Here is a 72089-nt window from a genome sequence, read left to right as displayed (position 1 = left end):
GTGATGTAATGAGCTCTACCTATTCTCTCCAGTAAGTCGTCAATGCGGGGCATGGGATAGGCATCAAACTGGGAGATGGCATTCACCTTACGGAAGTCCATGCAGACGCGCAAAGAGCCATCCTTCTTTGGGACAATGACAATAGGGCTGCTCCATTCACTTGAAGATGGCTCGACAACATTCATCTCTATCATGGTGTGGACCTCTTCCTTGAGGGCTACCACCAGCCTCTCAGGCACACGGTAAGGATGCTGGCGGACAGGGTTCTGGCCAGGTTTCAAACGAATGACGTGTTCTAGGACTTTGGTTCTTCCTGGTCTCTGACTGAAGAGGGCCGGATACTTGCCAAACAGCTGCTTCAGGTCATCTTGCTTGTCTTCTTCCAGGTGAGCCAGTATGACTTCTGCTCGTTCTTTCCATGCCTCTGTGACCCCATCCGACTCATCCTCTTCTACTCTGCGGACCAGAAAGGACTTTCCTTTGGAGAGTTCCTCTCTCTCCTCCCAGGCCTTGAGAAGGTTCACATGGTAGATTTGCTTTTTCTTACCCTTGTCCGGGTGCAGCACCTCGTAGGTCACTGGGCCCATCTTCCTCCCGATTAGGTACGGTCCTTGCCATTGCGCAAGGAGCTTGCTGGTAGACGAGGGAAGGAGGAGCAGGACTTTCTGTCCTGGCTCAAACTTTCTGTGGCGAGCGTGCTGGTCATAGCCTCTCTTCTGGGCCTTCTGGGCTTGCTGAAGGTTTGCTCTAGCTTCCTCTCGGTACCGTTCCAACCTGTCTCGCATCTGGAGGACATACTGGACAATCCCCTGTCCTGAGGTAGCTACTGGGGAACCTTCCCAGCACTTCTTCAGCAGGTCCAGTGGTCCTTGCACTGGCCATCCATAGAGGAGTTTGAATGGCGAGAAACCTGTCGATGCCTGAGGCACCTCCCTGTAAGCAAAAAGCAGAAAGGGTAACCACTTATCCCAGTCTCTACCATTGTCAGCCACAAACTTCCTCAGCATGTTCTTGAGCGTTTGATTGAATCTCTCTACAAGCCCATCCGTTTGGGGATGGTAGGGAGTAGTCCTCAAGCCTTTAATGCCCAGCTGTCGGTGGAGTTGAACCATCAGTCTCGAGGTGAAGTTTGTCCCTTGGTCCGTCAGGATTTCATCTGGGATTCCTACACGAGAGAAGAGCTGAACAAGAGCACTGATTATTTTTGGAGTGGTTATGGAACGGAGTGGGAAGGCTTCTGGGAACCGGGTGGCATAGTCACAGATCACCAATATATACTTGTAACCTGCACTACTCTTCTCCAAGGGTCCAACAATGTCCATTGCAATTCTCTTGAATGGGGTAGAGATAACAGGCAGTGAACATAGAGGATCCCTTTCAGACCTACGGACAGCACTGGTTTTCTGGCACGTGGGGCATGATTTGCAGTATTTTTGTACATCAGTATACATGGAGGGCCAAAAGAAACGGGAGCCTAGCCTAAGATAGGTCTTATGTTGCCCTAGATGGCCTGCCCATGGAACTGTATGTGCAAGGTTGAGAACAAGTGGTCTACAGGTAGATGGCACCACCAACTTCCTGCTATCTGCCTCTGACCCAAGGTAGAGTATGTGGTTGTCTACTGTGTAAATCCCCCCACATGAAGATTGACTGTCCCCAGCTAAGGCCTTGTCAAACAAACATTTCAAGGTTCCGCCATCTTTTTGTTTTGATAGAGGTTGGGTTGTCCAGTTTAGCCTTCTGGCCTACTCTACGTGACATATGGTGGCAGTGGTGGGATGGCGTACCGCAAATCAGTGAATTCCAACAAGAGAGGTAAAGGAATGCGTACAGGATTGCGTTCTCAGCAACAGCATCAACTGTCAGAAAAGGTACCTGAAGTTGAACCGGGGTGGAATACCATGGAATCGTCTGGTGAAGAAGAGGTCAAGTATGAGAAACTAGGAGCCCGACCGCGGGGCCAAAGACAACCAGAACTGGGTGAGCTGCTGACTGAAGGAGCAGTTGGGGGACCAGAACCACACCCAACCATGGTAACCCTTTTTCAGCAACTTTTCACCTGCCTTGAGAGGAGGGACGAAGACCTCAAGCAGGAGTTACGTGGCCTACGCCAATCTATCCTCACAGCTCCCCACCAGGCGGAACTCGTCAGTGAGAGCCCAAGATTGGGTCTTCCAACACCAGGACGACAAAGGCTCGATGCAGCAGGGACTTCAACTCCACAGCAGGCACCCCAAGCAGTAATGAGGCCAGCACCAGGAGACCAGTCCAGCAGTGTTAACGTCCATCTTCCAGCATTCCTGAGGAAGGAGCCAGAGATGCCCTCATACCAGCAGGGGAGGACATTGAAAACTACCTGCTGAGGTTTGAGCGCATGGCTAAGACGTGGCAGTGGCCTGAGGTAGAGTGGGCCTGCAGGCTTGTCCCATTGCTCACGGGCAAGGCCTTAGAGGCTTACACAGCAATGGATGAGGGGCTGTCCAATGTCTACAAGGGCTTGAAGGAAGCGCTGCTGGTGAAGTTTGACATCTCACCGGAAACCTACCGTCAACGCTTCAGAGCTGCATCAACGCCATCGGGTGAGTCGCCGACAGAGACGTACCACCGCCTCAAGGGTCTCTACCGACGATGGGTTCGACCGGGGGAGAAGACACAGGACGAAATCGGGGTAGGTCATCATCCTCGAGCAACTTCTACAAGTTCTACCACACGACATTCGAACCTGGGTCCGAGAGCACGAGCCCAAGGACGGGCTTATGGCGGCCAAGCTTGCACTGCAGTATCTTAATGCACGTAAAGGGGGCCCACCACAACCTGCAGCACCCGCTCCAAGGAGTCTCAGAGACACAAGGGACATCAGAAACGCCAGAGATGGTGGAGGTAACTCTGGGGGTTATGTGTCTGGGAGGGAGGTAAGGGATCATGCAGTTCGCTCTGATGGGAGGGGTCTGACCTGTTTTTACTGCCGGCAGCAGAGGCACAAAGCTTCAATGTGTCCGCTACGTAAATCCAAGCTCTCGGGTTACTGTTATGTACCCAGAGAGGGGGATGGTGTTCAGAATAGACAGACTCGGGAAGGGTCATGCTTGGTACCTGTAAAAGTGAATGGTAAAAGTCTTACTGCAATGATTGACACCGGCAGTTCCCTGTCATTGATCAGAAAAGGTAATGTACCTGTTAATGACATTGATTATGGTCATCAGACACTGATCCAATGTGTCCATGGTGACCAGTCACAGCAGCCCACAGCTGAGCTCACAGTTGAGATTCAGGGTCAGAAATACCTCCTCAAAGTTGGGGTAATGGAGAAGCTACCTTTTGAGATGATTTTGGGGAGGGATGTGCCAGTACTCTCTGATCTGTTGGGAAGTGTGGGGGTCAGCTATATGAGCAGTCAGTTTGCCAGTCTGATGTTCAGATGACATGTTCAGTTGTCACTCGTGCCCAGGCCAAAGCTGGTTTACAACCTCTGCCTGACTTGTGTGATAGTCTGTGCGAGGGGGGAACCAAAGGGCCCAGAAAGTCACGCCGCCAGCGGCGTCTTGAGAAGTATGTGGGAACCCCTGTACCTGTTGCTGATGTGTCTGGGTTAGAGGTGCAATGGGATGTTCCACAAAATTTTGCTACACTGCAGAAGTCTGACGCAACCTTGAAATGTTTGTTTGACAAGGCCTTAGCTGGGGACAGTCAATCTTCATGTGGGGGATTTACACAGTAGACAACCACATACTCTACCTTGGGTCAGAGGCAGATAGCAGGAAGTTGGTGGTGCCATCTACCTGTAGACCACTTGTTTTCAACCTTGCACATACAGTTCCATGGGCAGGCCATCTAGGGCAACATAAGACCTATCTTAGGCTAGGCTCCCGTTTCTTTTGGCCCTCCATGTATACTGATGTACAAAAATACTGCAAATCATGCCCCACGTGCCAGAAAACCAGTGCTGTCCGTAGGTCTGAAAGGGCTCCTCTATGTTCACTGCCTGTTATCTCTACCCCATTCAAGAGAATTGCAATGGACATTGTTGGACCCTTGGAGAAGAGTAGTGCAGGTTACAAGTATATATTGGTGATCTGTGACTATGCCACCCGGTTCCCAGAAGCCTTCCCACTCCGTTCCATAACCACTCCAAAAATAATCAGTGCTCTTGTTCAGCTCTTCTCTCGTGTAGGAATCCCAGATGAAATCCTGACGGACCAAGGGACAAACTTCACCTCGAGACTGATGGTTCAACTCCACCGACAGCTGGGCATTAAAGGCTTGAGGACTACTCCCTACCATCTCCAGTCCCATGGAGGCGTGGGTTCAAATCCCACCACTGCCACCATATGTCACGTAGAGTAGGCCAGAAGGCTAAACTGGATAACCTAACCTCTATCAAAATAAAAAGATGGCGGAACCGCAAAAGTTCTTCTGTGCAAAGGTGTTTATTTACAAGTGATTCCGGAACAAAAAAACAACAGTACTGCCATCAACGTCTATTTTATGGGACAGCTTAAAAACAATGCTGCCCCATCCACAGCTCAATCCAAAACAAAAACCTCCCCATGACTGAAAGAGAGGCTCCTTTTGTAGGGCTAGCCCCTCCCCTCAGAACAATTAACTCTAATTAATTAATCAATTAACAAAACAAACCTACATTTTCCATGAACTACACATACTAAAGGATATACATTGCAACACGGTTTTAAACAATATCACAACATAACATTTACAACATTACATCACTACTGACAATATCTTTCAATAAGCCCATATGCATTAATGAGCCATTTGGGACAGGCACTATAAAGCCAACCCAATTCCCTTAGCTCGGGTCCTTTTCCAGCATACCCGGAAGCTACAGAGATGGAGAGAGAGGAACAGAACAAACAAACAATGCGCTCATCCATAACATTGATAAGTACAATAATTATTGTATCTCTCAAATATGAACACTGACAGGTGTGAAATGCATGCACCAAGACAGAAGTTAATTTGTGTGTCGACCCACATTGTTAACTTATCTTATAATGGCGCAGGGAGGAGTGAAGAATATGTGTGTGCGTTAAAGAACCAAATGCTGCCCGCGGCCAGTGACGGACTTCTACGTCACAGTCTGCATATAGAATAGTACATGTATGTACTGGGTCAGAATATAGAATAATACATGTATGTCCTGGGTCAGCATATAGAATAGTACATGTATGTACTGGGTCAGCATATAGAATGATACATGTATGTACTGGGTCAGCATATAGAATAATACATGTATGTACTGGGTCAGAATATAGAATAATACATGTATGTCCTGGGTCTGCATATAGAATAGTACATGTATGTACTGGGTCAGCATATAGAATAATACATGTATGTCCTGGGTCAGCATATAGAATAATACATGTATGTCCTGGGTCTGCATATAGAATAATACATGTATGTACTGGGTCAGCATATAGAATAATACATGTATGTCCTGGGTCTGCATATAGAATAATACATGTATGTACTGGGTCAGCATATAGAATAATACATGTATGTACTGGGTCAGCATATAGAATAATACATGTATGTACTGGGTCTGCATATAGAATAGTACATGTATGTCCTGGGTCTGCATATAGAATAATACATGTATGTACTGGGTCAGCATATAGAATAGTACATGTATGTACTGGGTCAGAATATAGAATAATACATGTATGTCTTGGGTCAGCATATAGAATAATACATGTATGTCCTAGGTCTGCATATAGAATAATACATGTATGTCTTGGGTCAGCATATAGAATAATACATGTATGTCCTAGGTCAGCATATAGAATAGTACATGTATGTACTGGGTCTGCATATAGAATAATACATGTATGTACTGGGTCTGCATATAGAATAGTACATGTATTTACTGGGTCAGCATATAGAATAATACATGTATGTACTGGGTCTGCATATAGAATAGTACATGTATTTACTGGGTCTGCATATAGAATAATACATGTATGTACTGGGTCTGCATATAGAATAGTACATGTATTTACTGGGTCTGCATATAGAATAATACATGTATGTACTGGGTCTGCATATAGAATAGTACATGTATTTACTGGGTCTGCATATAGAATAATACATGTATGTACTGGGTCTGCATATAGAATAGTACATGTATTTACTGGGTCTGCATATAGAATAATACATGTATGTACTGGGTCTGCATATAGAATAATACATGTATGTACTGGGTCTGCATATAGAATAATACATGTATGTACTGGGTCTGCATATAGAATAGTACATGTATTTACTGGGTGTCACGTTCTTACCTTAGTTCTTTTATTATGTCTTTGTTTTGGTATGGTCAGGGCGTGAGTTGGGTGGGTTGTCTATGTTTGTTTTTCTATGTTGTGTTTTGCGTTTTGGCTTGGTATGGTTCTCAATCAGAGGCAGGTGTCGTTAGTTGTCTCTGATTAAGAATCATATTTAGGTAGCATTTTTTCACCTGTGTCTGTTGTGTGTCTGCACCAGCCAGAACTGTTTTCGGTTGTTTCTCTTTGTTATTTTTGTTATTTCCGTGTTCATTGTAATAAATATGGACACATACCACGCTGTACCTTGGTCCTCCGATCATTCTTACTACTCCTCCTCAGAAGAGGAGGACGAGAATCGTTACACTGGGTCTGTATATAGAGGAAGAAATGTATGTACTGGGTCTGCATATACAATAAGAAATGTATGTACTGGATCTGCATATACAATAAGAAATGTATGTACTGGATCTGCATATACAATAAGAAATGTATGTACTGGGTCTGCATATAGAATAAGAAAGGTATGTCCTGGGTGTGTATAAAGAATAAGACATTTATGTACTGGGTCTGCATATAGAATATGAAATGTATGTACTGGGTCTGCATATAGAATAAGAAATGTATGTACTGGGTCTGCATATACAATAAAAAATGTATGTACTGGATCTGCATATACAATAAGAAATGTATGTACTGGGTCTGCATATAGAATAAGAAATGTATGTCCTGTATGTGTATTTAGAATAAGACATTTATGTACTGGGTCTGCATATAGAATATGAAATGTATGTACTGGGTCTGCATATAGAATAAGAAATGTATGTACTGGGTCTGCATATAGAATAAGAAATGTATGTACTGGGTCTGCATATAGAATAAGAAATGTATGTACTGGGTCTGCATATAGAATAAGAAATGTATGTACTGGGTCTGCATATAGAATAAGAAATGTATGTACTGGGTCTGCATATAGAATAAGAAATGTATGTACTGGGTCTGCATATAGAATAAGAGCAGAAGCTCTGTCGCTGCCGGCCCGCTGTACTCAGTTAGGTCTGGTCATGAAAACTCAACCTGACCTTCAGGTCAGATCCATGGACTTCTCCTGACTTACAGCCACTTACCTGTCAAACAAACACCCAGTGACCGACTCAATTCTCAACATCACAGTTTAGGTTCACAGCATATTTTTAGTCAATGGAAGTGCATGGTATCTTACTGTCACTACAGACATGACTCTGGCCTGATAGTATTCATCAGCTCGTCTGGCTAATGTGGAAACAAAGAGCTATGTTCAAGGACACTCCTGCCCTTGTACTTATCACAGTTCATTTGTAGTTGCTAAGTGCTATGTGTGAGCAGCTAGGGAAGAGGCCCCTGGACAATGGGAGCATGTGTGAATGTGTTGGGTCATAATAATCAGCACAAATCCAGGAGCATTAGTCAGACACCTAAGTAAAGGTTAAACAACAATACAGCAGCTACCTAAAATGACCAACACATGAACAGTGGAGGTGGTGATGGGAGTGCTGGGTGTGGCCTAAAATGACCAACACATGAACAGTGGAGGTGGTGATGGGAGTGCTGGGTGTGGCCTAAAATGACCAACACATGAACAGTGGAGGTGGTGATGGGAGTGCTGGGTGTGGCCTAAAATGACCAACACATGAACAGTGGAGGTGGTGATGGGAGTGCTGGGTGTGGCCTGAAATGACCAACACATGGACAGTGGACGTGGTGCTGGAAGTGGCTTAAAATGACCAACACATGGACAGTGGAGGTGGTGCTGGGAGTGGCCTAAAATGACCAACACATGGACAGTGGTGTAGTGCTGGGAGTGGCCTAAAATTCCCAACACATGGACAGTAGAGGTGGTGCTCGTAGTGCTGGGAGTGACCTAAAATTACCAATACATGAACTGGTTTAGATATTATCTGTCGGAAAGATATCAGTTTGTCTCTGTGAATGGTTTGTCCTCTGACAAATCAACTGTAAATTTCGGTGTTCCTCAAGGTTCTGTTTTAGGATCACTATTGTTTTCACTATATTTTTTACCTCTTGGGGATGTCATTCAAAAACATAATGTTCACTTTCACTGCTATACGGATGACACACGGCTGTACATTTCAATGAAACATGGTGAAGCCCCAAAATTGCCCTCGCTAGAAGTCTGTGTTTTAGACATAAGGAAGTTGATGGCTGCAAACTTTCTACGTTTAAACTCGGACAAAACAGAGATGCTTGTTCTCGGTCCCAAGAAACAAAGAGATCTTCTGTTGAATCTGACAATTAATCTTGACAATCTGACAATTAATAAAACTGTGAAGGACCTCTGCGTTACTCTGGACCCTGATCTCTCTTTTGACGAACATATCAAGACTGTTTCAAGGACAGCTTTTTCCATCTATGTAACATTGCAAAAATCAGACACTTTCTGTCCAAAAATTATGCAGAAAATTAATCCATGCTTTTGTTACTTCTAGGTTAGACTACTGCAATGCTCTACTTTCAGGCAACCCGGATAAAGCACTAAATAAACGTCAGTTAGTGCCAAAAGCAGTCTGCTAGAATCCTGACTAGAACCAAAAAGTTGGTTCATATTACTCCAGTGCTAGCCGCCCTACACTGGCTTCCTGTTAAGGCAAGGGCTGAATTCAAAGTTTTACTGCTAAACTACAAAGCATTACATGGGCTTGCTCCTACCTATCTTTCCGATTTGCTCCTACTGTACATATCTACACGTACGCTATGGTCACAAGACGCAGGTCTCCTAATTGTCCCTAGAATTTCTAAGCAAACAGCTGGAGGCAGGGCTTTCTCCTATAGAGCTCCATTTTTATGGAACGGTCTGCATACCCATGTGAGATACGCAGACTCGGTCTCAACCTTTAAGTCTTTACTGAAGACTCATCTCTTCAGTGGGTCATATGATTGATTGTAGTCTGGCCCAGGGGTATGAAGGTGAACGGAAAGGCTCTGGAGCAACGAACCACCCTTGCTGTCTCTGCCTGGTCGGTTCCCCTCTCTCCACTGGGATTCTCCCCTATTACAGGGGCTGAGTCACTGGCTTACTGGTGCTCTTCCATGCCGTCCCTAGGAGGGGTGCGACACTTGAGTGGGTTGAGTCACTGACATGATCTTCCTGTCTGGGTTGGCGCCCCCCCTTGGGTTGTGCCATGGCGGAGATCTTTGTGGGCTATACTCGGCCTTGTCTCAGGATGGTAAGTTGGTGGTTGAAGATATCCCTCTGGTGGTGTGGGGGCTGTGCTTTGGCAAAGTGGGTGGGGTTATATCCTGCCTGTTTGGCCCTGTCCAGGGGTATCATCGGATGGGGCCACAGTATCCCCTGACCCCTCCTGTATTTATGCTGCAGTAGTTTATGTGTCGGGGGGCTAGGGTCAGTCTGTTATATCTGGAGTACTTCTCCTGTCTTATCCGGTGTCCTGTGTGAATTTCTGCTCTCTCTAATTCTCTCTTTCTCTCTTTCTTTCTCTCTCTCTGAGGACCTGAGCCCTAGGACCATGCCTCAGGACTACCTGGCATGATGACTCCTTGCTGTCCCCAGTCCACCTGGCCGTGCAGCTCCTCCAGTTTCAACTGTTCTGCCTGCGGCTATGGAACCCTGACCTGTTCACCGGATGTGCTACCTGTCCCAGACCTGCTGTTTTCAACTCTCTAGAGACAGCAGGAGTAGTGGAGATACTCTTAATGATCGGCTATGAACAGCAAACTGACATTTACTCCTGCATTGCTTGTTGTTTGGGGTTTTAGGCTGGGTTTCTGTATAGCACTTTGAGATATCAGCTGATGTAAGAAGGGCTATATAAATACATGTGATTTGAGTGGAGGTGATGCTGGGAGTGGTCTAAAATGACCAACACATAGACAGCGGAGGCGCAGTATGTGTCTCTCTTGGGAGCGAGGGGATTAGGGGGATTGAGAAGCCTAATTAAATGATTGTCTGCTTAATTATATGACATGACACATCCCGGTTGTTTTTGGCCTCCCATATCTTTTTATTCTAAAACACAGAGCATACATGCTTCACTGTACATACAAAAATATGTTTCTACCCACAGCTACTGGCTAAGCTTGAAGTGTTTGTCCTTCCTTTGGTTACATCACAGCCAGACCGAGGCTGCGGTGTCCTCATTACATGTGACCCTGTCTTTCTTTACCTCACGGACGGGCTGTAGATTTTACAGTGACAACTCTATAACAAATTGCTTTACAGGAAGCAGGTGATGGGCCAGTGGGCCCCCTGTCTAGAACGCTCCAGCTGTGGACTCTGAGCGCTCAGCACCATGCCACAATGCGACCATTCCTCCTATTCTGGGCCAGGCTCATGGTCCAGGCTAATTTTGGACAGGAGGACAGTGGCAGGGGAGCGACTCTGCCTGTCCCATCAGATGTCTGTCCTGGCCTGGATGACGACATGGCAACATAGCCAGTCACTACCCGCGTGTCACTTCCTTCGGCCTGTTAATAGATCTCCTCTTACAGGGTCGGGACAGTGCGAACAGTCACTCAGGATATTTTGTGGTTGGAGGTCTGTGAAGGGGTTGTAAATTCTCTCTGTAAATCACAATGGCTAATGTGTTCACCTTGACCTCTCTGGCATGAATTATGTTCACACCTTGTCTGACACATCTACCGGTAGTTGAGGATGATGTCATATCACATCCTACTAACTACACCATGACTTATTACTGTACCTTGCTACAGTACGTCCCTTGGCTCTCTCATGCTGTACCACAACGATTTACAGCATAATCTGTTGTAGAACCTCCTGGTTGTGGTGGTAAAAGACATAGTGCTATTCTAGTACCATTTCTACTTAAAGATCCACTTTCTAGTCTTAGAGGACAGTAAAATCTCTCTAGGTCAAGTGATGGGCTGGCATCAGACATGGGAGCTTAGTCTGCCTCCGCTCTGGACTTCAGCTGCCCTCAGCCCGGGCCGGCAGATAGGACCTGCCTGAGCCCTAGCCTGTCACAGCAGCTCAGATGTGGCCACTCACAGCTCATCATCCAGGGACTGTGTTTACTGAGAGAGCTTTGCTGGAGGCCAGACATGTCTGTGTTGGCCTCGCAATGCGTCCCTGCTGTCCCACACAGGAATGTTAATGAGGTGAGTGGAGCAGGGGAGGTGACCCACTCTGTTCCCATGCAGGCAGGAGAGGAGGACCCGCCTGTCTGCTGAGAAACGGGTCTGCTACCCCGGTCGGTTGGTCAGCGCATGCTGATCTGCTCCACACTCCATAAGGTCACTCACTCTGAAATGACTTAACTTTGGCTTCAGATACCGGGCCATAGTAAGGAACATGTTGGACCATATAGGAGACATGTTGAATATGAATAACGGAGTGTTGGGTTACTAATGGACTGACTTTGGATGAGACAGAAATTGTATACATTTACTTCACTGTAACATTTCGAACCACAGATTGTATGAAACAAGTTGAAAAAAATGACACTATTTCAATTGAAAAGTTTGTGGTCATACTCAAATCCTTAAAAAATGTAGGTGCTGGGCTAATAAAGAATACATGTGAAGAACAGAAAAGATTCACTGCTTGAATTGGGAGCATAAACAGTGTAGAGGCCTTCCTGTTCTTTATTTTATTTGCAATTTCACAACAGCTGGTGGCTGCCTTTGTGCTACTCTTGATCGAATCAACACACAAAAGACGAACACATACCAGAAGAATACAACAAGCATGTTTTGGGTTGAAGCATCAGTGCCTTATTCATGGGAAAGTTGTAAGTGGTGTGGTAATTACAACTTTACATATTTTATTTTCATTGAACCTTTATTTAACTTTAACCAGAGCTGTTAAGTCCAGTCCTTTTCTGTTGGCTGTGATTAGAGCAAGCGCCATTCATTGTGTGTGTAGTAGAGGTGTGTGTACACAGTGATTTTCCAGTGTTATCTGCTGGCTGGGGGGCTTTATACCAGAGACAGCGAGAGTGAGTACCTTTGCCTGCTACGTAATGAAACAGTGACACCTGGTGGATAGGGCCACAATTAGTGGGATTCAAAAGAGGAACAATTTCAATTGCATGCATTTCCATGATTCCTCACATTCCTCACCTCCTTCTCAAAATCCATTGGGTCAGAAGGTTAGAGTTCCCGCCCCTATGACTTTCTCATCCAATGGGTTTTGTGAATGACACGAGGAGAGAGGACGCAAGGAATAAAGGAAATGCAATTGAGATTCTCTCATAGACCAGAAGAAAGAGATGGACAACCAGTAAAAACAGGAAAGCATGGTCAGATCTTTTAATGTGCGTTGGAAACTACCAGACCAGGGTTATTGATCAATATATATATAAATAGATACAGTGAGGGCGGGAAGTGAGCGGACTTATTTTATATCCATCATGGATAATACTGTAACAAATCATATGATTAGCATGGTATAAAAAAAACATTAACATTCAATCATATGTATGGAAGTTTAAAAGGTTATGCAATGCAGTACAATACATAATAGTCTGAGTACTGTAAAATAGAATTCTGCTGTGAATTGCACTGTGTATACATACACTACATGGCCAAAAAGTACCTGCTTGTCGAAAATCTCATTCCAAAATCATGGGCATTAATATGGAGTTGGTTCCCCCTTTCCTGCCATAAAAAGCCTCCTCCACTCTTCTGGGAAGTCTTTCCACTAAATGAGGGGACTTGCTTCGATTCAGTCACAAGAGCATTAGTGAGGTCGGCACTGATGTTGGGCGATTAGGCCTGGCTCATAGTCGGCTTTCCAATTCATCCCAAAGGTGTTCGATGGGGTTGAGGTCAGGGCTCTGTGCAGACCAGTCAAGTTCTTCCACACCGATCTCGACAAACAATTTCTGTATGGACCTCGCTTTGTGCACAGGGACACTGTCATGCTGAAACAGGAAAGGGCCTTCTCCAAACTGTTGCCACAATGTTGGAAGCACAGAATTATCTAGAATGTTATTGTATGCTGTAGCGTTAAGATTTACCCTCACTGGAACTAAGGGGCCAAGCTCGAACCATGAAAAACAGCCCCAGACCATTATTCTTCTTCCACCAACCTTTACAGTTGGCACTATGCATTGGGGCAGGTATTGTCCTCCTGGCATTCGCCAGGTGGCAGGGTAGCCTAGTGGTTAGAGCATTGGACTAGTAACCGAAAGGTTGCAAGTTCAAATCCCCGAGCTGACAAGGTACAAAAATCTGTCCTTCTGCCCCTGAACAGGCAGTTAACCCACTGTTCCTAGGCCGTCATTGAAAATAAGAATTTGTTCTTAACTGACTTGCTTAGTAAAATAAAGGTAAAATAAAAAATTAAAAACCCAGATTCATCTGTCTGACTGCCAGATGGTGAAGCATGATCCATCACTCCAGAGAATATATTTCCACTGCTCCAGAGTCCAATGGCGGTGAGCTTTACACTACTTCAGCCGACGCTTTGCATTGTGCATGGTGATCTTAGGCTTGTTTGCGGCTGCTCAGCCATGGAAACCCATTTCAAGCTCCCGACAAACAGTTATTGTGCTGACTTTGCTTCCAGAGGCAGTTTGGAACTCGGTAGTGAGTGTTGCAACCGAGGACAGACCATCTTTACTCCTGTCAGCAACGGGTGTGGCTGAAATAGCCAAATCCACTCATTTGAAGGGGTGTCCACATACTTTTGCCTGACAACATCAACAGGCAGTATAATTAATAGACCAACAACAAAGAGAGTTTGCCCTCTCTGCCAATAGCTAGTTTTCAGGTTACATGTCCCTCCCACTAGGCTAGTCCAATTAGGCCGCTCACTCTGACCACTCCCAGACAGTCCTAGTAAAATTATTGCTTGACAAATTGCTTTTTGCGAAGAAGCAATTTTTGTTCCTCTTTAAACATTTTAATTGAAAACAATCACAGTAAGGTACTTAAATATCACCCAGTAATTCATTCATGTTGAGATAAAAATGTCTGCATTGGACCTTTAAGATCATATTCAATTAAATTAACAGCAAATGCAAGCAGAAATCATTAAGTGACGATACTACAATATATGACATTTTTATGATGTATAATACTTTGATATTTCCCCCCACAACTACCCCCTCATCATTGCCAGAATAGCTACGGGGTAAATAACACAAGTTATAGTACAGTAAATTCTATGTAATACCATAACTCTAATATAATACTTGATTGTCTTACTAAACCATGCAGCAGTGCTGATTACCAGTCCTGGTAGCCAAGTGATACACTAATGTAACATTTAATGCTGATGTACCATATAAAAAAACAAATTAACCATTGGTATGAGAGAAAATATTCATTTGTTATAGTAGTTACGATACATATAATACATTATATTAATAATAATACTGTATACATTATACATATTGTCAACTGATCAAGACTTGAAGATACAGAATGTTAAAATAATGTGCCACGTTAGGAAATATAATGTGTTAAGCCGCCCAGTTTCATGATTAAACTCGTAAGTTCAGGATAAACTGTCTTATTTTATTCAGTGTTTCCAGAACATCAAAGCAGGCCAAATCCAAACCCTGATTTAGAGATATGCATATTTCCTAACTCAATTTCAGAAGCTGTATTATAAGCAGTGTTGGACTCAATTCAGAATGTAATTGAGAATGTCTCATAAATTCCAATACAATTACTGAATTTGAATTGAATTAGAACTGAAGTAGTAAATAGGATACAGAATTTCAATTTGAATTTTAATGAAATGAAATAGAATTGAATTCAGGGAAATTCAATGCAATTCAAATGCCTATTCTATATTGGGTGTAGTCTATACAAATATAATGTACATCTTGTACATCAAAAATGTCATTATATACATGAATGTAAAATATTATTGAAACAATTGATTTTCAGGACAAACTGTACTTCATTAATCACTTAAATGTAGTTAAATATTGAGAAAATACTATGTTTCCCAGAATGCATTAGTTTATCCATCAAGTTGACCCTGAGGCCTTCAAAAAGAAGCCAAACAAATGAAATGCTTGGTGGAAATAGAATTGGCTATTCTAAGCATAGAGGTGAAGAAAGTATATGAACACTGTTTCCAGAGAAAAGTTAAATATTATTTGGTATCTGGAAATGTGACCTGCCAGATTCAATGAAACTCTCATGTTCTATGACTGAGTGGCATTTCTTTGAATTATACTGAATTAAATTCCACTTCCTGTCACTCCCTCAAATTCTACATCTTGTGGGGTGTGGCCAATTAAATTTCAATTTCAACTCATGAGTTGAATGGGAGTCAGTTCCATCATTCTGAATTGAGCCCAACCCTGATGATAAGTAGTGCAGAGAGAGATTTGATTGGCCCATGACTGTACGCCGTAACTGACATGCATTTTTGCCTGTTTTTCACCATTTTACTGAATAAACTTATGCTATTATTATTATTATTTCTTATTATTGTTATTTTATTTATTACGATTCAGAAAGCAAAACATTGATATGTACAAATATATCTACAGTGAGTGTACAAAACTTTAGGAACACCTGCTCATTCCATGACAGACTGACCAGGTGAATCCATGTTAAAGCTATGATCCCTTATTGATGTCACTTGTTAAATTCACTTAAATTAGTGTACATGAAGGGGAGGAGACAGGTTAAAGCAGGATGTTTTAGCCTTGAGACAATTGAGACATGAACAGGGTGAATGGGCAAGAAAAAAGGTTTAAGTGCCTTTGAACGGGGTACAAGAACTGCAACGCTGCTGGGTTTTTCACGCTCAAATGTTTCCCGTGTGTATCAACAATGGTCCAAAGGACATCCAGTCAACTTGACACAACTGTGGGAAGCATTGGAGCCAACATGGCCAGCATCCCTGTGGAACGCTTTCTGCACCTTGTAGAGTCCATGTCCCAACAAATTGAGACTGTTCTAAGGGCTAAAAGAGGGTGCAACTCAATATTAGGAAGGTGTACCTAATGTTTTTCCAACTAGGGGTATAGTGCTATAGAAGAATGAAACAGACCAAAACATTCCAATAAATACAGTTAACTTGACAGTGCTTTGGAGCATCTCTCTGCATACAAACATGTGAGCAGTATAAGAGAACACAGCGCTAGTAGCACCCAGTAGCAGGCTAGACTAGCTGGTGGAGGACACCACCATATCCAGCTCTTTAACATTCTCCTGGCACCTGGTGAGACCACAGCTTCCAGACAGCTCAGGGAAGTGGTTGGCTCTGGTACCAGGGATGGGCGACGCTGGAGACTGGGCCAGGGCAGGCTTCTTAGGGGGGATGGGGGGCGGGTTGCCCCTCTCTGCTCGGGGAATGGTAGGTGAGCGGACCCCCAGAGGTAGAGCAGCACCAGAGGCCCTGGGGATTACTGGGGAGGAGGGGGCCAGGTTACGGTAGTCAGTGCCAAAGGGAGAACTGTTGGGTGGCGGAGGTTTGGCCCCCTGCTGGACTGTGAAGCGGGACAGGACCTGGGTGACGGTGCTGCGGGCCAGCTGCTTGGCCGGGCTGTGAACAGGGACAGAGACGGGCTCAGGGGATGGGCTAGGGGTTGGGGACAGGTCTCTGGGGGAGTGAGGCAGGCTACCACCCCCTCCTCCACCCTGCTGCTGCTGTTGCTGCTCTGGGTCAGTGTGGCCCTGAAACTTGTGGCGAGCAGCATGGAAGCGATGGTTGATGCCTACCTGGTAGGAGGACTGGTAGCTGGGGCTGGTGGCCAGCTGAGGAGAGGAGCATGGGGAGGAGGTGACAGAGGAGGTCCCCGTGCTGCAGAGGGATATCATTTTGGTCAGGAGGGCAGGGGACCCAAGAACAGAGCTGCTGTTCTCACTCCAGTTGTCCTGGCCCAATCTGTCTGGAAGGGCTGGCACCTGCTCCTCCGTGGCGCAGTCATGGTGCCCGTTGACTTTAGGTTCCTCAGTCTCGCCCCCTTCTGCCTGGCTGGGGTGTGGGGGGGGTGGTGGTGACCCTCCACAGGTGTCCACAGGATATTCTCTCCTCTCCTCCTCAGCTCCCCTCTCTCCCTGCAGCTCTCTCTTCAGGGCCTCCACCTGCTCCTGCAGCTGGCAGTACTGGGCATCCTCTTTCTTGAGCCGGGAGCGGAGCTGCTCCCTCTCCGTATCGAACTCAGCCAGCTGCTCCTCCACCCTGGCCTCCATCTGCAGGGCCCTCCTCCTCTCCTCCTGCAGCTCAGCCCTCAGGGCAAGGACTTCCCCCTGCTCCTTCTCCAGCCTACGGCTTGCCTCAGCCAGGCGGTGGCCCTCCTCCAGGGCCCGCTGGCTGGCCCACTTGCACTCCTTGGCCAGGGCAGAGGAGAGCTGCTTGTGCTGCACCCGCTCCTCCTCCAGCTGCTCCAGGACCTTCTTCTGTTCCTTCTCCAGACGACACAACTGGCCTCGCTCAAACTCCAGCTAAAGGCACAGAATAGAGTAGAATAGGTTACAACGGATAAAAACTAAATAGCCCATAGCAGTTATCATCACTCAGATATTATGTTAACTCTACCTGTTGCAAGAGGCGTTCTCTCTCCTTTTCCAGGATGCAAGTGACATCATCGCCCTCGGCTGTGTCCTCTGCATGCCTTCTCCTCTCTTCCTCCAGATCGGCAATGGCCTGACACAACCCCAGGGGGGAGACAGAGACACAGAAATGATCCGTTCTCAGGTTAGGGTATTCTGCTCACTAAATACTTCTCTGAGACAAGGTGGAAAATACCCCCCTGATTAGTTATGCTTTGGTAGCCAGCTAGTTTATCTTTAATCTAATCAAGAGTGGAGGGGTTGGCATCTAAACCTCAGTCTCATCCCCAGTCCCAACCCCAGTCTCAGCTGTATCCCCAGCTCCAGCTCCAGTCCCAACCCCAGTCCCAGCTACAGCCCCAGCTCCAGTCCCAACCCCAGTCCCAGCTGCAGTTCCAGCTCCAGTCCCAGCTCCAGTCCTAACCCCAGTCCCAGCTGGAGCCCCAGCTCCAGATCCCAACCCCATCTCCAGCCACTGCCCAAGCGCCAGCCCCAGATCTACCTTCCTCTGCCTGCTCTCAGATGCAGCTAGTTGGGCCAGCATCTTCTCCTGCATCTTCCTGCAGTGGGTGACCACCAGCTTGAGTACAGCGAGGGGGCTGAAGCATGCTGCAGACTGGTGGAACCCAGAGCTCTGCCCTCCCAAGGCATTGCTGTCCCTCTGCAGAGCCAGGAACGGGTCGCTCAGGTTGTACTTCCCATAGCGCTCTTCCACGTAGGTGTCTCTGTGCTGGGCCTGAGGAAGCAGAGGAGGGTTGAGAGACACTGGTGTAGTGTATGTTTGTCAACATGGGCTATATGGTGTAGACTGTATGTTTGTCAACATGGGGTATATGGTGTAGACTGTATGTTTGTCAACATGGGGTATATGGTGTAGACTGTATGTTTGTCAACATGGGCTATATGGTGTAGACTGTATGTTTGTCAACATGGGCTATATGGTGTAGACTGTATGTTTGTCAACATGGGCTATATGGTGTAGACTGTATGTTTGTCAACATGGGGTACAGTTGGGCAAAAAAGTATTTAGTCAGCCACCAATTGTGAAAGTTCTCCCACTTAAAAAATGAGAGAGGCCTGTAATTGTCATCATAGGTACACTTCAACTATGACAGACAAAATCAGAAAGAAAAATCCAGAAAATCACATTGTAGGATTTTTAATGGATTTATTTGCAAATTATGGTGGATAATAAGTATTTGGTCAATAACAAAAGTTTATCTCAATACTTTGTTATGTACCCTTTGTTGGCAATGACAGAGGTCAAACGTTTTCTGTAAGTCTTCACAGGGTTTTCACGCTATATGGTGTAGACTGTGTGTTTGTCAACATGGGCTATATGGTGTAGGATGATGGTTGTTATTGTTCAGTCAGCTCTTACTGTAACGCTCATTTAAGATTCTACCTAAATAAACACACTTTTTACCGGAGATATTTTACAGTTTTGTAACTATGTAAGAAAATCAACCAATCTCATCATCAGACACTCGCTAACTAGCACTATAAACATGTACTATACACAAGTTTAACCTGGCTTCCCAGTAACTTTAAAATTCCTTAATCTGTTTCTTTTTCAGTTTCTACATTCTGCTATTTTTCTCCCTTCAGGCCTGCTGCAGGAATCTTCCTTCCACTTCACTGCCCGCTAAACAGGAAGTCAGCCAGAGCTGCAAACATTACATGCCAAGAGAAACATCAACCATATTTTCTATGGGGGTGGGGATTCCTATCCCTACCAGGAAGATGGGGAGAGGGGAGGGAGAGAGAGCAGGAGAGAGAGAGGGGGAGCAGAGAGAGAGGGGGAGGGGTACGAGGAGAGAGAGGAGGGAGAGGGAGAGAGAGAGAGAGAGAGAGAGAGAGAGAGAGAGAGAGAGAGAGAGAGAGAGAGAGAGAGAGAGAGAGAGAGAGAGAGAGAGAGAGAGAAAGAGAGAGCAGGCATTAGAGGATAGGGCAGTAGAACGAGGGGGAGGAAGTAGGAGGAGAGTGAGAGAGGGGGAGGGAGGGGGAGGGAGGGAGCAGGCAAAGGAGGAAAGGGCAGTAGAGAGAGAGGAAGAAGCAACAGATGGTGTCTGTCTTCAGTCAGAGCGTTTACAAGGTTTGGGACAGCTGTGACTGCTGCTGGGGCCAGGATTGACTAGACCTCTGTTTTACTCTACCAGTGCATGGGGAACAATGGGAGTCTAGCCGACTTCAGCGACTGCTTCTGAGCTGCAGTGAACCTAGGAACAGTCAATATAGTGGTTGTAGGGAAACAAGGCACTGGTCTAGTAACAAAGGATCAATGGCTGACACCAGGGATGGCCATTCTTATCTGCTGACGGTCAGATTTGTTTCTGCTGGGCAGGCTTTTTTTTTTTTAAATGTTTTACACAACTTAACTAGTCAAACTCTTCAATATTATTAGCTAGTAGAGTCAGGCGTGTATCTACTAGGCTGGAACCAAACAAAAGCCAATGTCATTTCTAATATCTCTGGGATCAGAGGAGGATGGCAGGTACGGTATCAAACATATTGAAACCACATGTTTGATTCTGTTCCATTTATTCCATTCCAGCCATTACAATGAGCCAGTCCTCCTTTGCCCCTTTCCCTCAGCCTCCACTGATTGGTATACAGAGGCTGTGAAGTTTTATCCATGCTGTTATTCCATCTGGTACATTGGGATATGAGAGGGCAGATCGAAAAGGATAGAACATCTGGAGAGGCAGGAAAGCACAGGAGTCCTGTGAGACAGAAGACATGACTCTGAAACACACAGTGGGCACAGTCTAGTGCCTGACAGCAAGTTATGATGACCAATGACCCAATACCCTGGTCCTGTATCTGACCAATGACTCAATACCCTGGTCCTGTATCTGACCAATGACCCAATACCCTGGTCCTGTATCTGATCAATGATCCAATACCCTGATCCTGTATCTGACATGCGTGACCCAGGAGAGAAGGTGAACAATCCTCACTCTCCCACATTACAATACAACAATCCAGTGAAGCTCCCCATGCCAAGTGCCAAGCCTGGTCAAAACAACAAGCACCAAGCCAAGCCTGGTCGACACACCAAGCACCAAGCCTGGTCCCCGCACCAAGCGCCAAGTATGGTCCCCACACCAAGCCAAGCCTGGTCCACACACCAAGAACCAAGCCAAGCCTGGTCCCCAAATCAAGCGCCAAGCCTGGTCCCCGCACCAAGCGCCAAGCCTGGTCCACACACCAAGCACCAAGCCAAGCCTGGTCCACACACCAAGCACCAAGCCAAGCCTGGTCCACACACCAAGCACCAAGCCAAGCCTGGTCCCCACACCAAGCACCAAGCCACGCCTGGTCCCCACACCAAGCACCAAGCCTGGTCCCCACACCAAGCCAAGCCTGGTCAACACACCAAGCACCAAGCCAAGCCTGGTCCACACACCAAGCACCAAGCACCAAGCCTGGTCCCCACACCAAGCACCAAGCCTGGTCCCCGCACCAAGCCAAGCCTGGTCCCTGCACCAAGCCAAGCCTTGTCACCGCCCCAAGCGCCAAGCCTGGTCCACACACCAAGCGCCAAGCCTGGTTCCCGCACCAAGCCTGGTCCCCGCACCAAGCCAAGCCTGGTCCCCGCACCAAGCACCAAGCCTGGTCCCCACACCAAGCACCAAGCCAAGCCTGGTCCACACACCAAGCACCAAGCACCAAGCCTGGTCCCCACACCAAGCACCAAGCCTGGTCCCCACACCAAGCCAAGCCTGGTCCCCGCACCAGGCCAAGCCTTGTCACCGCCCCAAGCGCCAAGCCTGGTCCACACACCAAGCGCCAAGCCTGGTTCCCGCACCAAGCCTGGTCCCCGCACCAAGCCAAGCCTGGTCCCCGCACCAAGCACCAAGCCAAGCCTGGTCCATACAGCAAGCACCAAGCCAAGCCTGGTCCAAACACCAAGCACCAAGCCTGGTCCCCGCACCAAGCCTGGTCACCGCACCAAGCCTGGTCCCCGCACCAAGCACCAAGCCAAGCCTGGTCCCCGCACCAAGCCAAGCCTGGTCCACACACTAAGCGCCAAGCCTGGTCCCCGCACCAAGCGCCAAGCCTGGGGTCCTCACCAAGCCTGGTTTCCCGCACCAAGCGCCAAGCCTGGTTCCCCACACCAATCGCCAAGCCTGGTTCCCCACACCAAGTGCCAAGCCTGGTTCCCACACTAAGCCTGGTTCCCACATCAAGCACCAAGACTGGTCCCCGCACCAAGAACCAAGCCTGGTTCCCGCACCAAGCGCCAAGCCTGGTTCCCACACCAAGCGGCAAGCCTGGCTCCCCGCACCAAGTGCCAAGCCTGGTCCCCGCACCAAGCGGCAAGCCTGGTCCCCGCACCAAGCCTGGTCGACACACCATGCACCAAGCCTGGTCCCCACACCAAGCACCAAGCCAAGCCTGGTCCACACACCAAGCGCCAAGCCTGGTCCCAACACCAAGCCAAGCCTGGTCCACACACCAAGCACCAAGCCAAGCCTGGTCCAGACACCAAGCACCAAGCCAAGCTTGGTCCCCACATCAAGCGCCAAGCCTGGTCCCCGCACCAAGCGCCAAGCCTGGTCCCCGCACCAAGCCAAGCCTGGTCCACACACCAAGCACCAAGCAAAGCCTGGTCCCCCCACCAAGCACCAAGCCAAGCCTGGTCCACCCACCAAGCACCAAGCCAAGCCTGGTCCCCACACCAAGCCAAGCCTGGTCCCCCCACCAAGCACCAAGCTTGGTCCACACACCAAGCACCAAGCCAAGCCTGGTCCCCACACCAAGCACCAAGCCTGGTCGCCGCACCAAGCCAAACCTGTTCCCCGCACCAAGCCAATCCTGGTCCCCGCACCAAGCGCCAAGCCTGGTCCCAGCACCAAGCTAAACCTGGTCCCAGCACCAAGCCAAGCCTGGTCCCCGCACCAAGCCAAGTCTGGTCCCCGAAACCAAGTGCCGAGCCTGGTCGACCCACCAAGCACCAAGCCTGGTCCCCACACCAAGCACCAAGCCAAGCCTGGTCCCCACACCAAGCACCAAGCCTGGTCCCCACACCAAGCCAAGCCTGGTCCACACACCAAGCACCAAGCCAAGCCTGGTCCACACACCAAGCACCAAGCCAAGCCTGGTCCCCACATCAAGCGCCAAGCCTGGTCCCCGCACCAAGCTCCAAGCCTGGTCCCCACACCAAGCACCAAGCACCAAGCCAAGCCTGGTCCACCCACCAAGCACCAATCCAAGCCTGGTCCCCACACCAAGCCAAGCCTGGTCCCCCCACCAAGCACCAAGCCTGGTCCACACACCAAGCACCAAGCCAAGCCTGGTCCACACACCAAGCACCAAGCCAAGTCTGGTCCCCCCACCAAGCACCAAGCCAAGCCTGGTCCACACACCAAGCACCAAGCCAAGCCTGGTCCCCCCACCAAGCACCAAGCCAAGCCAAGCCTGGTCCCCCCACCAAGCACCAAGCCAAGCCAAGCCTGGTCCACACACCAAGCACCAAGCCAAGCCTGGTCCACACACCAAGCACCAAGCCAAGCCTGGTCCCCCCACCAAGCACCAAGCCAAGCCAAGCCTGGTCCCCCCACCAAGCACCAAGCCTGGTCCACACACCAAGCACCAAGCCAAGCCTGGTCCCCAAACCAAGCCAAGCCTGGTTCCCCCACCAAGCACCAAGCCTGGTCCCCACACCAAGCCAAGCCTGGTCCACACACCAAGCACCAAGCCAAGCCTGGTCCCCACACCAAGCACCAAGCCTGGTTCCAGAGCTGTATGAGCTGTAGCGAACTAAGGGCTGGATTCAATCCGTAACGCCAAAGTATCACTTTTAAGATCCATGCTAAAATGTAAAGGTAATTTCTGATTGATCCGACATATGCAGCGTTTACCGTGAATGCAGCCTCTGTGACCGCGGGAACATTGAACATTGATTTGAATTGTCAATCGCGCTACAAAGCGGATCTTCAGCACTACGGATTGAATGAGTCTTCTGACCGTTGTTGTCATCCATTCAGGCCTTGTCTGTTCCAGCTCTCAACAGGGACTGCTCACACACACACACACAGGAAGAAGGTTTGGTGTTCCAGTGGTGCAATTGAGGAGGAGGACTGACATGAAACACATTCCTGAAGTAGCTTATGTTTAACAGCCAGGTCAAGCAATGCTTATTCAGTCATTCCTGCACTAATGTGGCGCTGCTAACATGCCCGGAAGTAGGCAGTCATATTTTGTGCTTCTTACAGTAACCAGGGAAATTATTTTTTTCCTGCTGTGTGTCAAATATGGGCATCGCTAGGATACAACATTATGATATGTGCCACAGCATAAGGAGACGCAGGCAAGATGAGTCATGGATACTGGTTAACAGTGAGCAAAGCTTTAGCCATCATCAAATATTGAATAAACAGAACACAGAAATATCTGTTATATAATCACATTAACCCAACTTCATTTCCCAGCAAACCATGCTATTATAAGAAATGAGGAACAAGACGGGAACAAAACAAACTTAACAAACCTTCACCCTTAAGACTAAATGGAAATAGGAAAACACCCTGTGGCTGACAGTGACACACCACCGTACAGTAGGTTTCCACATCAATGGCAGCTTGTGGCTGCTCTGGAGAACAGCGTACTGAATACTTCTCCTGACTGTAGTATGAGACTGAGTGCCCTTTGCAATGAGACTTGTTCACATGATCTCTTGCTCGAAATGTTGGTGAGAGTTCATATGCTACCTGACACACAATTCTTTGACACAGTTATTTGACACACTTAAATCTGTTGAAAACCAAAAGATGAAAAGCTGCTCAGTGGTCGAGCCCTCTAGTCTAAGCCTCTCACTTTGAGTAACTATGGGGTTTGAGTAACTATGGGGTCCATTGCAAGAAAGGATTACATATTCCAGTGTACAATACTGAGATTATCTCAGAACTAAATATTGTGTTTGCAGGCCACAAGAGACTACTGCTGAGGCACCCAAGGATTGAGTTACCCCTATCAGTCCTGAGATCTAAGCAAAAATCGTCTTTTCATTTATCTGACTTTCATTTATCTGCATGTCCAACCCTTATATTTAGCCTCACAATTAAGTATTTGACCATGTTATTTTCAGGACAACCAGGGCAACAAGAAGAACACAAAACAATTGTGACATAAATAGTTGCATTCATGAGTTTTATTGACAAATGTCAATAAAAAAAGAAGGTCTGCCAAAGCAGAAACATTCCAAAAGAAACATTTCAAAGCAAAAACCTTCCAAAACAAAAACATTCCAAAGTAAAAACCTTCCAAAGCAAAAACCTTCCAAAGCAGAAACACTCCAAAGCAGAAACATTCCAAAGCAAAAACCTTCCAAAGTAGAAACATTTCAAAGCAAAAACCTTCCAAAACAAAAACATTCCAAAGCAAAAACCTTCCAAAGCAAAAACCTTCCAAAGCAGAAACACTCCAAAGCAGAAACATTCCAAAGCAAAAACCTTCCAAAGCAAAAACCTTCCAAAACAAAAACATTCCAAAGCAAAAACCTTCCAAAGCAAAAACCTTCCAAAGCAGAAACACTCCAAAGCAGAAACATTCCAAAGCAAAAACCTTCCAAAGCAAAAACCTTCCAAAGCAAAAATGTATATGAATGCTGTAAGTCCAGAAATGGTTTGCTTACTGTGCATTTAATATCCAACTAGTCAGTGCCAACTGTGTTTGGAGTTTGTGACAGCAACTTTGTGAGCTTATTACAATATTATAGACACTATGTCCTGGGATTTCCTACAACCTTCTATGTAGAAGAACCCCTTACCTTCTATGGACTCTTGTGTACATTGTGAGCGTCATAGAGCAAAACGTGAGTTTTCGTGACAGTCTCAGCTTTTAATAGTTTGTAGCTCAAACCATTCCGTTTGTAGCTCAAACCATTTAAACTCGGCCGCGGGCCCCTTTGGGATTCTCCTTTGTCTCACAAACACCGCTATAGCTCAGCCCGCGTCAATCACACAAACTAATGGTTGGTATCTACGGATACAGAAGAAATTGACGATTCCAACAACCCAGAAGTCTGTAGCTCAATATTTTAAAAGGGTTAGCAGTCAAAAATACGCCGGCGTTACGGTGGGACTCTGTTAGAGGAAATTATGGTTGAAATGACTAATTATGTATACATTCCAATCAGAACTGACTAGTCCAAATGCTATAATGTACTGTACATGTGAATTTTCTCTCTTGCTCCCATTCCCAATTGTATATAATGTAGTCAGGAGTTTAGTAACAATGAAGGTCTGTTCCTTAGTTCATTCATTTGTACAATCTCCAGGTGGCAGGAACGGCCCATCTCCAGACTGTCTAGAATGTTGATTTATACTGACTGACCTTGACTTCGTGCTGATAACGCGAAGGCTCGAGAACTAGAGGGCCCCTCTACTTGTGAAATAGATAGAACGTTTAGAAAACGCTGACATCATTTTCAATTTATAACCTGTGGAAATATGTGTATGTGTTGAGTACTCTCTTGAATTAAACGCTGTTTACCTGGCTTTTAAGACGGGTCTTGATCTACTTCATGCATAATTAATGAACTTACACATCATTAATGAACTAGAGAGAGTGTGAATCTGATTTCGCCTATAAAACATATTGGAATTTAGAAATTCCACTAACAATTGGTCCTTCGATCCCGGATCTAAATACCCCTCCCTGTTATCTGGAGGTAGTACGCTGAAAATCGTGCATGGACGAGTATTTGACTCGTTTTACTAAAGACCTGACCTCTGAATTGAGGTTCAAATTCAGGCCTGCGTATTATCACAGAGTACAGAGAAGGTGACTAGATTCAAACGAACAGTGCTTTTCCCAGCCGGCAGCAGGTAAAGTAGCCTTTATTCTCGAATTTGGGAGGGATTATTTAGGATATTTATTGATTAAAATGTTATGAAGGAGTTGAATTTGATCAATAATAGGTGCTTCAATATTCTGAACAAATAAAATGGGTTTCTACCGGGGGTATTAACCAAAATCGATAGAAAGGAAGCAGGTCCGAAATTGACCTGTAGTAAGGTGCGCTACCATCAAATAAACTAGAGCTTAATAAAGCCTGGTCTTGCAAGCCAGAAGGTTATTAAGGAGTGATATATTACGCATTGGAGAATTAGGACACTTGTTCCGTACAAATAGGATGGCCAATAATTCAATAAAGATACCTAAATAAAGTTCTTACCTAATAGTCTATCTGTATATGGGAAGTAGTCTGACTATGAAAAGTAGCAGATAGATATATTAAAACAGGTGAGGATAAATTAGGCTTGGTGAGAAGGCAGGGTAATTCTAGGCGAACAGAATAATTGAACCTGTAGAATGCTGAAAGAAATTAATATCAAAAGATAAGTGATTAGTCTAGAGTAGTGAGATTTGAGACATTAACGTTGAAAGTCCCAAAAGGAATATCCTATGGGTGAAATGTGATGTCCGATCAAAAGTCTTCTATAGACGTGGTTCACAGGAGAGGTCAACTTAGTCTAGAGTAGTGAGATTTGAGGCATTAACGTTGAAAGTCCCAAAAGGAATATCCTATGGGTGAAATGTGATGTCCGATCAAAAGTCTTCTATGGACGCGGCTCACAGGATGGAAAATACATACTGATTATTTTTAAAGGAACACACACATAGGCAGACAGAAAAATAACTAAAAATAACTAAAAGTAACTAAGTAACGGTAAATTACAAATTTATAGAACTGCACGCACATAGAATTAAAATTATATAGAAAGACATAGATAAGTGATTAGATACCATAGCTACTAGTAACGGCAAGGATTTAGAATGGGTGGGAATGCTTCAAAGAAAGCCCCGGAACTAACGGGAGACGAGCGCTGGATGGAACAGAAAGACAAGAGAAACATCGATTTCGGTCTAAGATGGAGAAAGAAATACGATTTTGATGGCCGTCTAAATGTAGAAAAGCTGGAATCCCTTATAAAACAGATACATAAGGAATCTGGTAATAATGTGAAAAAGCAGAATAAACAGGGGTTATACACAGCCGGAGTTTGGCTTTCGGAAGCAAAAAAGAGAATGGGACGCGCAAAAAAAAAAAGTTTTAAACTCTATTAACGTAAAATTCTGTGTGTAGATTTATATTATGAGGTTTGAACTATACTAATATTATAGAATTACATAATCAACATCTGAACATACTTACGTTAAACATTAATCGAGCCACTGAGTATCGTAAAGATGCCACAGATTGCAACGGAAGTGCCAAGTACTAAATGGGCTATATAGTGCAACGCTTTGGACTATAAAATAGGTAAGAATAGTTTAATCGTAAAAAGTTGTGATTGTTTTTCTGAGTATTTGATTTTTGGTTAGGTAACGCCTGGGAATTCGAACTAGAAGTTAAAGTATAAAAAAAAACACTATCTATTTTCTCTGTCTTTCTTTACGGGGAAAAATAATGTCTTACCTTAAAGGGACAGTGCACGTCAATCACAGTGGTTTGAGTGTATGACAGTGGAAAAAATATTGTGGGTCGACAATTTGAAGATAGAAAAATAAGTTACATGATACATCAAAAGATTTAAAACAAACGTTGTGAAGGGATTATCAGAATTATTGGGTGTCGTTGTAGTAGTAAAAGTTTGGGTTAAGGGGATTTCCCTGTTCCCAGTGACAAGGTATTTTAAAGGTGTACACTCACATAGGGGGTGGTAAATTATAATTCAGTATTTGAACAGATGTGATAAATTAGGTTTGGTTAATCGAACAAGAATTATTTCCAATTCATTTAAAGTCGCTACGAATGGGGCTGAGTTTGAGCGCTTGATGATGACGTCACTAGCGAGGCACTTTTGTCGTCAGGGGACTGACATGTTTTGGGTTTGTTTAGAGCCAGTGTTTTGGGCATTCACCCATGTTTTGGGTTGGTTTAGTGCCAGTGTTTTGGGCATTCACCCATGTTTTGGGTTGATTTAGCGCCAGTGTTTTGAGCATTCACCCATGTTTTGGGTTGATTTAGTGCCAGTGTTTTGGGCATTCACCCATGTTTTGGGTTGATTTAGCGCCAGTGTTTTGGGCATTCACCCATGTTTTGGGCATTCACCCATGTTTTGGACCTGTTACGTTTTGAAGGACATTAAAGTGTTTTCCCATTCATTTCGCTCTCTGTATTTGACTCCTCACTCATTTCACTCATCCGCCGTTACAATGAGCCTAGAAGTCTAGGCAGATTTGAGTTATGTTGTTGTCTATATGCCACATTTTGTACAGTATGTGAATGAATAGAATATGTGGATTAATAGCCAGAGACAATCCTCAGACTGCAGAGAGATAAAGGATAATCTTTCCACAGCCAGACAGCCTTTCATCCCAGGCACATGGACATAAATTGGCTTAAGTGCTAGCGTTGTGGCAGTACATCCTGGCTACTACAGTAGAGCTCCTTCCCTGGTTGGCTAAAGGATCTCTCATCAATTAAAGTCAGGTTAAATCATGGGAGGTCAGGTAATGAGAAACTGCTGTGCCAATTGGGGCAAGGAAATCTCTCGTGCCAGCTAGGGCATTACAGCCCAATGAGCCAGCTTAGGCACCCCTGGTTCCATTGGTGGCGACCCCCAGGTCCGACGTCACCAACAAAACAAACCCTAAAAAACTCCCTGATGCTTCTTGTAATGGTATTATCATTCTGTAAGGCCCAACACAGGAGATTAGAAGCAGGTACAGGGAGTGAACCATTTAATACAGACGGACCAGGAACAGCGTCTGGACATAAACACGACACAACAAATAAAGCTACTACAGGGAACAACACAGAGGAGCAGACATATATGCAGGGGTAATCAACAAAGTGATGGAGTCCAGGTGAGTCCGCTGCTGCGCGTATTGATTGTAACAGGTGCGTATGATGACGGGTAGCGCCAGGAAGGGGGAGCAGGCTTTACAGCTCCACTCGATCTACATGTTACCTACCCAACCTGCTATCTCTCAGGTATAGCTCCACTCGATCTACATGTTACCTACCCAACCTGCTATCTCCCAGGTATAGCTCCCACTCGATCTACATGTTACCTACCTACCTGCAACCTGCTCGATCTACATGTTACCTACCCAATCTCTCAGGTATAGCTCCACTCGATCTACATGTTACCTACCCAACCTGCTATCTCCCAGGTATAGCTCCACTCGATCTACATGTTACCTACCCAACCTGCTATCTCCCAGGTATAGCTCCACTCGATCTACATGTTACCTACCCAACCTGCTATCTCCCAGGTATAGCTCCACTCGATCTACATGTTACCTACCCAACCTGCTATCTCCCAGGTATAGCTCCACTCGATCTACATGTTACCTACCCAACCTGCTATCTCCCAGGTATAGCTCCACTCGAGCTACTTGTTAAGATCAAATCACATTTTAGTTGTCACATGCTCCGAATACAACAGGTGTAGGTAGACCTTATCATGAAATGCTTACTGACAAGGCCTTAAACAACAACTCAGTTCCAGAAAGAGTTAAGAAAATATTTACACAATAAACTAAAAGTAAAACTAGTAAAATAAAAAAGTAACACAATAAAAATAATGAGGCTATATACAAGGGGAGTCAATGTGCAGGGATACAGGTTAGTCAAGTTATTTTGTAGTAGGTAGTTAGGGGTAAAGTGACTATGCATAGATAATAAACAACGAGTAGCAGCAGTGTAAAAAACAAATGGGGGGGGTGTCAATGTAAATAGTCCGAGTGGCCATTTGATTAATTGTTCAGCAGTCTTATGACTTGGGGGTAGAAACTGTTAAAGAGCCTTTTGGCCCTAGACTTGGTACTCCGATACCGCTTTCCGTGTGGTAGCAGAGAGAACAGTCTATGACTTTGGTGACTGAAGTCTATGACCATTTTTTGGGGGTTTCCTCTGACACAGCCTAGTATATAGATCCTGTATGGCAGGAAGCTTGGTCCCAGTGATGTACTGGGGCGTACGCAATACCCTCTGTAGCGCCTTACAGTCAGATGCCGAGCAGTTGCCATACCAGGTGGTGATGCAAACGGTCAGGATGCTCTCGATGGTGCAGCTGTAGAACTTTTTGAGGATCTGGGGACCTTTTCAGTCTCCTGAGGGGGAAAAGGTATTGATGTGCTTTGCGTGTTTGGACCATGACAGTTCGTTGGTGATGTGGACACCAATGAACTTGAAACTCTCGACCCGCTCCACTACAGCCCCATCGATGTTAATGGGGGCCTGTTCGGCCCGCCTTTTCTTGTAGTCCACGATCAGCTCCTTTGTTTTGCTCTCATTGAGGAAGAGGTCGTAGTCCTGGCTCCCTATAGGCTGTCTCATCATTGTCGGTGATCAGGCCTACCACTGTTGTGTCGTCAGCAAACTTAATGATGGTGTTGGAGTCATGTTTGGCTACGCAGTCGTGGGTGAACAGGGAGTACAGGAGGGGACAAAGCATGCACCCCTGAGAGGCCCCAGTGTAGAGAATCAGCATGGCAGATGTGTTGTTGCCAACCCTTACCACCTGGGGGCGGTCCGTCAGGAAGTTCAGGATCCAGTTGCAGAGGGAGGTGTTTAGTCTCATGGTCCTTAGCTTAGAGATGAGCTTTGTGGGCACTATGGTATTGAATGCTGAGCTGTAGTCAATGAACAGCATTCTTACATACAGTAGGTGTTCATTTTGTTCAGGTGGGAAAAGGCAGTGTGGAGTGCAACTGAGATTGCATCAACTATGGATCTGTTGGGGCGGTATGCGAATTGGAGTGGGTCTAGGGTTTCCGGGATAATGGTGTTGATGTGAGCCATGACCAGCCTTCCAAAGCACTTCATGGTTACCGATGTGAATGCTACGGGGTAATCATTTAGGCAGGTTACCTTCGCTTTCTTGGGCACAGGGACTATGGTGGTCTGCTTGAAACATGTAGGTAGAACAGACTCAGTCAGGGAGAGGTTGAAAATGTCAGTGAAGACACTTGCCAGTTGATCCACGCATGCTTTGAGTACACGTCCTGGTAATCCGTCTGGCCTTGCAGCTTTGCGAATGTTGACCTGTTTAAAGGTCTTGCTCACATCGGCTACCAAAGAGCGTGATCACGCAGTCGTCCGGAACGGCTGGTGCTCTCATGCATGCTTCAGTGTTGCTTGCTTTGAAGCGATCATAAAAGGCATTTGGCTTGTCTGGTAGGCTCGCGTTACTGGGCAGCTTGTGGATAGGTTTCCCTTTGTAGTCTGTAATAGTTTTCAAGCCCTGCCACATCCGACGAGCATCAGAGCCGGTGTAGTAGGATACTTGTTACCTGCCCAACCTGTATTCTCTCAGGTAGTCCTCTTGTCAGTAAACAGAAGGCGCAACTCGAACCAATGTTCTCAGTTGTTTCATGCACTTCATGGAAACTCCTCGGACATAAGTATAAATCATAGTTATATCTCTATACGTGGACCTCACATTATACTCAATGGGTGGCATCATTGAGGGGCATTGGGGCCCTGCCTGGAAATGAAACAAGGGAAAAGACTGGGGAGAAGGATAGCTCTTACCCTGAGGGCCTCAATGACCAGGTCACGGGCTTCCAGCTCTCCTTCCAGGACACTGAACAGCATTAGCAGCTCTGGCTTGCTCAGGCTCTCCATGTTCATCTGGGACTCCTATGGGCATGCCAGGGAGAGGAGCTCGGTCAGTACCATGACATACACTGTCAATAAATTAATATATAACAACACGGAAGTTATGTGCATGAGATGAAAATGTTTTTTTATTATTATTTGTGTATAAACAAGATATTTGGATAAGATGGCCAATACTGTACTTAAGTTAAGTTAAAGAACCCTTGAATCCTTTGGGTCATTGTGGATAACTATAGATTTTGAATAAACTTTTAAAGGTGCAGAAATTAGCACAAATCTGGCAAAGACTTTGATATCAGGCAACATTTCAATCTAAGAGGTCCACTATTTAAACACTGGAAACATTTACCAGGCCCAGTAGCTTTGTTAATAAAAGCTGAAAGCTTTGATAAACTGAGAGAAAAGCACTGCATTTGCCATTCACTCTCATGGTTCACTTGTCTTTGTGAGGAGCTTGTGAACATCATATATGTGGAGACAAATGCCTCACACACACTCAAATGTATGTAGTTCTGTCCTTGAGCTGTTCTTGTCTATTGATGTTCTGTATTATGTCATTCTGTATTATGTTTCATGTTTTGTGTGAAGAGTAGTTGCTGCTTTTGCAACAGATAATGGGGATCCTAATAAAATACCAAATAACAATACACCAACATATGCAGACAGACGCGGAAACTCTCAGTCCCAATCCGTATATATATATACAGATTTTTCCACATAATTGTCGAAATGATATTAAGTAACTGCCCACATTCATTCCCATATTCGTTCATATCGAGACTCAACAAGTTGTGCTTTGGGATTCTCTCTCCCTCCAACTTTTGTTTTGACCCCTTTAGAATTAGAGGTTAAAAGTCAGGGGAGAGAATTTTTTAGATGTGTTGTGGTCTCTTTGTAGGCTCCATGCATTTTTTACTTGGTGCAGCTGCCCTGGGTCTGTTGACAACACTGTGGTATCCACACCTCAAACATACAACCACACTCTGGCCAGCCAACACATGCAGGCCAGGCTTTGGAATCAGCGTAGTTCATTCAGTATCACACTAAGCAATGGGATCCTTCAAAGAGTTTACAGAAACTCATTGGGATATTATTAGTAAGTTGGAAAGAGACCGTCAGACTTGACAAAATAACACTAAATAATAAGTGTATAGGTCGCGCACTCAAATTTGCAGATGTTATCACAGGTGCAGCTAAATGCTTGTGTTTCCAAATGCAGTAATACATAGCAACACAAAACAATACACACAAAATCCAAAAAGCAAAAAGAAAGAAATTACTCCAGAATATATAAATCATTAGGAACACCTGCTCTTTCCATGCATAGACTGACCAGGTGAATCCAGGTGAAAGCTATGATCCCTTATTGATGTCACTTGTTAAATCCACTTTAATCAGTGTAGATGAAGGGGAGGAGACAGGTTTAAAAATGATTTTTTAAGCCTTGAGGTAATTGAGGCATGGATTGTGTATGTATGTCATTCAGAGGGAAACTGGGCAAGGCAAAATATTCAAGTGCCTTAGAACGGGGTATCGCAGTAGGTGCCAGGCGCACCGGTCTGTGCCAAGAACTGCAATGCTGCTGGGTGTTTCATATTCAAAAATTTGTGTATTAAAAATGGTCCACCACTCAAAGGACATCCGGAAAACTTGACACAACTGTGGGAAGCATTGGAGTCAATATGGGCCAGCACCCCTGTGGAACGCCCTGATAAAGTGTGTGTGTGTGTGTATGTGTGTGTTTGTGTATATTTTTGCTATTTTCTACATAGAATAATAATAGTATGGACATCAATGAAATTAAATAACACACATGGAATCATGTAGTAATTTAAAAAGTTATAAACAAATCAAAATATATGTTCTATTTGAGATTCTTCAAAGTAGCCACCCTTTGCCTTGATGACAGCTTTGCACACTCTTGGAATCCTGGTTTCAATGTACCCGGGCAGATGGCAGACAGCGTGAATTGCTGATGTCAAAGTTATGAACTATTTTTGAACTATTTGAAATTGTTGCATGTTGCGTTTATATTTTTGTTCAGTGTAGATAATTTAGGGCTGACCCCATTTAGTAGACTGGTCGATTATTTGATTGATAGGCTGTTGGTCGACCAAGATTGTTTTAGTCGAGCAGTGGCAAATGTATATACAGTGCCTTGCGAAAGTATTCGGCCCCCTTGAACTTTGCGACCTTTTGCCACATTTCAGGCTTCAAACATAAAGATATAAAACTGTATTTTTTTGTGAAGAATCAACAACAAGTGGGACACAATCATGAAGTGGAACGACATTTATTGGATATTTCAAAAACAAATCAAAAACTGAAAGATTGGGCGTGCAAAATTATTCAGCCCCTTTAAGTTAATACTTTGAAGTGCCACCTTTTGCTGCGATTACAGCTGTAAGTCTTACAGAGATGTAAGCTGCATCTCTGATCAGTCTTCTCCTTGTATGAGCTGAAAGTTTAGAAGGACGGCCAGTTCTTGGTAGATTTGCAGTGGTCTGATACTCCTTCCATTTCAATATTATCGCTTCCACAGTGCTCCTTGGGATGTTTAAAGCTTGGGAAATGTTTTTGTATCCAAATCCGGCTTTAAACTTCTTCACAACAGTATCTCGGACCTGCCTGGTGTGTTCCTTGTTCTTCATGATGCTCTCTGCGCTTTTAACGGACCTCTGAGACTATCACAGTGCAGGTGCATTTATACGGAGACTTGATTACACACAGGTGGATTGTATTTATCATCATTAGTCATTTAGGTCAACATTGGATCATTCAGAGATCCTGTGGCAAAAGAGCATGGCGCTTGTAACGCCAGGGTAGTGGGTTCGATTCCCGGGACAACCCATACGTAGAATGTATGTACACATGACTGTAAGTCGCTTTGGATAAAAGCGTCCGCTAAATGGCATATTTCTTATTTCTTTCTCACTGAACTTCTGGAGAGAGTTTGCTGCACTGAAAGTAAACGGGCTGAATCATTTTGCACGCCCAATTTTTCAGTTTTTGATTTGTTAAAAAAGTTTGAAATATCCAATAAATGTCGTTCCACTTCATGATTGTGTCCCACTTGTTGTTGATTCTTCACAAAAATATACAGTTTTATATCTTTATGTTTGAAGCCTGAAATGTGGCAAAAGGTCGCAAAGTTCAAGGGGGCCGAATACTTTCGCAAGGCACTGTATATAAAAAAAAATGTATGGCACATGAGACACCAGTCTGATTCACGTCTGTCCATTACACCAGTATCATCAGTAGTACATTTACCATTAATTACTATATTTCTCATCTACAATGTTTGTTTGGTTATGGTAATTTCTGATAATGCATTCAATATATTATTATTAATTATTATTATTATTATTATTATTAGATCTTACTGTTGACATTGTAGGAGTGGACATGTTGTTTGCAAAGCGCAAGTAAACAAAGTTTGTTTTTACATCCATAGAGAATGACAATAGTTCCTCAATGTAGACTATTTAAAAAATCTTTCCAGCTCTCTCCCTTTTGAGAACCACTCAGCATGAAAGGGGAAAAAATGTCCGGCTCTGATCCGGTGGAATCGTCATAAAATAGGCCTACTTGATTACTTGTCCACACGGGAAACTCTGAGGGCCCGAATATTTTATACAATGTTGCAAGTTGGCTAGCAGAGCTTCTGGCCAGACCAAGTTGATACAATGTTTAAAGTTCCTTGCAGACAAGCCATGTGTAGCCAATGTGATTTAAATGATATATATTTGTATCAGGATATTTTCCACCTGCGGGCTGCAATGTTTTTTATTTGTTGGCTTTATGTACAGTGGCAAGAAAAAGTATGTGAACCCTTTGGAATTACCTCGATTTCTGCATAAATATGTCATAAAAATTGATATGATCTTCATCTAAGTCACAACAATAGACAAACACAGTGTGCTTAGACTAATAACACACAAATTATTGTATTTACAAAAGTATCTCTAAAAGCCTTAATGTTCATCAGTCCACAGTAAGACAAATTGTCCATAAATGGAGAAAGCACTGTTGCTACTCTCACTATGAGTGGCCGTCCTGCAAAGATGACTGCCAGAGCACAGTGCAGAATGCTCAATGAGGTTAAGAAGAATTCTAGAGTGTCAGCTAAAGACTTACAGAAATCTCTGGAACGTGCTAACATCTCTGTTGACAAGTCTACAATATGTAAAACACTAAACAAGAATGGTGTTCATGGGAGAACACCACAGAAGAAGCCACTGCTGTCCAAGAAAAACATTGCTGCACGTCTGAAGTTCGAAAAAGAGCATGTGGACGTTCCACAGCACTCCTGGCAAAATATTCTATGGACATATTAAACTAATGTTGACTTGTTTGGAAGGAACACACAACACTATGTGTGGAGAAAAAAAGGCACAGCACAGCACACCAAAATCAAAACCTCACTCAACTTTAAAGTATGGTGAAGGGAGCATTGCTGCTTTGCTGCCTCAGGGCCTGGACAGCTTGCGATCATCGACGGAAAAATGAATTCCCAAGATTATCAAGACATGTTGAAGGAGAATATAAAGCTATCTGTCCACCAATTGAAGCTCAATAGAAGTTGGGTGATGCAACAAGACAACGATCCAAAACACAGAAGTAAATCAACAACACAATGTCTTCAACAGAAAAAAATATGCCTTCTGGAGTGGCCCAGTCAGAGTCCTGACCTCAACCCGATTGAGATGCTGTGGCATGACCTCAAGAGAGGTTCACACCAGACATCCCAAGAATATTGCTGAACTGAAACAGTTTTGCAAAGATGAATGGTCCAAAATTCCTCCTGACTGTTGTGCTGGTTTGATCAGCAACTACAGAAAATGTTTGGTTGAGGTTATTGCTGCCAAACCAGTTATTAAATCCAAGGGTTCACATACATTTTCCACCCTACACTGTGAATGTTTACACGGTGTGTTCAATCAAGACATAAAAACATAGAATTGTTTGTGTCTCATTAGTTTTAGCAGACTGTGTTTGTCTACTGTTGTGAATATTAAGACCAGGTCAAATTTTATGATCTATTTATGCAGAAATCCAGGTAATTACAAAGGGTTCACATACTTTTTCTTGCCACTGTAGACTATTTTTACATATTGGAAATGGTAATAGAAGTTACTTTTAGATTTGTAACATTTTAAATTAGATCGAATGTTGATTAACCACATGATATTGATTTTGAGATATGAAAACTTTATTAAAATGAAATGAAACTGTTGTATGAAAAAGTGCATATGAAAATCATGACTGGCACGCAGATCAGCAGAAATGGTACGATAAATTGGCACTCCAAATGGAAAAGGTTTCCGACCGCTGGTATAGCCTATTAGTGGAGCAAGAGCCAACTTCAGGAGCGTAAGAGCCCATTTATGCTTGATTCGAAAATGTGATTGAAAGCGTCGTATGGATGGTGTGATGCAATTGCAAAGAGTCCGGAGGCATGCAGAGGCCAAATTGAGCTCCGTATCACATCGCTGTGCACCTCTAAAAATGTTTAACAATGAGGAGGGCACTTATAGCTCTGGATCAACATGATTGGTTGATGGTAGGTGAGCGCGGGATGTCCTGTATAAACACAAACTCACTTCCTTTGACAACTTCCTTCACAACAGTTCTGCGCTGCTCGGTGAAGTGCAAGAAGTATGAATGTCCTGACTTCTGCAGAGGCCGCATCACCCGAAATGCTGCACGGCCAATGCAGACGGCAGAATGACCATGCAGTGTCTTTAACGGCCGAATCTGCGAAGAATCCCAGCAGCAGAGGGCAGCGGGAGGAGGAGGGTCGGGAACAGGTTTTTTTCTTCTGGTTAGTCAATATTGATCTCTGGTTCCTTCTTTAGTACTTTGTGTGTCTTAATTTTTAAGCGCAGTGCTTAAAGCATCAGACAAGCTCAGTAGCCTAGATGATTTTATTCAAACATAGGGTGTGTCTATATATGGAAAATACATGTTTTAAAATTTCGACCAAACGACTGGTCGAAAGTCAAACGACTCTCAGTCGACCAAGATTTGTTTTAGTCAGGGACAGCCCTAATATAATGGTGTGTAAAGACAGTATGGACAGTATATGAATAGAGAAGGGATCTACAGCAGTAGTTATATAGTATGATCCTTGAAAATAATTTATTTTATATGCTGATGAACCGATGTTCATAGGGCCACTTGTTCCTGACCAGGAAAAACATCTAATCAACTCCTAAACAATAGTGTCACCATCCCCAATCAGCATTCCCATATCTGATTATCCACGGCAAAAGCAGAAGACCTAATACCCTCCGTATAATCTGCCTGCCTCAGTCTCTCAACTTTATTAGTCCCCCAGCTCCGACCACTAAGCATTCAGCAGGCCTGCTCCTATACGAGTTCTGTGGTCGCTCAGTAGAATTTTCCACATCGTGAAGTCATCAGGAGGGGCTAGCCGGAGCTCAGAGCGTTGCATAATGAGATGGGAGCCCAGGGGGCTTTGATTGTGAGCTGCTACTGTACTGCATCATGGGGGCTATGAAGCTCTCCCAGCATCCCAATAACTAGACACTTGAAATATCTGAATGGACATAGTCTGACTCTAGACTTTACGGGGTATGAATCAATTCCCTCTTCTGAGCTCTGGGACAGTAGCAAAGGATGCATCAGCAGAAATAGCATGGCTTGATCTGAATCTAATCACACAAAGTTATTCCTCTAATACATTATGGTTCATTCTGGCAGTTTCATCCCAGATCCAAGCACACACTGTACTGTAAAATATCTATGATCTGTAGATGGGTATTCTCCAGACCCTCATGGCTTGGTTTGTGTTCTGACCACATGGCTAGCAAGCCAATTGAAATCCCCACCTCCTTCAGTCTTGCTTTTACAGCCTCGCTAATTTCACAGCCAGTTGTAACCTGTCTGAAAATATGTTCTTATTGTTTTTGAAAACATATGACTGAAAGTACACTCACTAGTAATGTGTTATTCAAATATATAGCATGGGCATGTTATTGAACGCATGGGAAACCCAAATATTCCCACACTCGTTCATTTCCGCTTCCTAAAGAAATGCCTGCGTCTATAATCCCTTTTTATCCCTGTTTGTTTTAAGCCTAGTCAGCCATGTTCCCCATGTAACAAACTTCTGCCTGAACCTCGGAGGCTCACTGTCTGTCTGTCCATCCATCCGCCCATGTAACAAACTTCTGCCTGAACCTCAGAGGCTCACTGTCTGTCTGTCCATCCATCCGCCCATGTAACACACTTCTGACTGAACCTCGGAGGCTCACTGTCTGTCTGTCCATCCATCCGCCCATGTAACAAACTTCTGACTGAACCTCGGAGGCTCACTGTCTGTCTGTCCACCACCCCCTCTCTCTTTCTCTCTTTCTCTCTCATAGCACACAAGTAGCAGATGCCAGGGGCTAATTAGTGAAATCCCTTTGGCCTGCTGCACACTGTCTGAATGACTCAGTCAGTCACTGCGGGTCACAACAGACAACAGACAACTCCTTGTATAAAGAAACGTATCAAGAGACTCGATCAGATTACAAAGAGATAACTAACATTCATTTTTTAAGTCTGCAGCATGCTGTCTGTGTGGGGTGTGCTGTGCAATAATTTGATTTTCAGTATCATGTCAGTGTTATTACAAATAAAAAACAGCTTTTACAAAGTCATTATAATTCATTGATTTCCTACTGGTTTATTCCCATAAAGTCGGATCTAATTTCAGACCTTACAATGACCGCTTAATTAAATACTAGCTACCCATCTGTGATACATCAAAACTATTGGATAAGATAGGCGTGTAGTCTTGTCTAGGTGTGTGCTCTTGTCTATTTGTTGGCACAATGTTACAACGTAAAATGCTAGTGTGTGATGTTATATATGTTATATAAACATCACCACACAATAAATAGACAAGACTGTAGAAGATACTTGTTCAGTCACATCATATACAGTAGCCTGGATCCCATCATATAGACTGATTCCCGTCATATAGCCTGGGTTCCCGTCATATAGCCTGGTTCCCATCATATAGCCTGTGTAACCAATGTGAAATGGCTAGCTAGTTAGCGGTGGTGCGCGCTAATAGCATTTAAAATCGGTGACGTCACTCGCTTTGAGACCTTGAAGCAGTGGTTCCCCTTGCTCTGCAAGGGCCGCGGCTTTTGTGGAGCGATGGGTAACGATGCTTCGTGGGTGACTGTTGTTGATGTGTGCAGAGGGTCCCTGGTTCGCGCCCGGGTATGGGCGAGAGGACGGTCTAAAGTTACACTGTTACACCTGGTTCACGTCATATAGCCTGGTTCCCGTCATATAGCCTGGTTCACGTCATATAGCCTGGTACATGTCATATAGCCTGGTTCACGTCATATAGCCTGGTACATGTCATATAGCCTGGTACATGTCATATAGCCTGGTTCACATCATATAGCCTGGTACATGTCATATAGCCTGGTTCACGTCATATAGCCTGGTACATGTCATATAGCCTGGTTCACGTCATATAGCCTGGTACATGTCATATAGCCTGGTTCACATCATATAGCCTGGTACATGTCATATAGCCTGGTTCACGTCATATAGCCTGGTTCACGTCATATAGCCTGGTTCACATCATATAGCCTGGTTCACGTCATATAGCCTGGTACATGTTATATAGCCTGGTTCACGTCATATAGCCTGGTACATGTCATATAGCCTGGTACATGTCATATAGCCTGGTACATGTCATATAGCCTGGTTCACATCATATAGCCTGGTTCACATCATATAGCCTGGTTCACGTCATATAGCCTGGTTCACGTCATATAGCCTGGTTCACGTCATATAGCCTGGTTCATATCAGTACATTAAGGACAGACTAGTATGTCTGCCAAATATAAAACAGAGAAACCAGAATGAAGCATGAATCAAATATGATGGGATATTTATATTAGCCAATCTTTGATTATAGGCTATCATTCAGGATATTTTAGAACTTGCCCAAGTCATTCAGACAAATCTGAAAGTGTAAAAACATTGAAGACGCTATAAAACCACTCTATGTTTAGTTTAGGTACTGAGCATCAATGTTCATTCATTCTATGTTTTACTTCTCTCAGTTTAATTGTATAGGCTACTGAGGATAAGCCATAGTCATATAAGGACTAACAATTATAGGAGTTATTACAACGTAGCTGTGCAGATTCGAGTGTCTGGCCAATTATAATAATATAAAAGTTTATCTTCGTCATTCAACATACCTTCTATGTCTCTTCAATGCCTTTGTAAACGCCAACATGAACTTTAACAATTGTCAAAGATTGTCTTGCGTCTTCAGCTGTCGACAGCGGAAGAACTCATATGTGACATATCCGTCAGCCTATAGGCAAGGCCGAATTCAGATTGTTGACCTATAAGATTAGTCTTGTCTACCTCAGACGCAGAGTCAGGGAAAGGAAGCTGTCGCATGGGTTTTGGAATTTGGACGAATTTCTTTGTGTAGACTTTTTTCGGCAAATCTTTGCCTCTTTCAAAAGTCTTGATTTGTTAATTTCCTGTATATTTCCCGTTGCGTTAATTTACCTTGTATCTTACAACCTGTGGTGCTTCACTTGAAAGTACTATTTTGGTTTTATTCTCAAGCGTGTTTAGTTGTCACGTATACGTTTTGAGTTCGCATTGTCAGCACACAAAAATATTGAAATATGTAAGGTATGTTGTGATTTTTATCAAATAGCAAGGACTGCGCCGAGACCAGGGAACATTCACGTTTATACAGTATCCTATTATAGGCTACCTCAATTTAGACTCAGTTCAAATAGGCTGTCATAATGTTTCCATAATAACATAACACTTTATTCTTAACTGTCCTAAAATATGGACTTTGAATACTTCAATAATCCTATATGACAAAATTAAATTATCAGTTTAATCATGAGCTTTATAAAGTGATCTGATAAAGGGTCAATTATTGTTATTTTATTGCTATTGATATTTTTATTTAAGGTGGCTCACATTAGTTTATTTCTGACTTTATAAACCAGTTGATCATTAGGGCTATACCCAATGATCATTGGCTATACCCCCACACATTCATTTGTTTCCCATATAAACATAACATTAAAATCCCTGGGATTCTTAGCAAGATTAGTAGGGATTGCAGTTGTCTCCTGATCTTCTCAGATAATCCTACCTGTTGTTACAACATGCCATCTGGTGGGTAGAGACAACACAAGATTCTGGTGTTTTTAAGATTTAAGGTGATTGTCATCACTGGACCTAAAATCCCTAGCTGTGGTTCAGACTTCAGATCCTGTTTGGTTTTGTGATTTTTGTCCCAGTACGTCATCATCTCACCTGGCTGAGAGAGAACAAAAAACAGTCAACAGAGCAGTCACTCCAAATGCAGGTGTTGACTTGCCCGTGACGAGAGATTCTTCTCTGTGACTTCAGACAGGATTGTCTTGTACATCAAACCATGTGTGATGTCTTACTTGTCAGCCTTTGGCTACTACCTATGTCTTCTCTGGGTCTAAGGCACTGTGCTAGAGGGGTAACTACAGACCCTGGTTAGATTCCAGGCTGTAACACAACTGGCCGTGATTGGGAGTCCCAAAGGACGGTGCATAATTGGCCCAATGTCGTTAGGGTTTGGCCGTGTAAGGCCGTCATTGTAAATAAGAGTTTGTTCTTAACTGACTTGCCTGGTTAATTAAAGGTTAAATTAACCATGTTATTTCAATATCCTCTCATCAGAAAGTTTGATTAGTGACTGGGAATGCTTCTTAACATTAGGAAAACAATACAGTGATGTACTCTTTAACAATAGGGAACATATTATTGCAGGTCTATGCTATGATGGTTCTTATTCACACAAAAGCATACACCCAGTGAATTGTATGAACTAAACTTTTTTCCAACCTCGTTTATCTCAAGAACCTCTGTTGCCTATTGCAATACACAATATTTGCCAGTAGAGAGGAGTGTTGTGTTATTCAAGCCAAGCCAACGAATGGCCTTCATGCAAATGGGGGCTCTTCCATAGAACCCTGTAGGCTTTTCCACCTATCACCAGTAAACACAAGTTACAGTACTACATTTTTTGGGGGGGATAACCACAGGACACTAAAGTCAAAGCAATGCTCACCCTTTTAAAGTATATAACATAGTTATATGTATATATATAGGTGAAGTCGAAAGTTTACATACACTTAGGTTGAAGTCATTAAAACTCGTTTTTCAACCACTCCACAAATTTATTGTTAACAAACTATAGTTTTGACATGTCGGTTAGGACATCTACTTTGTGCATGACACAAGTAATTTTTCCAACAATTGTTTACAGACAGATTATTTCATTTATAATTCACTGTATCACAATTCCAGTGGGTCAGAAGTTTACATACACTAAGTTGACTGTGCCTTTAAACAGCTTGGAAATTCCAGGAAATGATGTCATGGCTTTAAAAGCTTCTGATAGGCCAATTTGAGTCAATTGGGGGTGTACCTGTGGATTTATTTCAAGGCCTACCTTCAAACCCAGTGCCTCTTTGCTTGACATCATGGGGGAAATCAAAAGAAATCATCCAAGACCTCAGAAAATAAATGGTAGACCTCCACAAGTCTGGTTCATCCTTGGGAATAATTTCCAATTTCCTGAAGGTACCACGTTCATCTGTACAAACAACAGTACGCAAGTATAAACACCATGGGACCAAGCAGCCGTCATACCGCTCAGGAAGGAGACGCGTTCTGTCTCCTAGAGATGAACGTACTTTGGTGCAAAAAGTGCAAATCAATCCCAGAACAACAGCAAAGGACCTTGTGAAGATGCTGGAGGAAACGGGTATGAAAGTATCTATATCCACAGTAAAACGGGTCCTATATCGACATAACCTGAAAGGCCGCTCAGCAAGGAAGAATCCATTGCTCCAAAACCACCATAAAAAAAGCCAGACTACGGTTTACAACTGCACATGGGGACAAAGATCGTACTTTTTGGAGAAATGTCCTCTGATCTGATGAAACAAAAATCGAACTGTGTGGCCACAATGACCATTGTTATGGTTGGAGGAAAAAGGGGGAGGCTTGCAAGCCAAAGAGCACCATCCCAACCGTGAAGCACGGGGGTGGAAGCATCGTGTTATGGGGGTGCTTTGCTGCAGGAGGGACTGGTGCACTTCACAAAATAGATGGCATCATGAGGAAAATAAGAATTTGTTGTTATCTGACTTGCCTAGTTAAATTAAGGTAAACTTAAAAAAAACCTGGCTCTGCCAGATGGAATGGGACAAAATTCATCCAACTTATTGTGGGATGTTTGTGGAAGGCTACCCGAAACGTTTGACCCAAGTTAAGCTATTTAAAGGCAACGCTACCAAATACTAATTGACTGTATGTAACCTTCTGACCCACTGGGAATGTGATGAAATAAATAAATAATTCTCTCTACTATTATTCTGACATTTCACATTCTCAAAATAAAGTGGTGAGCCTAACCTAAGACAGGGAATTTTTACTGGGATGATTAAATGTCAGGAATGATGAAAAACGGAGTTTAAATGTATTTGGCTAAGGTGTGTTATGCAGGTGAATGAGGACCCAAAAGCGACTTGGCGAAAACAGAGTCTTTAATCCAGTTTAAGGAAATAGCAATACTCCTAGACAAATCGGAGCGGTAAATAAAGCATAAGAAACAATTTCACTCGTAATCACGAGAACTGACTGGAGACTCGATAATGAACTGCAGGTTGCCTCGGGAAGGCACTTGACCGTAGCAGACTCAGACACCTGCTCACCACGCAGCATCTGAGGGAAACACGACACGACAGGGCGATACAAAGACACAGCACGGTGAACAGTAAACAAGGATCCGACAGGGCAGAAACGGAAAACAAGGGGAGAAATAGGGACTCTAATCAGGGGAAAAGATAGGGAACAGGTGTGGGAAGACTAAATGATTGATTAGGGGAATAGGAACAGCTGGGAGCAGGAACGGAACGATAGAGAGAAGAGAGAGAGAGAGGGAGAGAGAAAAAGGGGAACGAACCTAAAAAGACCAGCAGGGGGAAAACGAACAGAAGGAAAAGCAAAATGACAAGACAATATAAGACAAAACATGACAGTACCCCCCCACTCACCGAGCGCCTCCTGGCGCACTCGAGGAGGAATCCTGGCGGCAACGGAGGAAATCATCAATCAGTGAACGGTCCAGCACGTCCCGAGACGGAACCCAACTCCTCTCCTCAGGACCGTAACCCTCCCAATTCACTAAGTATTGGTGACCCCGTCCCCGAGAACGCATGTCCATGATCCTACGTACCTTGTAAATAGGTGCGCTCTCGACAAGGACGGGAGGGGGGAGGGAAGACGAACGGGGGTGCGAAGAAAGGGCTTGACACAGGAGACATGGAAGACAGGATGGACGCGACGAAGATGTCGCGGAAGAAGCAGTCGCACAGCGACAGGATTGACGACCTGGGAGACACGGAACGGACCAATGAACCGCGGAGTCAACTTACGAGAAGCTGTCGTAAGAGGAAGGTTGCGAGTGGAAAGCCACACTCTCTGGCCGCAACAATACCTAGGACTCTTAATCCTACGTTTATTGGCGGCTCTCACAGTCTGTGCCCTGTAACGGCAAAGTGCAGACCTCACCCTCCTCCAGGTGCGCTCACAACGTTGGACAAACGCTTGAGCGGAGGGAACACTGGACTCGGCAAGCTGGGATGAGAACAGAGGAGGCTGGTAACCCAGACTACTCTGAAACGGAGATAACCCGGTAGCAGACGAAGGAAGCGAGTTGTGAGCGTATTCTGCCCAGGGGAGCTGTTCTGCCCAAGACGCAGGGTTACTGAAAGAAAGGCTGCGTAGTATGCGACCAATCATCTGATTGGCCCTCTCTGCTTGACCGTTAGACTGGGGATGAAACCCGGAAGAGAGACTGACGGACGCACCAATCAAACGACAGAACTCCCTCCAAAACTGTGACGTGAATTGCGGACCTCTGTCTGAAACGGCGTCTAACGGGAGGCCATGAATTCTGAACACATTCTCGATGATGATTTGTGCCGTCTCCTTAGCGGAAGGAAGTTTAGCGAGAGGAATGAAATGTGCCGCCTTAGAGAACCTATCGACAACCGTAAGAATCACAGTCTTCCCCGCAGACAAAGGCAGACCGGTAATGAAGTCTAGGGCGATGTGAGACCATGGTCGAGAAGGAATGGGGAGCGGTCTGAGACGACCGGCAGGAGGAGAGTTACCTGACTTAGTCTGCGTGCAGTCCGAACAAGCAGCCACGAAACGGCGCGTGTCACGCTCCTGAGTCGGCCACCAAAAGCGCTGGCGAATAGAAGCAAGAGTGCCTCGAACACCGGGATGACCAGCTAACTTGGCAGAGTGAGCCCACTGAAGAACAGCCAGACGAGTGGAAACAGGAACGAAAAGAAGGTTACTAGGACAAGCGCGCGGCGACGCAGTGTGCGTGAGTGCTTGCTTAACCTGTCTTTCAATTCCCCAGACTGTCAACCCGACAACACGCCCATAAGGAAGAATCCCCTCGGGATCAGTAGAAGCCACAGAAGAACTAAAAAGACGGGATAAGGCATCAGGCTTGGTGTTCTTGCTACCCGGACGGTAAGAAATCACAAACTCGAAACGAGCGAAAAATAACGCCCAACGAGCTTGACGAGCATTAAGTCGTTTGGCAGAACGGATGTACTCAAGGTTCTTATGGTCTGTCCAAACGACAAAAGGAACGGTCGCCCTCCAACCACTGTCGCCATTCGCCTAGGGCTAAGCGGATGGCGAGCAGTTCGCGGTTACCCACATCATAGTTGCGTTCAGATGGCGACAGGCGATGAGAAAAATAAGCGCAAGGATGAACCTTATCGTCAGACTGGAAGCGCTGGGATAGAATGGCTCCCACGCCTACCTCTGAAGGCCAACCTCGACAATGAATTGTCTAGTGACGTCAGGAGTAACGAGGATAGGAGCAGACGTAAAACGTTCTTTTAGAAGATCAAAAGCTCCCTGGGCGGAACCGGACCACTTAAAACACGTCTTGACAGAAGTAAGAGCTGTGAGAGGGGCAGCAACTTGACCGAAATTACGAATGAAACGCCGATAGAAATTAGCGAAACCTAGAAAGCGCTGCAACTCGACACGTGACCTTGGAACGGGCCACTCACTGACAGCTTGGACCTTAGCGGAATCCATCTGAATGCCTTCAGCGGAAATAACGGAACCGAGAAAAGTAACGGAGGAGACATGAAAAGAGCACTTCTCAGCCTTTACGTAGAGACAATTCTCTAAAAGGCGCTGTAGAACACGTCGAACGTGCTGAACATGAATCTCGAGTGACGGAGAAAAAAATCAGGATATCGTCAAGATAGACAAAAACAAAAATGTTCAGCATGTCTCTCAGAACATCATTAACTAATGCCTGAAAAACAGCTGGCGCATTGGCGAGACCAAACGGCAGAACCCGGTACTCAAAATGCCCTAACGGAGTGTTAAACGCCGTTTTCCACTCGTCCCCCTCTCTGATGCGCACGAGATGGTAAGCGTTACGAAGGTTCAACTTAGTAAAGCACCTGGCTCCCTGCAGAATCTCGAAGGCTGATGACATAAGGGGAAGCGGATAACGATTCTTAACCGTTATGTCATTCAGCCCTCGATAATCCACGCAGGGGCGCAGAGTACCGTCCTTTTTCTTAACAAAAAAAAACCCCGCCCCGGCCGGAGAGGAAGAAGGCACTATGGTACCGGCGTCAAGAGACACAGACAAATAATCCTCGAGAGCCTTACGTTCGGGAGCCGACAGAGAGTATAGTCTACCCCGAGGAGGAGTGGTCCCCGGAAGGAGATCAATACTACAATCATACGACCGGTGAGGAGGAAGGGAGTTGGCTCGGGACCGACTGAAGACTGTGCGCAGATCATGATATTCCTCCGGCACTCCTGTCAAATCGCCAGGTTCCTCCTGAGAAGTGGGGACAGAAGAAATGGGAGGGATGGCAGACATTAAACACTTCACATGACAAGAAACGTTCCAGGATAGGATAGAATTACTAGACCAATTAATAGAAGGATTATGACATACTAGCCAGGGATGACCCAAAACAACAGGTGTAAAAGGTGAACGAAAAATCAAAAAAGAAATAGTCTCACTGTGGTTACCAGATACTGTGAGGGTTAAAGGTAGTGTCTCAAATCTGATACTGGGAAGATGACTACCATCTAAGGCGAACATGGGCGTAGGCTTGTCTAACTGTCTGAAAGGAATGTCATGTTTCCGAGCCCATGCTTCGTCCATGAAACAACCCTCAGCCCCAGAGTCTATCAAGGCACTGCATGTAGCACCCGAACCGGTCCAGCGTAGATGGACCGACATAGTAGTACAGGATCTAGATGGAGAGACCTGAGTAGTAGCGCTCACCAGTAGCCCTCCGGTTACTGATGAGCTCTGGCTTTTACTGGACATGAATTGACAAAATGTCCATCAAATCCGCAATAGAGGCACAGGCGGTTGGTGATCCTCCGTTCCCTCTCCTTAGTCGAGATGCGAATACCTCCCAACTGCATGGGCTCAGTCTCTGAGCCAGAGGAGGGAGATGGTTGCGATGCGGAGCAGGGAAACACCGTTGATGCGAGCTCTCTTCCACGAGCTTGGTGACGAAGATCTACCCGTCGTTCTATGCGGATGGCGAGAGCAATCAAAGAGTCGACACTGGAAGGAACCTCCCGGGAGAGAATCTCATCTTTGACCACTGCGTGGAGTCCCTCCAGAAAACGAGCGAGCAGCGCCGGCTCGTTCCAGTCACTAGAGGCAGCAAGAGTGCGAAACTCTATAGAGTAATCCGTTATGGATCGATCACCTTGGCATAGGGAAGCCAGGGCCCTAGAAGCCTCCCTACCAAAAACTGAACGGTCAAAAACCCGAATCATCTCCTCTTTAAAGTTCTGGTAATTGTTTGAACAATCAGCCCTTGCCTCCCAGATAGCTGTGCCCCACTCTCGAGCCCGGCCAGTAAGGAGTGAAATGACGTAAGCAACCCGAGCTCTCTCTCTAGAGTATGTGTTGGGTTGGGAGAGAGAGAACACAATATCACACTGGGTGAGAAAGGAGCGGCACTCCTTGGGCTGCCCGGAGTAGCAAGGTGGGTTATTAACCCTAGGTTCCGGAGGCTCGGCAGACCAGGAAGTAACAGGTGGCACGAGACGAAGACTCTGGAACTGTCCAGAGAGGTCGGAAACCTGAGCGGCCAGGTTCTCCATGGCATGACGAGCAGCAGACAATTCCTGCTCGTGTCTGCCAAGCATGGCTCCTTGGATCTCGACGGCAGTGTTACGAGCGTCTGTAGTCGCTGGGTCCATTCTTTGGTCGGATCCTTCTGTTATGCAGGTGAATGAGGACCCAAAAGCGACTTGGCGAAAACAGAGTCTTTAATCCAGTTTCAGGAAATAGCAATACTCCTAGACAAATCGGAGCGGTAAATAAAGCATAAGAAACAATTTCACTCGTAATCACGAGAACTGACTGGAGACTCGATAATGAACTGCAGGTTGCCTCGGGAAGGCACTTGACCGTAGCAGACTCAGACACCTGCTCACCACGCAGCATCTGAGGGAAACACGACACGACAGGGCGATACAAAGACACAGCACGGTGAACAGTAAACAAGGATCCGACAGGGCAGAAACGGAAAACAAGGGGAGAAATAGGGACTCTAATCAGGGGAAAAGATAGGGAACAGGTGTGGGAAGACTAAATGATTGATTAGGGGAATAGGAACAGCTGGGAGCAGGAACGGAACGATAGAGAGAAGAGAGAGAGAGAGGGAGAGAGAAAAAGGGGAACGAACCTAAAAAGACCAGCAGGGGGAAAACGAACAGAAGGAAAAGCAAAATGACAAGACAATATAAGACAAAACATGACAAGGTGTATGTAAACTTCTGACTTCAACTGTAAGTCATCATATAAGTAGTGTAAGAGAGCAATGAATGAACTCAGTCATTCCAGTCTTTGTGTGGTTATACACGTCTTTGTGTAGAAGAGGTGGTTCAGTCAACAACACCTGCATGATAATGAATAGCTTTTCCTTGAGTCTTTTCCCAGACAGGTGCCTCAATCATCAGCTTTAGCTCAGAGGGCTATCGTGGGTTCATCTCCCAGTTAGTCATGTTGTACAGATGTTAAATGGTTGGTTTTTATCTGGAGTGTTCTGTGGGATGATGGAGTCAGAGTGTAATAGACTGCTGAGGGAAGCAGAGTGGGCTAAGGCCTCTCCAGCCCTAATCGGGAGGCTCTATTTCAGGCTCTTCAATTAAGGAGCTCTGCTCTGCATCCTGACTGCCGTGGAGGACAAACTGTGTCCTCACTCTAAACTCAGGACACATTTCTGCCACTGCACTTTTTATTGTTAATATTTTATATACCGTAGTTGAAAAATATGTTCTGTCATTCTGTTTCCTCTGTTATGAAAAAAAATAAGATTACACTTTATTTGGATAGTCCATCTGTAGATGCTATACAGACTATCAGTAACCTTTCAACTATCTATCGACTAACCCTAACCTTAACCCTTATCCTAACCCCAAAGTTAACCTTAACCCTTACCCTAGTGTAACCAGTGTGAAATGGCTCGCTAGTTAGCAGTGCGCGCTAGTAGCATTTCAATCGGTGACGTCACTCTCTCTGAGACATTGAAGTAGTTGTTTCCCCTTGCTTTACAAGGGTCGCGGCTTTGTGGAGAGATAGGTAACAATGCTTCAAGGGAGTCTATTGTTTATGTGTGCAGAGGGTCAATGGTTCAAGCCCAGATTGGGGAGAGGAGAGGGACAGAAACAATACTGTTTGACAAGTCCTAACCTTAGCAAGCTTTTGCTTATCAACATATAACTGTTAATAGTATGACCATCTGTAGAGCATCTACAGCTGGACTATCCAGACTATCCAAATAAAGTGTGACTCAAATTACACTATAAATACAAAAGCACCCCTTCAAATGAGTGAATTTGGCTATTTCAGTCACACTCGTTGCTGACAGGTGTATAACATCGAGCACACAGCCATGCAATCTCCATAGACAAACATTGGCAATAGAATGGCCTTACCGTCATAAGATGCCACCTTTTCAACAAGTCAGTTTGTCAAATTTCTGCCCTGCTAGAGCTGCCCCAGACAACTGTAAGTGTTGTTATTGTGGAAAAGTCTAGGAGTAAGAACGGCTCAGCCACGAAGTGGTAGGCCACACAAGCTTACAGAACGGGACCGCCAAGTGGTGAAACACTGTCCTCGGCTGCAACACTCACTACCAAGTTCCAAACTGCCTCTGGAAGCAACATCATAAAAATAACTGTTCGAAGGGAGCTTCATGTAATGGGTTTCTATGGCCGAGCAGCCACTCAGCCTAAGATCATCATGTGCAATGCCAAGCGTCAGCTGGAGTAGTGTAAAGCTCTCCACCATTGGACTCTGGAGCAGTGCAAATGTGTTCTCTGGAGTGATGAATCAGGGTTTGCCATCTGGCAGTCCAACGGACGAATCCGGGTTTTGCAGATTCCAGTAGAACGCTACCAGCCCCAATGCATAAGACCAACTGTAACATTTGGTGGAGGACGAATAATAGTCAGGGGCTGTTTTTAATGGTTTGGGATAGGCCCCTTATTTCTAGTGAAGGGAAATCTTAACACTACAGCATACAATGACATTCTAGATGATTCTGTTCTTCCAACTTTGTGGCAACAGTTTGGGGAAGGCCCTTTCAGCATGACAATGCCCCCGTGTACAAAGCAAGGTTTGTCGAGATCGGTGTGGAAGAACTAAGCAAGTCCCCTCATCTAGTGGAAAGCCTTACCAGAAGAGTGGAGGCTGTTATTGCAGCAAAGGCCAACTCCATATTAATGTCCATGATTTTGGAATGAGATGTTCGATGAGCAGGAGTCCACATACTTTTGTTCATGTAGTGTAGATAGCCAATGATAACCTCATTCCAATGAAATCCTCCCCAAAAGTTTTACATTACCTGCCACAATACTGAATAAACAAAGTGGAATGTAACTTGAAGGTTAGGCACAAGGCAAGATATTCAGACTAAAAAGCTCTGTTAGAATTGTGTGGTGTCAGCATCGCATAGCTGTTCTCTTTTTTCTTCTTCTTTCATTTGAAACTCTGAAACTTTTCTTCCCCTCTACTTATTTACACTGACGTTATTGCTGAGAGAGGTGTTTTCATGCTCGTAAACATCCTCCTCAAGGTGTGCTGGCTGGCCTTCAGTCAAATACAGAAGCTAACTTTACGTAGAACATTGACTGTGGATTCCAGTTGTCAGATTTAGCTGAAAATAAGATTGGGCTCCAATGATATTTGAGGTCACACTTTGTCTCGGACCCACAAACTTGGATGAACAAATGTATTTGGTATGCATGGACAAAACGTAATGGATGTACAATCGACTAGACTAAACAAATTGGTTCATGGCAATTCCACGATGACAGCGTGATGCTGAGACTCACTTTTTCACTTTAAAATGTATCCCAAGCAAAAACCATTTATTGCAAAGTTGAACAAACCATACAAGTTGAAGTCGGACATTTACATACACCTTAGCCAAATCCATTTAAAATCTGTTTTTCACAATTACTGACATTTAATCCTCGTAAAAATTCCTCGTTTTAGGTCAGTTAGATTAACACTTTATATTAAGAATGTGAAATAATGTGGACTAATAGTAGAGAGAATTATTTATTTCTGCTTTAATTTCTTTCATCACATTCCCAGTGGGTTTACATACACTCAATTAGTATTTGGTAGCATGGCCTTTGAATTGTTTAACTTGGGTCAAACGTTTCGTGTAGCCTTCCACAATAAATTGGATGAATTTCGGTCCATTCCTCCTGACAGAGCTGGTGTAACTGAGTCAGGTTTGTAGGCCTCCTTGCTTGCACACACTTTTTAAGTTCTGCCCACAAATCTTCTATAGGATTGAGGTCAGGGCTTTTTGATGGCCACTCCATAACCTTGACTTTGTTGTCCTTAAAGGCACAGTCAATTTAGTGTAAACTTCTGAAACAGTGAATTATAAGTTAAATAATCTGTCTGTAAACAATTGTTGGAAAAATGACTTGTGTCATGACCAAAGTAGATGTCCTAACTGACCTGCCAAACTATAGTTTGTTAACAGGAAATTTGTGGAGTGGTTGAAGAACGAGTTTAATGACTCCAACCGAAGTGTATGTAAACTTCCGACTTCAATTGTATGTGCATATGTCCTCTTTTAACAATTGCCTCCTATTTTATTAAAACACATTTACTTAAGGAACAGTGCAGGTGCGAAGTTTGGTAAAAGAATTACAGTACAAATCTCCCCCAGTTTTTTATGTGACCACGTTTCCCAAAAACTCAGCTATGATCTCTTTTGGTTATTGAACTACAGTAAGTGAAATGGATCAACACTCGGTAACAGAATGACATCATGGGTCCTTGATTTGTACTATACAGAAATGCATCATTATGGATGTAATTCTGTCATTCTCTTCATGGTGATGTATCTTGAATTGTACACACAGGTAAGAATATGTAATATCCTCCTTTGCAAGTTTTGTGTATTATTCTACACACTGGATGTTATACTAATGAGCTCCGCCCCCAAACAGCACCAAATGTGTTTGGTCCAGACCAAATATGTACCAATTATAGACGTCTATGTTTGGACGGTACAGCATAGTAATGCAGGGTACTGTAAAGTAGAGTATTTTATTTAGCTTTTATTTTGACAGGGAGTCATGCTGATACAAAGATGTATTTTACAGTAGAGTACAGTACAGCAGAACACAGTACAGCACAGCACAGCACAACACAACACAGCACAGAGCAGTACAGAACAGTACAGTACAGTAGAGCACAGAGCAGTGCAGTACAGTACAGTACAGTACAGTAGAGCACAGTACAGTACAGTACAGCACAGTAGAGCACAGAGCAGTACAGAACAGTACAGTACAGTAGAGCACAGTACAGTACAGTACAGTACAATAGAGCACAGAGCAGTGCAGTACAGTACAGTACAATAGAGCACAGAGCAGTGCAGTACAGTACAGTAGAGTACAGTACAGCACAGCACAGTAGAGCACAGAGCAGTACAGAACAGTACAGTACAGTACAGTACAATAGAGCACAGAGCAGTGCAGTACAGTAGAGCACAGTACAGTACAGCACAGTAGAGCACAGAGCAGTACAGTACAGTACAGTACAGTACAGTACAGTACAGTACAGTACAGTACAGTACAGTACAGCACAGTACAGCACAGTACAGCACAGTAGAGCACAGAGCAGTACAGAACAGTACAATAGAGCACAGAGCAGTGCAGTACAGTACAGTACAGTACAGTAGAGCACAGTACAGTACAGTACAGCACAGTAGAGCACAGAGCAGTACAGAACAGTACAGTACAGTACAGTACAATAGAGCACAGAGCAGTGCAGTACAGTACAGTACAGTAGAGCACAGTACAGTACAGCACAGTAGAGCACAGAGCAGTACAGAACAGTACAGTACAGTACAGTACAATAGAGCACAGAGCAGTGCAGTACAGTACAGTACAGTAGAGCACAGTACAGCACAGTATTGTACAGCACAGAGCAGTACAGAACAGTACACTACAGTACAGCATAGTATGGTACAGAACAGTACAGCACAGAGCAGTACGGAACAGTACAATACAGAACAGTAGAGTACAAGTACAGTATAGAACTCTACTACACTACTCTACTCTACAGTACTTTTCTTTAATGTATTCTACTGTGCTCTGCTGCACTGTGCTCTACTGTACTGTGCTGTACTGTGCTCTACTGCACTGTACTCTACTGTACTGTGCTCTACTCAACTGTGCTGTGCTCTACTGTACTGTGCTGTGCTCTACTGTAATGTGATGTGCTCTACTGTACTCTACTGTGCTCTACTGTTCTGTACTGTGCTCTACTGTGCTCTAATGCACTACACTCTACTGCATTGTACTGTGCTGTGCTTTACTGTAACAGTGGTTTGTGACTATTATAATTACCCATTGTGGCCAATTCAATTGCAATCATTCTGTTACAGATTTGGTACCGATTAAATTAGTAATTCATAAACCAAACTGTTATCAGTAAAAACGCTATAACTAATTGGTTGGTCTACCTTTACTTGTTACTTCTGTGAATCTTCATAATCCTTATGAGGGAGAGAAATTTGAAAATATCTTAAAGATATCTGGGTTTTTGGTAATAGAATGACATGAAAACGCAAATAATTTCTGCAAAACTAAATCTAAGTGTTGATATTAGTTGGCAGGGGCCTTCAACATGATTGTGTTTTGATGTATTTTAATTCCTTTTAAGACTTTTTCTAGTACATGTTATTTAAAACCCATTTTCCGTCTGTAGGACCAGAAATCAAAGCCTTTACTTATTTCTCATGGTTGAAAAACATACCTATGCCTACATTTCCCCAAAATCTAGACTCTTTAAGGGCTCTCCACAGTGATTTCACAGTATACGCAAACGGAGCTCTGGTTTATTTAAATATTTAATTTTACCTTTATTTAACTGGGCAAGTCAGTTAAGAACACATTTTTATTTACAATGACGGCATAGGAATAGTGGGTTAACTGCCTTGTTCAGGGGCAGAATGACAGATTTTTACCTTGTCAGCTCAGGGATTCAACCTAGCAACCTTTCGGTTACTGGCCCAACACTCTAACCATTAGTCTAACAGCGCCACATTTATTAAAAAAAGAAGTTGCACCACAAAAGGACATAGAACTACATATAGTGCTATGCAAATTGAGCTCCATCGATCCATTGCAGATCCACTGTGTAGACTGTTTGGAGACCTTAGCTTTCATTTGACACCAAATTTGATATGTTCCTACAAACTTTGCATGTTGGTGCCCATAGGTCCTTTCACATGGAAATGGCCTTAATGGAATGGCTGGTCCTTACACTATCATCAGTATGATACAACCTTGAATCAGAATAAGGCTAAAATACACATAGCCCCTTGATAATTATATAAATACATTTTAATATCACACTCCAGAAGGTCAAGTGACTCTGGATGAGAAACAGCATTCCACACAGGAATGATCTCCCTCCTCTCTCTTTCACCTCTGCATTCCACACAGGAATGATCTCCCTCCTCTCTCTTTCACCTCTGCATTCCACACAGGAATGATCTCCCTCCTCTCTCTTTCACCTCTGCATTCCACACAGGAATGATCTCCCTCCTCTCTCTTTCACCTCTGCATTCCACACAGGAATGATCTCCCTCCTCTCTCTTTCACCTCTGCATTCCACACAGGAATGATCTCCCTCCTCTCTCTTTCACCTCTGCATTCCACACAGGAATGATCTTCCTCCTCTCTCTTTCACCTCTGCATTCCACACAGGAATGATCTCCCTCCTCTCTCTTTCACCTCTGCATACCACACAGGAATGATCTCCCTCCTCTCTCTTTCACCTCTGCATTCCACACAGGAATGATCTCCCTCCTCTCTCTTTCACCTCTGCATTCCACACAGGAATGATCTCCCTCCTCTCTCTTTCACCTCTGCATTCCACACAGGAATGATCTCCCTCCTCTCTCTTTCACCTCTGCATTCCACACAGGAATGATCTCCCTCCTCTCTCTTTCACCTCTGCGTTCCACACAGGAATGATCTCCCTCCTCTCTCTTTCACCTCTGCGTTCCACACAGGAATGATCTCCCTCCTCTCTCTTTCACCTCTGCGTTCCACACAGGAATGATCTCCCTCCTCTCTCTTTCACCTCTGCGTTCCACACAGGAATGATCTCCCTCCTCTCTCTTTCACCTCTGCGTTCCACACAGGAATGATCTCCCTCCTCTCTCTTTCACCTCTGCGTTCCACACAGGAATGATCTCCCTCCTCTCTCTTTCACCTCTGCGTTCCACACAGGAATGATCTCCCTCCTCTCTCTTTCACCTCTGCATTCCACACAGGAATGATCTCCCTCCTCTCTCTTTCACCTCTGCGTTCCACACAGGAATGATCTCCCTCCTCTCTCTTTCACCTCTGCGTTCCACACAGGAATGATCTCCCTCGTCTCTCTTTCACCTCTGCATTCCACACAGGAATGATCTCCCTCCTCTCTCTTTCACCTCTGCATTCCACACAGGAATGATCTCCCTCCTCTCTCTCTTTCACCTCTGCATTCCACACAGGAATGATCTCCCTCCTCTCTCTTTCACCTCTGCGTTCCACACAGGAATGATCTCCCTCCTCTCTCTTTCACCTCTGCATTCCACACAGGAATGATCTCCCTCCTCTCTCTTTCACCTCTGCATTCCACACAGGAATGATCTCCCTCCTCTCTGTTCTAACTCTGCGTTACCCTACTCATTAAAATAGTGGATTCTTCCTAACGCTTAAATTAATTTTTCATATCCATTTCACACCTGGTGCTCCAGTCAAAACCCAACGACACTCACACACACACATTCACTCACACACATTCACTCACACACACACAGTGCAGGCAGTGCTGATCAGAGGAGCGGAGGTGAAAGGCTGTAAATATTGCATCAGCGTCTTGGCGGGATCCGTCGGCAATCTAAGACCTAATCTGCGGCTGTTATCGGCATCTGTTGCTTGGCACCCAGATATGTAGGGTATCTTTCACTCTGTCTGTCTGACTCCCCGTAAAGAGGACATAACGGCGTAGGACCATGTAACCCTTCAGCAACCCCTCCTGAGTCACACTTAGACAGCTACACCTCCAACCACGCACCAGCAGGGTCTTTTACCATACCAGACTGCTTGAAGAAAGTGATTCTGGGTTATTGATTTGTTTCAGCTGTACAGTCACGTGATGTGCAAATTGCCTCGCCGCTTGACCTTTGAGAGTGACAGAACTTTTTTTGTATACGTCTTCAAGGCTTATTTATCACAGGTGTCAGTGTATCACTGCAACAAGGAACAAGTACTGCCAATCTATTTTTTTTCACCTATCATTTAAATATACTGTAAAATAATAATAATAGTACTAATTTAAGCTTTATTTAACTAGGCAAGTCAACAAATTCTTAAAACACTGTAGTAGTTACAGTTGAAGTCGGAAGTTTACATACACTTAGGTTGGAGTCATTCAAACTCGTTTTTCAACCACTCCATGCATTTCTTGTTAACAAACTATAGTTTTGGCAAGTCGCTTAGGACATCTACTTTGTGCTTGACACAAGTCATTTTTCCAACAATTGTTTACAGACAGATAATTCATTGTATCACAATTCCAGTGGGTCAGAAGTTTACATACACTAAGTTGACTGTGCCTTTAAACAGCTTGGAAAATTCCAGAAAATTATGTCATGGCTTTTGAAGCTTCTGATAGGCTAATTGACATCATTTGAGTCAATTGGAGGTGTACCTGTGGATGTATTTCAAGGCCTACCTTTAAACTCAAGCATCTTTGCTTGATATCATGGGAAAATCAGAATAAATCATCCAAGACCTCAGAAAATAAATTGTAGAGACAAGTCTGGTTCATCCTTGGGAGCAATTTCCAAAGGCCTGAAGGTACAACGTTCATCTGTACAAACAACAGTACGCAAGTATAAACACCATGGGACCACGCAGCCGTCATACCACTCAGGAAGGAGACACATTCTGTCTCCTAGCGATTAATGTACTTTTGTGAGAAAAGTGCAAATCAATCCCAAAACAACAGCAAAGGACCCTGTGAAGATGCTGGAGGAAACAGGTATTAAAAGTATCTATATCCACAGTAAAACGAGTCCTATATAGACATAACCTGAAAGGCCGCTCAGCAAGGAAGAAGCCACTGCTCCAAAACTGCCATAAAAAAGCCAGACTACGGTTTGCAACTGCACATGGGGACAAATATCGTACTTTTTGGAGAAATGTCCTCTGGTCTGATGAAACAAAAATAGACCTGTTTGGCCACAATGACCATTGTTATGTTTGGAGGAAAAAGGGGAGGCTTGCAAGCCCAAGAACACTATTCCAACCGTGAAGCATGGGGGTGGCAGCATCATGTTGTGGGGGTGCTTTGCTGCAGGAGGGACTGGTGCACTTCACAAAATAGATGGCATCATGAGGCAGGATAATTATGTGGATATATTGAAGCAACATCTCAAGACATCAGTCAGGAACTTAAAGCTGGTTCGCAAATGGGTCTTCCTAATTGGGACAATGACCCCAAAGTCAAAGTCAAGGTAATGGAGTGGCCATCACAAAGCCCTGACCTCAAATCTATAGACCATTTGTCGGCAGAACTGAAAAAGCGTGTGCGAGCAAGGAGGCCTACAAACCTGACTCAGTTACACCAGCTCTGTCAGGAGGAATGGGCCAACATTCACCCAACTTATTGTGGGAAGCTTGTGGAAGGCTACCCAAAATGTTTGACCCAAGTTAAACAACTTAAAGGCAATGCTACCAAATACTGATTGAGTGGTTGTAAACTTCTGACCCACTGGGAATGTGATGAAAGAAATTAAAGCTGAAATAAATCATTCTCTCGTATTATTCTGACATTTCACATTCTTAAAATAAAGTGGTGATCCTAACTGACCTAACACAGGGAATTTTTTACGAGGATTATATGTCAGGAATTGTGAAAAATTGAGTTTAAATGTATTTTGCTAAGGTGTATGTAAACATCTGACTTACACTGTATTATACTGTATAAGGGTAATGCCAAAATATATTTTTTTATCTACTACAAAATGACGCGAGCAACAAAACACTTACGAAAAGTGTCCTCACTACTGTTACAGAGTAGTGTGAACAAGAATGTTGAACAAGTAGAGTTGGAGCTGAAACTACCGTCCAGTTCTAAATCCACATTAGGCATAGCTGACACGTCCAACAAAAACAAACAGACATTAAATCATGATATTTTAAGAAAGCTATGTCAAATGGAGCCCTTGAGTGCTGTAATTATATTTGTATTCACCTGGGTTGACATTTGGGCTGGCATATGGCTCTGTTCAACCATTTGAAAAAGGTGTTTTTTCTGGCCTACTCAAATAAACCTACCCTATCAATTGGATGTTGTCTGCTGCTAGCTGTAATAATGGCTGGCAAGGAACAAACATGCCGGGGTGAAACCAGTGAACAGAGGGAAGGGAGATTTATATTAGTTGGATAATACTTTTGTCTCTGCACAGCTGTGCCATGGTGGAGTGTGTGATTTGACCTCAAACTCCTCAAAACCTCAAAATGAAGTCAGGGATTTTTGGACAGCCTGCAGGAATGGAGTAGACTACAGCAGCACAGCTGGTGTGATATGCTTAGAATTTGTGGATCATGGGTCATGTCTAGGTTTAGGGCAAACAGTCAAGTAGAGGATGATGCACAATAGGCAGTGTTGGTAAGATGAAGACCTTTTTGGTGCTATGTTTATCATAGCTGAGTGAATAACTTTAGTCTAGTGACAGTGTGTAACACTGCAGCAACACCATGCTGCTGTAAAATACAATTACACCATTACAAGCTGGTGATGGACATACAAATGTACACAGAGAATCCTGAAATTGAGGCGACATTCAACTAAATCCACCATAGCAATGTTTGCGAAATACTGCCCATGCAAGCACACTTGTTATTTTGAAAACAGGAAACATTCACCTGTGAGCAGAATCTCGTAGAAGTCGGTTTTAAGACTACCCCCAAACAGTCTGCGATTGAATTTGACCATGGGGAAAAGAGCTACTGTTTAAATACTGCAATGCGGTTTAGATGAAATGGAAACCCTGAGGTTCAGGTCTTCCCCAGCAACTACTCAAAATCAGTGGAGGCTGATAATAACATCTGTAACGGAGCACATGACATCAAATAGATTTTTATTTAACAAGTCATTTAAGAACAAATTCTTATTTACAATGATGGTTTAGGAACAGTGTGTTGCCTTGTTCAGGGAAAAAAATACAGATTTTTACCTTGTCTTTTTTTTACCTTACCTTTTTTACCTTACCTTTTTTACCTTACCTTTTTTACCTTACCTTTTTTACCTTGCCTTTTTTTTTACCTTACCTTACCTTTTTTACCTGACCTTTTTTACCTTTTACCTGCCGCCCCGCCCCATGTATTTGATGCCATTCCACTCATTCCACTCCAGTCATTAACATCAGCCCGTCCTCCCCAATTAAGGTGCAACCAACCTCCTGTGCTCAAAGTACCATCTCAGTAACACTGTCTGGGTAAACAATGAGAGAAACCCAGCTAACAATTCTAGGGAGAGAGAACCTTTTTTGTAATGTTACCCGCAATGGTCCCCTAATGTTTGAGTGTCCAGTTTTTCGTTAGTTAGTGGAACAATCCATGTCAGCAAAAAACCTTCTGAGAACCTTTTCAGCATGTTTTGGTGGAATATTCTCCAAACTCACAGAAAACTGGACACATTAATGTTTTTGACATGTTCCCATGAGACGTGTCTAGAACTTTCCTTTCCTTTGCTCAAGAAACGTGTCTAGAACATGAATATCTTAAGTTCTGAGAACATGGTAACCACGTTAGGGGTAAGCTCTATTTTGCATTAAGAGAACGGTCTTTTGGAAAGATTCCTTGTACATCACAGAAACATTTCTATGAAGACTTTAGTTAATGACCTAACGCGACTCTAAAGGGAACATTCTCAATAGTCGTGAGAACATTTGTTGTTAGCTGGGAAGCCGTGTCCACACAGACCAACATGGCGAGACAGCCAGGCAAATGGCTCTGCTAAGTACCAGATTATGAATGGTAATTTAATCACATAGAGTCCTTTCAAATGGCTCATTTCTGGTGGCTGCTCCACTTTTCCACGTATGTAGTGTCAAATGTAATGATAGATATCAGGGGAGAAAAATGTTACATTCCATTTTATTCAGACACCTCAACTTTAACTGACAAGAAACTGTGCTGGACACCAAAGGGGTTGATATGTACAGTGAATTAGTGTAATAAAATCAAAGGCTGAAGGTTTGACATGCCAGACTCGTTGCATTGAAATACTGTATCTATTAGTTGAAACAATATATAACTATCATACATAGACACTTAGAGAGAGTATATTTACTATTATTGACAAGTTGCAGCCTAACTGTAAATTATAAATCAGATACAGTATATTCCCACTAATGTGAGAATAGCAGCACATAAAATATAGCAAAATCCTATTACAAAAGACATAAACAACATTTTTTTCATGGGTCTGAGGGGACCCATGCTTCCCGCTGAGTAAAAGCACATTTCGATTCTGTGTGTCGGTGAAACAGACTATTTTGTCTGAGAAGCCAATTTTATACCTTTAACTTTTAGTGCTATTCATTCAGTAGAATAGGTTGTACATTTTATTATTGAATCATTTGTGACCCTAGAACTGTTTTTTTTGTCATGATGGTGGTAGTAATCTGAGGACATGTTGAAGCAGCAGTTTAAACTCTCTTCCTAGAGAATGAAATGAGTGGCTGTTTGGGTTAAACGATGATGTTTCTTTCGCTATTCAGACAGAAAATGTTGCTTCTGCAGGTTCCCTGAACATCCACATTAGTTTGCCATTAAACTCCCCCCATGTATGTCATCTACAAGGTTGATGCACAAGGCAGAGGCTGTGGAAATAGTTTGGCTGCCAGGGAGCACGTTCAAAAAGGAGATCTCTTTTCTCTACAAAGGATGTTTGGCTCATTGAAAACCAATGACCTTCCCTTGATTCCTTTTATATAGCCTACAGGATGTAAGCTGCTGCTGCTGCTTTAATGTGTAAGTCAACAAGTATCCAAAATTAATGAGTCCCTTCAAACATGACAGTTTGCTGAACCTAATGATGACTGCATCTCTTTTGTAATTGAGGCTCTGCATGGCATTCATATATTACTCCAGCAACAATGGTAGTTAATACAGAAAGGGACTGTCTCACTCGTTCTAATACACACACATGCACACTCACACATGCACGTGCATACAACGTACACACACACTGCCTGGTCCCTCTTACCCATGGTAGAATAATAGTATACGTAGGACACTATAGATCAATGTATGTCAAAATGTATGTTCCTATTAATCTGTCACTTCATTACAATTCTGTATCGAAAAGTACAAAATAATAATCGACTTGTCACATATAGACAAACAGAATTCCCCTTTCTCCATCAGTCCATATATTTGTAAACCTTTAGACTGTCTAACAAAGTAAAGAATGTGGATCCAGATAGATATGTAAATAGAGATCAGATGGTAGAGTTATCTACTGTAATTACAATATTTCACTCCAGGCTTGTCTGCAGATGGTCTTTGCTCTTCAAATCAGCATGCTTCTGGCTTTTAGAATCTAATTTCCTGTTAAAACATATGGAAGCTAGCGGCTCCTCATCTCAAAAGAAATGTTGGTACTCAGACAGTTCAAGTAAACATTTGCCAATGCATAGGGCAATACCTTTCAAGTACCTCTATTTGTAACTCACATGGGCTGCTAATAAGATTCATGAAATGCATTTCTTCAACATCACTGGCCTTGCCTCTACTCTCACTTCTGTAAGTCACTCATAAGTACCCCTGGCAATTTCAACTTTGAAGACTGGCATACAGAGATTCCCATCTTATCTCCCTTGACCAGATTTGCCAAATGTCAACTGCAGTAATCCTGAAGTAGAAAAAAAGAAAGAAAGTGCAGCTGTCACAGCGGTAAAGATCCAAGACACTAGGGCTGAGGGCTCACATGTTACTATTGATATTACCATAGGTCATCCCTCAAGTTCATGGTAGGATCAGATAACTTTACGGTATGAAATGAATGGCCATTTGGGGTGTCTTACTAAAAGCATGTCACTGTAAGAGTTGTCCAAGTATCATCATGTAATTGTTTCAGCTGTAGCCTACGTTCGTTTCTTTGTTTTGATTTTACCTGAGGCATATAATTTTAGCATTTTAAAACCCCATTTTAAAACTAGCTAGCATTTTTCTAACTAATTTCACTATAGCTGACATGTCTGTCTCAAACCTCTTAGAGAGATTACATACTTTATAAAGTGTGTCTGTTTTCAAACAAATTTGATTTGCATGTACAAACTGCTCCTTTAGCGGAAGGATGCTTGATGTTGGGTTGCTGGCCAGACTATAGGATACTGTGTTACCTGAGTGCTCCTTTACCAGAAGGATGCTTGATGTTGGGTTGCTGGCCAGACTATAGGATACTGTGTTACCTGAGTGCTCCTTTACCAGAAGGATGCTTGATGTTGGGTTGCTGGCCAGGCTATAGGATACTGTGTTACCTGAATGCTCCTTTAGCAGAAGGATGCTTGATGTTGGGTTGCTGGCCAGGCTATAGGATACTGTGTTACCTGAGTGCTCCTTTACCAGAAGGATGCTTGATGTTGGGTTGCTGGCCAGGCTATAGGATACTGTGTTACCTGAGTGCTCCTTTACCAGAAGGATGCTTGATGTTGGGTTGCTGGCCAGGCTATAGGATACTGTGTTACCCGAGTGCTCCTTTACCAGAAGGATGCTTGATGTTGGGTTGCTGGCCAGGCTATAGGATACTGTGTTACCTGAGTGCTCCTTTACCAGAAGGAAACTTGATGTTGGGTTGCTGGCCAGGCTATAGGATTCTGTGTTACCTGAGTGCTCCTTTAGCAGAAGGATGCTTGATGTTGGGTTTCTGGCCAGGCTATAGGATACTGTGTTACCTGAGTGCTCCTTTAGCAGAAAGATGCTTGATGTTGGGTTGCTGGTCAGGCTATAGGATACTGTGTTACCTGAATGCTCCTTTAGCAGAAGGATGCTTGATGTTGGGTGGCTGGCCAGGCTATAGGGTACTGTGTTACCTGAGTGTTCCTGTACTAGAAATATGCTTGATGTTGGGTTGCTGGCCAGGCTATAGGATACTGTGTTACCTGAATGCTCCTTTAGCAGAAGGATGCTTGATGTTGGGTTGCTGGCCAGGCTATAGGATACTGTGTTACCTGAGTGCTCCTTTACCAGAAGGATGCTTGATGTTGGGTTGCTGGCCAGGCTATAGGATACTGTGTTACCTGAGGCATCTTGTTTTAGCATTAGATTTTATTTAGCCTTTTGCATCATCGTGATGATGTGGTCAGTGACACTTCACTTCTTGAAAGTCCAATATCTTGAAAACTCGACTGCTGACATGCAAAACACTTTGGGACTGTGTCAACAGTGGACTAATGAAAAAAATAGTTCTTGAGTGGATTTTACATTTAAAGTGACGTATGTCTGTGGCTGTGTGAAGCCTGGTCTTTACCAGGTGGCCACACATTATGTAAAGGGTACAGCATCAGGCTGACCGTCGGGCTCTCTCTCTCTCTCTCTCTTATTAAATCAGTGCTCTGTAATTGCCTCCATAACCTTTACTATAATCCCATTAAACAAAGTTGCACAAGCACCTGAATGTCTCCTTTGTTATGTGTTACATGTTGAGGTCCATGACTGGCATGGCTGCTGGCTAGCTGCTGACTGGCTGGCTGGATGGCTGGCTAGCTGCTGACTGGCTGGCTGGCTGGCTGGCTGGCTGGCTGGCTGGATGGATGGATGGCTGGATGGCTGGCTAGCTGCTGACTGGCTGGCTGGCTGGCTGGCTGGCTGGCTGGCTGGCTGGCTGGATGGATGGCTGGATGGCTGGCTAGCTGCTGACTGGCTGGTTGGCTGGATGGATGGCTGGCTAGCTGCTGACTGGCTGGCTGGATGGATGGCTGGCTAGCTGCTGACTGGCTGGCTGGCTGGCTGGATGGATGGATGGATGGCTGGATGGCTGGCTAGCTGCTGACTGGCTGGCTGGCTGGCTGGCTGGCTGGCTGGATGGATGGCTGGCTAGCTGCTGACTGGCTGGTTGGCTGGATGGATGGCTGGCTAGCTGCTGACTGGCTGGCTGGATGGCTGGCTAGCTGCTGACTGGCTGGCTGGCTGGCTGGCTGGCTGGCTGGCTGGCTGGCTGGCTGGATGGCTGGATGGCTGGCTAGCTGCTGACTGGCTGGTTGGCTGGATGGATGGCTGGCTAGCTGCTGACTGGCTGGCTGGCTGGATGGCTGGCTAGCTGCTGACTGGCTGGTTGGCTGGATGGATGGATGGCTGGATGGATGGATGGCTAGCTGCTGACTGGCTGGTTGGCTGGATGGATGGATGGCTAGATGCTGACTGACTGGCTGGATGGCTGGCTAGCTGCTGACTGACTGGCTGGCTGGCTGGCTGGCTGGCTGGCTGGCTGGCTGGCTGGATGGCTGGCTAGCTGCTGACTGGCTGGTTGGCTGGATGGATGGCTGGCTGGATGGATGGCTGGCTGGCTAGCTGCTGACTGACTGGCTGGCTGGCTGGATGGCTGGCTGGATGGCTGGCAAGCTGCTGACTGGCTGGTTGGCTGGCTGTTGAGGGCTTTGACCACTGTCTGTCTAGACACCATTATTCTGTCCTTATTCACTGGTCATCATCAATCCTCTCACCTGTGACCAATTTTTCCACCACTTTTATCATTTCACACAAGATTGAGATTTGTAGAACAGTAGATGAATAGTAAAAACTATATCCCCACATAACAAATGTGACCACAAAGACATGGCATGCTATAATTCCCACTACTGTTACCATAAATTCTCATCTTGTTAAATAAAGCAAAGCCTGTTTAGAAAGGGAACCAATTAGATTGGTATTAACAATCCCACTACCTTACTTGGTGGTCTATTAAAGCTGACCGGTTCTGCTCACACATCCTGCTGCCGCATGCTGCTAGTGCAAGTATGTGTTTGCTTCTCTCGCTCCCAACACCACTTCAGTCTCCACCTGTTAGGTTCTGTTTTCCTGCTGTGGGGATTGGTATTCCCTGTATATAGTATTGTCCCTCAGTATTGTTATTTTATTGTGATACTTTTTATTTTATTTAGTAAATATTTCTTCAACTGCATTGTTGGTATATAGTATTGTCCCTCAGTATTGTTATTTTATTGTGATAATTTTTATTTTATTTAGTAAATATTTGCTTGTAAGTAAGCATTTTTTATTTTTTTTTTTTTTACCATTATTTAACCAGGCAAGTCAGTTAAGGGGCAGAACGACAGATTTGTACCTTGTCAGCTCGGGGGTTTGAACTTGCAACCTTCCGGTTACTAGTCCAACGCTCTAACCACTAGGCTACGCTGCCGCCCCATGGCCTCACGGTAAGGGTCGACACTTGTATTTGGCGCATGTGACAAATAACATTTGATTTTATTTGATTTTATAGCTTACGGCGCTCACTGGTTGTAGGTAATTGTATATATCGATATTGACAATTTGCTTGGGCAGTGAAATACCCTGAATGAGCTGAGCCTATATCACCAAGACTTACATGATTCATCCTGTAATAAATGGTTAAACATATTTCTAAGTGGTGTTTCCTTTCTGAACTATAAATATGCCTATATAATTGTGAAATTTTCAGAAATAACGGCACAAATAAAAATAAACCCATGCTTAAGTGTTGCATATACTTATATCTATGCCTAAGCGTTTCATTGAAATTTCCTGTGCTTGAATTGAGCCGGAGCTACCCGGAACTGTGCTCTTGCACCTTGGATCAAAGCGAGAGCCAAACGGAGCGGAGCTACAGCACCTTACGAGTAGGATAAATGTACGAACCCTAACCATATTAAGCATCCCTAACCATATAACCCCCTTAACCTAAAATGGTCATGCATTGTACTTTTTAATTTAAAATATATATATATTTCACCTTTATTTAACCAGTTAGGCTTGTTGAGAACAAGTTCTCATTTGTAACTGCAACCAGGCCAAGATAAAGCAAATCAGTTCGACACATACAACAACAGAGTTACACATGGAATAAGCAAACATACAGTCAATAATATAGTGGAAAAAAATATATATACAGCATGTGCAAATGAGTTAGGATGAGAGAGGTAAGGCAATAAATAGGCCATGGTGGTGCAGTAATTACAATATAGCAATTAAACACTTGAATGGTAGATGTGCAGAAGATGAATGTGCAAGTAGAGATACTGGGGTGCAAAGATAAATAAATAAATACTGTATGGGAATGAGGTAGTTGGATGGGCTATTTACAGATGGGCTATGTACAGGTGCAGTGATCTGTGAGCTGCTCTGACAGCTGGTGCTTAAAGCTAGTGAGGTAGATATGAGTCTCCAGCTTCAGTGATTTTTGCAGTTCGTTCCAGTCATTAGCAGCAGTAAGAATTGGCTTTGGGGGTGACCAGTGAGATATACCTGCTGGAACGCATGCTACGGGTGGGTACTGCTATGGTGACCAGTGAGCTGAGATAAGGCGGGGCTTTACCTAGCAGAGACTTGTAGATGACCTGGAAACAGTGGGTTTGGCGACAAGTATGAAGCTGGGGCCAGCCAACGAAAGCGTACAGGTCGCAGTGGTGTGTAGTATATGGGGCTTTGGTGACAAAACGGATGGCATTGTGAAAGACTGCATCCAATTTGATGAGTAGAGCGTTGGCGGCTATTTTGTAAAAGACATCACCGAAGTCGAGGATCGGTAGGATGGTCTGTTTTACGAGGGTATGTTTGGCAGCATGTGTGAAGGATGCTTTGTTGTGAAATAGAAAGCCAATTCTAGATGTAATTTTTGTTTAGGACCTTGAGCATGGATGAGGTGCACCCATGAGCAGCTCTGAAACCAGATTGCATAGTGGAGAAGGTACGGTGGGATTCGAGATGGTCGGTAATCTGTTTGTTAACTTGGCTTTTGAAGACCTTAGAAAGGCAGGGTAGGATAGATATAGGTCTGTAGCAGTTTGGGTCTAGAGTGTCTCCCGCTTTGAAAGGGGTTTGACCGCGGCAGCTTTCCAATCTATGGGAATCTCAGATGATACGAAGAGGTTGAACAGGCTAGTAATAGGGGTTGCAGAAATTTCGGCAGATAGTTTTATAAAGAGAGAGGTAGGCATCATGGAGACAAGTGGCTAGCTCTTCACCAAGACTTACAGCGGTAACCATTACCCGAGCCATAAACCTAACGTTTTTGCTCAACCCTTGGCCTTAACCCACCAGATAGGGCTCCCCATCTCCAATTTCCCAATTTAACCCTTAAACTTTCCATTTTGTTTTGGTGAAGAGCTAGCTACTTGTCTCCATGATGCCTACCTCTACCAGGTAAGATCAGTGAGGATGGTAAATAAATGATTCTATACTGCAGGCTTGTGCAATCAGAAGTAAATTATGCATTTGTGTTATGCCTCATTATAAACTGGGTGGTTCGAGACTTAAATGCTGATTGGCTGACAGCCGTGGTATATCAGACCGTATACCATGGGTATGACAAAACATTTATTTTAACTGCTCTAATTACGTTGGCGACCAGTTTATAATAGCAATAAGGCATCTCGGGGGGTTTATGGTACAGTATATGGGCAATATACCATAGCTAAGGGCTTTGTCCGGGTACTCTGTGATGCGTCGCGCATAAGAACAGCCCTTAGCCATGCTATATTTGCCATATACCACATCCCCTCGTACCTTATTGCTTAAATCTAATATCGTACAGCAGGCTATCACTATCAGTTACTTGTAATCGTAAGCGAGTGCTATAATACACCGTGTTCCAACGGTTTCAAGATTGTGCTGTGCCTAAGTGTTCTACAGTCTATCAGTTCAGTGGTGTTGAGGCTTTTCCCCTGATAATCTTTATCTCAGGCCATAACTAATCTTTTTTGCTTTTTTGACCGAGTAGAGATATCCCACAGGACACGACATGACAGGATATTCCTCAGCCGGTGTGTTTGTCAAAACCTGCACACTATATTCTGAGTTGAAAAGGCTGCAATATCGATCCAGTGCCTCAAATGGTGAGGCGTTTCAAAGCATCTCTCCCATTCCACACATCAAGGCTTTCTGTGAGAGGATTTGCAGAATTATTCCTGTCAGAAAACCACCATTCTTAGCACCATAAACAGCCCGTTCAGACATATCAATTCATATGGCGGGAGTAAGAAGGAGATACTTTAACAAGACGTTTGTTGATATTGAATTGAGGGAGGCAAGAAATTATATTATTTCCATAGTATTTAATTTCAGAGAAGCAAAACAAAGTCATTGAAGAACTGTATGCCTAGGTCACAAACATTCAATCTCAAAGCTCTGTCAAGGCTCGACATCGAGTGGATGTGTAAACTGCCTTTAACTTGCTAACCAATCAAGAGCAGCAATGTCCAGGGCAGTGTGGTCTGAGAAGCAGGATGTGACTTCTTGTGAAATGTTCTGTTGACACCTGGCTTTCTCATTTCTCCCATCCAGACAGATTGAGCCAAACATCGAGTTGCTCCAGTGGATTGCCTGTTGGTCATTTCTATGTTTCACCGCTGGCTCGGATTGTAGCTTCTGTGGTGATTGCTATTTTGCTTGTAAATAGATTTATAACTACAACCATCCACAATGGCAAAATCCCATAGAGATTAGAACCCCCCCCCCCCTCCCCCCATGGGACAGAGCTAATGTTATTATCATGAGATTGTAAGTAACAAAAACAATTCCCAGGACATAGACATATATGATATTGTCAGAAAGCTTAAATTCTTGTTAATCTAACTGCACTGGCCAATTTACAGTAGCTATTACAGTGAAAGAATACCATGCTATTGTTTGAGAAGAGTGCAGAATTATTAAACAGCGTTTAATGCATGTCAAATATTACCTCACCAGAGAGGAAAAGGGCTTGATGAAGTTTGTATCCTTCATCCAAGAATATGAACGCACTCGGTCATGTTTCATTCTAATTAGATTGGAAATTAAATTCCTAAAATCCAGAACAAGGCAATGGAACTGACAGAGGTTTATAAATGAGCTAGTATAATAATAGCCCAGGAGAATCAGGTGTAAAGATATTGAGTCAAATTATACGGTTACCAAGTCCATTATTATTCCATGAAATACCACATATTGAGAGATGGGAACACGTAATACAGTGAGTGTTCAAAACATTATGAACAACTAATAATACCTTTTCACAAATAGATCTGGGACCAGGCTAACACTTAATTAAGAAACATTATGAACAACTATAATACCTCTGCACAAACAGATCTGGGACCAGGCTATCACTTAACCTCTATGGGATCGCTTTTGGATGAAAAGCGTGCCCAAATGAAACTGCCTGCTACTCAGCCATAAAAGCTAGAATATGCATATAATTAGTAGATTTGGATAGAAAACACGAGAGCCACGAGCTGGCCACGCTCGTTCACGTGAGAGTTAGCTTGCGTTCCATTGCAATTCTGAAGACAAAGGAATTCTCCGGTTGGAACATTATTGAAGATTTATGTTAAAAACATCCTAAAGATTGATTCTATACATCTTTTGACATGTTTCTACGGACTGTAACGGAACATATTGACTTTTCGTCTGTTCCTAGTGATCGCGCGTCATGAATTTGGAATACTGGGCTAAATGCGCAAACAAAAAGAACATAAATGATGGACATTATCGAACAAAACAAACATTTATTGTGGAACTGGGATTCCTGGGAGTGCATTCTGATGAAGATCATCAAAGGTAAGTGAATATTTATAATGCTATTTCTGACTTCTGTTGACTCCAACATGGCGGATATCTGTTTGGCTTGATTTGTTGTCTGAGTGCTGTACTCAGATTATTGCATGGTTTGCTTTTTAAGTAAAGTTTTTTTAAATCTGACACAGTGGTTGCATGAAGGAGAAGTGGATTTAAATTCCATGGATAACAGTTGTATCTTTTAGCAATGTTTATTATGAGTATTT

At 44.2% G+C, this 72089-nt stretch overlaps 1 protein-coding gene across 1 annotated transcript; it reads right to left on the bottom strand.

The window, feature by feature from the left end:
- Positions 1 to 16044: 16044 nt before the first annotated feature.
- On the bottom strand, positions 16045 to 41725 carry LOC124003278 (CTTNBP2 N-terminal-like protein). The gene is made up of 5 exons (XM_046311389.1): positions 41610 to 41725; positions 32281 to 32388; positions 18286 to 18519; positions 17770 to 17877; positions 16045 to 17675 (listed from the first exon to the last, which is right to left on the bottom strand). The coding sequence occupies exons 2-5, from the start codon at positions 32377 to 32379 to the stop codon at positions 16395 to 16397; spliced, it is 1722 nt and encodes a 573-aa protein (XP_046167345.1). The 5' UTR covers positions 32380 to 32388; positions 41610 to 41725; the 3' UTR covers positions 16045 to 16394.
- Between the last annotated feature and the right edge of the window lie 30364 nt (positions 41726 to 72089).

Source organism: Oncorhynchus gorbuscha, linkage group LG18, assembly GCF_021184085.1.
Source record: "Oncorhynchus gorbuscha isolate QuinsamMale2020 ecotype Even-year linkage group LG18, OgorEven_v1.0, whole genome shotgun sequence".
In the NCBI taxonomy this organism is placed as follows: domain Eukaryota; kingdom Metazoa; phylum Chordata; class Actinopteri; order Salmoniformes; family Salmonidae; genus Oncorhynchus; species Oncorhynchus gorbuscha.
The sequence above is the reverse complement of the archived record's forward strand: the minus strand, read 5'-3'. Positions and strand labels throughout refer to the sequence as shown.

Coding starts and splice junctions, on each gene's coding strand:
- LOC124003278 (XM_046311389.1), bottom strand. CDS start 32,379: ATGAACATGGAGAGCCTGAGCAAGCCAGAGCTGCTAATGCTGTTCAGT. Junction 18,520..32,280: donor TGGTCATTGAGGCCCTCAGG/GTAAGAGCTATC, acceptor CTGCTTCCTCAG/GCCCAGCACAGAGACACCTA. Junction 17,676..17,769: donor GAGAACGCCTCTTGCAACAG/GTAGAGTTAACA, acceptor CTGTGCCTTTAG/CTGGAGTTTGAGCGAGGCCA.